The following is a 72,089-nucleotide window of genomic DNA, read 5'->3' as shown; positions in this document are numbered from 1 at the left end:
CACAATCAAGTGTTCTGGGATTCCTATTCTTCTCAGAGTCAGCCACAGTTTGTTATGATCCACACAGTCAAATACCTTTGCTTATTCAATGAAACACAGATAGACATTCCTCTGGTACTCCCTGCTTTCAGCCAAGAGACATTTAACATTAGCTAAAATATCCCTAGTACCATGACCCCTTCTAAACCCAGCCTGCACCAACAGAGAGTGGAAATTATTGAACATGCATTCTAAACTAGGAGAAAACAAATTTCTGTTAAGGCCATTTACTTTGTAACTAAGACAATGAAATAACTAAGAAAATTGATTGTAAAGTTGAAGACAAGAAGGATTAAGTATGTCAGCCTAGCTGAGCAGGGATCACAATTCCAGAACCCCCTTTCCCACATGACTGAGTTGACAATGACAATGAGGCATACCCACTCTTTGAAAGGCAGGAGAGAGACTGCAGCCCTGCATCATATCCTCTGTAGGTTAGTGCCCAGCAAAAGGTTCCACTCAGTGCCATCTCTTGGGAACCCATGTTGGTGGGGCATCTCCCAGCTTTGTAGGCCCTCTCTCTCCCCCAGAACTCTTCAGTCAGCTTCTCATAGCCTGGGATCCCGTGTATGAAGAGCTCTGGGGTGAATGATGTCAATATCTTCTACCAAGTCGTACATGACATTGAGGGTTGAAATGGTAAGAAGCAATAAAGACTCTAATGCATCCCTAGGAGTGCCAGCCCAATGGCTCTATTCAATCCCAAGGGCTTTCCATGTGCCTTCACTCCTGTCAGCATGCAGCTTTCCTCTTTGAGTTTTGTTCGGCTTATGTGCAAACACCTTAGGCTCAGCACTAGATGGACAGGCAATAGCATCTTGGACTGCACCAGCAGCAGCCACCAATGCATAAAGTGTATCCCTTCAAAACAAACCTGCATTCAAACAACCTTTTCCATATCACTTAAAACCTTTCCACTTCTCTAATTGAACCTTAACTAATAAAAATAACAATTAAATTATCTAATTTAACCTTAACTAATACAAATAACTATTAAAAGTTACATGATATCTGTTGATGTATTGCTTGCTCCTTTGGAACCTCTCTGGTAGAAGGTGAATTGGACACATTTAAAGTTCATATTTGTCAATGGCCCATTTGCTTACAGATTCAATACCCATCCTCCTCTCTTTGCAGCTCAGGGAGTTGTTTTCCCCAGAAGCCTTTGCTCTCTAGCCTCCTGATAGGATAAGCCATGAGCAACAAAGTTGCAAGAGGGAAAGAGGAAGAAAAAAGTCTCACTCCCTCTCTCCTGGTGCTTCACACTGCTGTTGCATCTCTTCTGGGATTCCAGTTCCCATCAGAGAGCTTCTTCCCCCACAGTTTCAGTGTTCACTGGCTGACCTCTGTCCCAACTCTGACTCCCAGCTGAAGGCCCCAGGCTCTTTTGATGCTCCCTCATCTCTATGTACTCTCATTCCCGGGGGTGCTATCTGCTGGCTGGTATTGTCATCATTTCCCGTGTGGCTCTTCCACTTTTAGATGCTCATTTCTTTGCATTAGATTCCTTGGTTTAAATCCCTATAGTGGCTTATTTTCCTAAAAGACCAGGACTGATATAGGGCTAGATTCCAAACTAAGGCTATCCTGAGATCTCCTGCTTTCACCCATCTTGACTGGCTGAAGCTGGAGATCTTGCTAACTTTCTCATTACAGACAGTACAGGGAAAAGAAGACAATGGGGAGAGAATTGGACCAATTGCTTATCACTCTCCTTACAGGGTCCCTACACACCAGTGAGCCTGGCTCCGTCAGAGTCTTGACACTGGACTTGTTCTTCCTTCTGTATGTAGGATCTGCCGTGTGGTGAAGATCAGACATTTCTTCGCCAACCAGACTAATGAATCTATTCATGGCAGCAGCTATGTGTTTTAAACAAAGTACACTGAAAACATTAAATTCAACTAACAGATAAAGGAAACCTCAGGGGAAATCTATTCTTGACCTTGATCTGTTGTATTTTTTTTTTTAAATTTAGGTTGTTTATTTTTCATTTCAATGAACATCTACAGAGATTTTGGGACTCCATTCATTCATTGTTGCACCCCTGACCTATCGATGACCCTCCAGCATGTTTTTAGAGGCAGGTAATTGCATGAAAGGAGAGTGCCTGTCTTTCTCCCATACAGCAGTCGGTGGATTTGAACCACATGCTTTCAGGATTGCTTCACAACTTTTATTCACTAGGCAACCAGGGCTTTCTCTATCGTGAACGAGATGGTGAGATTGCAACAGAAAAATATTGGGTTTGGTGAGAAGGGCAGAAGAAAGTTCAGGCGCACTGAAAGGTCTGGTATGTTTAGGACAAAGAGTACATGGGATCAGGCTGGGTTTAGAGAAAGAGGACTCCAGTGGAATATCAAGGGCTTGTGAGAGTTAAAAAAAAGAAAGTTATAAGCAGAGAGAGGAACAGGGATCAATATTCCGGGTCCATCAGACAACCCAGCACAGAGACAAGCACCACTGATGGGGGCACGGGTTCAGAGCCTGAGTCTCTGAATCACACAGCCTCAGATTATTTATAAGCTTTGGAGAAGTAGAGTAACAAAATTATAATATTGTAAAGCTTTAGATCTTAAATATTCTTATAATCTTAAGAGAGTCTTTGGTTTTTAAAACTGCTGCAACTTTGGGATTTTAGCTTTTTCAAGACTGTGATGACCTGTCCCACTCCACCCCTTTGGGCGTGATGATGTGCATCCTAAGTGCTTTGAACACATTATGTTACTTAGTCTCCATGACAACCATGTGAAGTAAGATCTCTAATTTCGCCCAATTTTCCACATGAAGAAACTGAGGCACAGAGAGTGTGAGTCTGTTGCTGGAGGTCAGACAATTTGTAAGAAGAATAGTCAAGATTTGGGTCAGAGTTCTCTGCCTCCAAATCCCATGCTTCTGGCCACTCTGCTATTTCATTTACTTCATATTAAGTGTCTTTGTTGATTATCTGTCCATCCTTCGTGTGCACTTCCAGTGATGGGGAATTCATTACCCATCCTCAGGCCCATGTATGCATCCCAAATTTGGAAGTGTCTTTCCTTCATAAGGCTTCCACTCATTGACCCAAATATGTCCTGGGAGAGCCTGAGGAAGACAAATTTCACCCAGAATAACCGGGAGGCAGAGGGACTCAGCTCCTCAAAATGAGATAGCAATTGCACAGGAGTGGATGTCTTGAATTAGGAAAGCTGCAGATGCAGCTCATCCCTGATGAAAGATAGGGGCGTTTATCCTGTGTTGAGGGGGAGTGAGGACCTGCTCAAAAGAAAAATGAGAACAAAGCCCAGAACAGTGGGCGGTGGGGGCAAGGAATGAATTTATAATACAGAAATACAATTCTCTCCAACAGTCAGAGTTATGAGGCCTAATGCGATTGGAACCATAAGTCCTGTGCCTTTAATTTCTTGGCTCTTCTCTCTGAAAAGTTATTCTACAAAATGTGCCTTGTACCATCCATCCTCCCAGATGGCTTTTTAAGTGAAGCTGTTTGTTAAGTGGGAGAAGAAATGGGAGACTGTACAGTGGGGGGTAAGCAGAAAGAGCTTCTGCAGACACGGTGGGGAGGAGATCTAGGAGGAATGGGAGATAATTCCTTTGCTGGAGAACACGTTTCCAGGTTAGAGACCACTCCTCAGGCTCAGCCAAGTTATAATAGTCCAGAGCTACAATTCTAATTGCTGATATTATTTGCTCTCTCACTGTGAAGCACACAGCTTCAGGTACTTGAGATACATTAGTCCAAAAAATTCTTACAATAAACTTACAGTCAGCCAATTAGTTGTACAAATGGAAAAACCAAGATGCTGAGGGGAAGGAATCTGGATGAGGTAATACAACAAGTCACTGGAGAAGGATGAAAATGCAGCCCTCACCATCTGTGGCCCTGTATTTGGTTCCACTCCCATCTTTGAACCGTGCTGTTTTTTGAGTTGTCCCTCTCCTTCTAGTCCAGTCCCTTCCACCAAGGTGGACTTCAAATAGTGGTAATAATTTTTCTGCTCCTGCATGGATTTCAGAATGCAGCAGGTAGAGCTGCAAGTCAAGTATGCTTGTGCTCTTGGGAATCTGAGACATATTTCCTTGCCCACAACAGTCCACCTCTTGAACTGTTCAGTCCTTGCCCACTCAGGTTTAGAAAATAACTATTCCATGTCCATAAAGAGTTCTCTTTGTGAGGAGAAAATCATGAAAGGGAGGTTTGTGAAACAAATCACAGCCCCAACCTGGCAGTTGATTTCAAAGACAAAACTGATACTTGCACACTATCCATTCTAAAGTTCTCACACTTTTAGTCATCATCTGAGCGGGTCTCAAAGGCCTGCTTGCCAGTGTAACACATTTTCATTTCTCACTGGGCATCTGAGCCCTTGGTAAGAATATCCTTCCCAAATGAGGTTTATAATAGATCTGCCTTGGCTGAGCATTCAAACACCTCTACAACTCAGCAGCACTAATGCTTAGATCTTCCGGTCTGCTGCTCAACGAGTTTGCTCTTGTACTACGAGAGACAAGAGCCTCTTTGTGAGCTACCACAGAGGCCCTCTGGCTTTCACACTTAGCCACTAAAGCTTGTTAAGTACCCTAGTTTCTCATTATTCACCTGCAGAGTGTGAATACAATTTAGCAGAAACTAGTCAATTCTGTTGTTTTTAAAGGTATTGTTGATCCTAGCTTTTGATTGTCTGAGTTATCACACCTGCCACTGGGTGAGCTTCCACTGTGATATAGTTGAGCCAAACACAATCACCTCACCAGAATAATGTGCTCTTCTCTGCCAGGGAAGTGTGAGTTAATCCCAAAGTCCCATCTCACCACCTGCTGCATCCAACTCAAAATTCATTACCATGGAGTTGGAAATGACTAATAGCTAACTCTCCAGTGGGTTTGAAGAGGAGGTAAATCACACCTAAGGAGAATGACCTTCTTTCTCTCTCAGAGAAGTTGCTGGATTAGAACTGCTTGTGTTTGTGTTGGCAGCATAACTCCTTACCCACTAAACCACCAGAGCTCCTTTACCTATTTTCTAGTATCACTTACTTCTTTCTTAGACAACTCAGCTGTATAACATCAAGTCTTCCAAGAAACAAATAGTGTATCAGGATTGTGCATGCAGGAAGTTTATTATGGGAGAGTCTTGCGAGGCGCAAATAAAGAAAAAGCCATGAGTTGCCAAAAGAGCCATCATCATTTCTCAAAAAGTTGCAAATAGAGATACCATTTGACCAAGCAATTCCACTGCTGGGAATTTACCCTAAAAAACCATAACTGCCACCCAAGCAGATATATGCACACCCATGTTTATTGAGGCTTTGTTCACAATATCAAAGAGCTGGAAACAACTCAAGTGCCCATCAACAAACGAATGGATAGAGAAGCTCTGGCATATTCACACAATAGAATACTATGCAGCATTGAAAAACAAGGAACTCATGAAATATTATGCAAAATGGATGACCCTGGAGAACATTATGCTGAGTGAGATATCTCAGTCACAAAAGGACAAATATTGCATAGGGCCACTGTTGTAAAATGGGACTGACATTGGGGTTGAGGGAAGACAGAAAAGGAAGGAAGGAATGATGTATATTGCATTGAAACAGATGAGGGCAAGAGCTGTTTAAAAGGAATATATGAATTGGTATTCTTGTTGTTACAAAAGTCCAGAGTGAAGGCTGCATAGTGGAGTGGACTTGGGGGAGAGGGATTGCATAACAATGAAAAAGTTTTTCTTTCTTTTCAGGGAGAAGAGTGAATTGGTGGGAGGAGGTGGGGAGGGAGAAAAGTGCAACAATGAATGACTGGAAACCCCCTAAGTCTCTATAAACTTTTATTAAAATTAATTTAAAAAATTTTAAAAAAGAGCCATCATAACAATTTTAATACAAGGCAGAACTTTCAAAGTATGCCATGAATTCACCCCTGGAGAAAAAGAATAAAAAAGCTTGGATATAAATGTCTTAATATGTGAAGTAAGGGAAGTGAGGTGAGCAGCTGCTAGAACATTTCCTCTTTATCGGGATAAGTCTCATGACCCCTCAGCGTCAAGCCCTAGAAAAGTGTTTATGCTACTCTCTGAAATGCCTTCTAAGTTAAAAGTTGTTAGTTACCGTTGAGTCGGTTCTAACTCATAGCAAACTTTTGAAAACAAAATGAAATAATACCTAGAATTTCACCATCTTCATTATCACCAAGTGTGAGTCCATTTTTTATATCCATAGTGTTTTTCAACCTCTGGTAGTCATCTTTCAGCACTATATAGGACACTATTATTTTGCAGTCTACAAGGTTTTCATTAGATAGTTTTTAGAAGTAGATCACCACAGTTGACCCTGGTAAAATTTTAAATACTGGGAGCATAACTTCCAGCATCACAGTGATACACAGGTTACTAGTGTATGATAAACTAATGGGCGGGTGGTGGGGAAATGAGTGTATTCATCTACATTATATAGAGAAAAAAAGGACAAGGTCACCTAACTGCAAGTCAGGCTGCAATCCAGTGAACTGAAGTTAATGTTTATACCTTGACCATAGTACCACACAGGCTCTGGAGACCAGCATACGTAGATGGCTTTGCAGTGATCCAGTGTGACCAAAGATCAGTGTTTGACTTCCAAAACTACAGGAAGTTTCAGTTGAGACCAGACCATGGTAAACATTGAATACCAGACCAAGGAAGTCGATTTAGTTCGCTGGATTGATAGAATAGTCATATAAGGAGGAACTTAAACATGTCTAGTTTATAAGTAGGATTCAATTAGTTAACTCTGGGTTTTAAAATACTTGGATTTAATTATCAACAATTAAAAGATGTCAGCTTTAACATAAAAATAAAATCCTCTTTTATGATGTTGTCTCCTAAAAGCTTAAAGAAGTAATTACTTGGAGCCTTATATCCTACAGCAGTAGAAAGATATAATTTGAGCAGAGGTCACCCCTTCTAGATAGGACAGCACTTCCCAATGTGTAGCCATCCTCAAGAGGTCAGTTAACTCATTTATGACCCTATTTGATGCCTTCTGCGTAGTCAGGATGAGTCAGGTTCTGCTGCAGTCTCAATGGCAAATTCCCTTGGCTTCATACAACAAAGTCTGATCTCTTACTCATATATAGGTTCAGTTGATTCAGAAAAGCATCTTTCAAATAGTAATTGATGATCTCAGCAGAAACTGTATCTCCACTATTGGAAAATAACACTTCCTTCATCATGCTTTGGTGGGGGGGTTATTTCTGATTTCGGAAACGTCTCATGTTGGACTTGAATTCTTCAGCTTGGAGATATCATCAGTGTCTTATGTTTCCAACCCATTTTGGAGATTTTGTTACATAAAACCTAGTAAGCTCAAGATGGAAGAAGAATGAAATCTTTCTTGTTACTGGCAGAAATGGAAAATGACATTTAGGTAAACATAAAACTTCTCTATCACATGCCTGCAAGATTTAAGGATCTGACCCTAGTATAGGAAGCAACATCTCAAATTCACTTATATAGACCCTCTATTTAAACATTACCACTTGTCTGTCAGTTTGTCATACTGTAAAAGCTTCTATTCATTATGATGTTGGAAGAGATGCCATTAATATTTCAAATACCAGAGGATCACTCATTATAGACAGCATGCAGAAGATAGATCTTCCAGTCTAAGATCAACAAGAAGCAGGACAGGCCATCTACTTGTGAAATAGAGTCCTTGAAAACCTTTCAAACAGCAATGTAGTATTGTCTTCTCCTCTCCTCTCCTCTCCTCTCCTCTTCTCTTCTCTTCTCTTCTCTTCTCTTCTCTTCTCTTCTCTTCTCTTCTCTCCTCTTCTCTTCTCTTCTCTTCTCTTCTCTTCTCTCTTTCTCTCTCTCTCATTCCCATCAAATAGGAACTCTAACTGACCTTCCATTGGGTTTCCAAGGAGATACATCACACAGGAAATTGTGTATTTTTCTCCCGTGGAGTGGCAGGTAGATTTGAACCACCAGAGAAGTGCAACTTTTAGATAAGCAGCATAACACCCACAGGCCATGCCAGCAGAGTTCCCTTATAGTCTTATATAGTGCTAAGATATCATGTAGGAAGCATTCAAAGTACATCTGAGGAAAATCTATCTCCTCAAAGTAGAGTCTAATTTAATGATTTAGATGGAGTAAATCTTCCAGGCAGTAAAGAATCTTTATTTATTAGTGTGACACATCAAAATGAGGAGAAACAGTTGCAAACATCAATTAATATTCCTAACACGAAACATAAAATATGAAATCTAGGAAAATAAGTTATCAAAAATGAATCCTTAAAGAACACTACACTATGCATTTTGTTGTTGTTGTTAGGTGCCATCATGTCAAATATGACTCTTAGCAACCCTATGAAGAAAAGCAGTCACCAGGTCAATCTACCTGGTTGAGGGTCTTCTCCTTCACCAACCCTCCACCCTTCCCAGCATCATGTCTTTCTCCAAAGACATGGAATAGCTCCTCCTAACAACATACCCAAAGTATATGAGGCAAAGCCTCCTCATTCTTCCTTCCAAAGAGCACTCTGGCTGCATCTTTTCCAAGGCTTATCTGTTTTTTCTCTTGGCTGTCCATGATATGTTCAGTTTTCTTCTCCAATACCACAATTCAAAGGTATCAATTCTTTTTCTATCATTCTTATTCATTGTCCAGCTCTCAGATGCATAGTAGGTAATCAAAAAGACTATGGCCTGAATTGGATGCACCTTAGTCCTCAGACTGGCATCACTACTACTCAATAATTTGGAAAGGTTCCTGATTGCAAATTTTCCCAATGCAATGTATCTCCTTGTTTCCTGACTGCTGGTACCAAGGATGTTAATTGTGGATAAAAGCAAGATTTTGTGGTTGTCATGGTTGTTGTTATAGATTTGCATTGACTATTTTTAATCAGAAAATCTCCTAGGCTAAGAATGACAAATTGAAGCAGAATGGGTATAACATTCACCGTCAAAAAGAACATTTCAAGATCTGTCCTGAAGCACAATGCTGCCAATGATAGGATAATATCAATATGCATTGAATCAAGACCTGTTAATACAACTATTACTCAAATTAAGTCCTAACCTCTAAGATCAAAGATGAAGAAAGTGAGGATTGTTGCCAACTTTTGAAGTTTTTCAATTGATCAAGTGCACAATTAAGATGCAATATCACTAAAAGTGATTAAAATGCAGAAGAGGAAACAAAGTGGTCTGAAAATAGGACCTCAGTGATAGAAAGGGGACCAAAGATAGCATGATAGAATTTTGAGTAACAATTTATTCACAGCAAATCTCTTTTCTAAAAAACACAAATGCCAGCTATACATAGGAAATTTGCCTGATGGAATACACAGAAATCAAATTGACAACATTCATGTAAAAGAGGCCAGGGGTCAACTCTGGGATAGACCATCAATTGCTCATCTATAAACTCAAGTTGAAGCTGAATAAAATGATAAGTCCACAAATGCTAAAATACAGTCTGATTGTTCCATACTTAATTCAGAAATCATCTTAAAAAGCAGTCTGATGCACTGGATATTAAAGGCTGAAAATCAGATGATCTGTAGGATGATATCAAGGACATCATACATGACAAAATAAAAAGCTCATTAAAAATATAGTGGGGAAAAAAGAAAATACCAAAATGAATTTCAGGAGAGACTGAATCTTGGGGAGCTGGTGGATTGGAAGAATGTATTTCTGTGTAGGCTGCACAATTCCTTGTCACTAAGCCACCAGAGCTCCCTGTCCTAGAACCTAGAAATGCTAAAGTGAATGGGAGTCATGACGAGGAAAAGAGCCAAAGAGATTTCAAAGGGCAGTTTGAGAAAGAAAAAAAAAGAAGTATTCTTAGTATAAAAATATACAAAACCTGGTGTTAGATAACAAGAAGAGAAGATGATAGATAGATGTTTCTCAAGCTAAAAAAATTGAAGAAAAATAGTCAAACTTCAAGTTGAAAGACTGAAGGATTCTAGTGACAAAATATTGAATGATGCAGAATCATCCAAATAAAATATAAGGAATACACATGGGTCACTCTACCAAGGGTTGAGTGTCAGTGTCCTGCCAGAAACACAGGATTCACAAGAATATGTGGAATGAGAAATACCATTGCTGATGTAAGATGGATCATGGCTGAAAGATCCTTGTGATAGAGTGATATTAATAAGTTCAGAAATATCCAAACATATGGTATAGTTGCAAAACTGACATCGTGTGCCTTTAGCCTGAAAAACTGGTCAAATCATCTAATTAACATTTGTTTGGTCCTTAGGCCCTGTTATAACTTTTTTATAGTCATGAGGGTCCGAGGGCCCGAGGACTCCAGTCACCATCTTGTTCTGTGCAAGTACTCCGGGGACAGGCTACCTGTTTGGATGGTGGTGGGAGGCTAAGTTGCCCCAGCTCCCACTCCTATCAAGAATATCATCCAGGAAGAGTGGAAAAAGGTTGTTGCAAAGATGGAGGAGGAAGAAAAGACAAAAATGGTCGGCAGAAGAGATTCTGAATATTGCACTGGAGGGCAGAGAAACCAAAGCAGACGGAAGCAATCAAGATGTTAAGGAGCTGAACAAGAGATTCAAAAGGCTATGCAACAAGACAAGTAAAGTATTATAATGAAATGTACAAAGAGCTGGAGTCAGAAAATCAAAGGGGCCGAACTCACTCAGCATTTCTTAAGCTCCAGGAACTGAAGAGGAAATTCAAGCCTAGAGTTGCAATACTTAAAGATGCCTTGGGTAGAATATTGAGTGATCCTGCAAGTATTAAAAGAAGATGGAAAGAGTATACAGAGTCATTGTACCAAAAGGAATTGGCAGACACAGAAGAATTTCATGAAACAACATATGAGCAAGAGCCTATGGTGATGAAGGAAGACGTTCAGACTGCTTTAAAAGAATTGGCTAAGAATAAGGCCCCAGGAATTGATGGTATACTAATTGACATATTTCAACTAACAGATTCTGCCCTGGATGTGCTCACCAAGTTGTGCCAAGAAATCTGAGAACAACCATTTGGCCAACTGACTGGAAGAGATCTATATTTAGTCCTATTCTAAAGAAAGGTGATCCCACAGAGTGTGGAAATTGTTGAACAATATCACTAATATCATATGCGAGCAAGATTTTGCTGAAGATTATCCAACGACTGGAACAGCACATCAACAGAGAACTACCAGAAGTGCAGGCTGGGTTTAGAAGGGTTTGTGGTACTAGGGATACTGTAGCTAATGTTAGATGGATCTTGGCTGAAAGCAAGGAGTACCAGAAGAATGTCTATCTTTGTTTCATTGATTACACAAAGGCATTTGACTGTGTGGGTCATAACAGACAGTGGCTTATTCTGAGAAGAATGGAAATCCCAGAACAATAGATTGTGCTAATGCGAAACCCATACTTGGACCAGGAGACAGTCATCAGAAGAGAGCAGGGAAACACCCCATGGTTCAAAATTGGGAAGGGTGTATTCCAGGGTTGCATCCTGTCTTCATACCTTTTCAATCTTTATGCAGAACAGATTATCCAGGAGGTTGGGCTCTCTGAGGAGAAATGTGCCATCAGTATTGGAGGAAGAATCATCAACAATCTGTATTACGCAGATGACACAGCCCTGCTTTCTGAAATTGAGGAGGACCTGAAGTACTTGCTGTGGAAGGTCAGGGACTGCAGTCTTCAGTATGGTTTGAGACTCAATATCAAGAAAACAAAAATTGTCACCACTGGGCTGATTAGCAGCATCATAATGGATGGTGAAGAGATTGAGATTGTTCACAGTTTGGGTTTGCTTGGATCCATAGTCGACACTCTTGGCACCAGCACCCAGGAAATTAAAAGATGTATTGTGATGGGAAAGTCAGTGCTTAGAGGCCTCTCTAAAGTACTGAAGTGCAATGATGTCAGTATGTAGACTAAGGTGCACCTGATCCAGGCCATGGTCTTTGCAATCACTTGATATGCATCAGAGAACTGGACAATGACTAAGGATTATAGAATGAGAATTGATACTTTTGAGCTGTGGTGTTTGAGAAGAGTAGTGAATATACCATGGACTGCTAAGAAAATGAACAGGTTTGTCCTGGGGAGGGTGAAATTGGGCTCCTCCTTAGAGGCAAGATTCTGAAGCTTTGTCTAATATACTTTGGGCATGTTGCAAGGAGGGACCAGTCCTTGGAGAGGGATGTCATGCTTGGGAGGGTAGAGGGAGAGTGCAGGAGAGGAAGACCCTCAATGAGATGGACTGATTTGGTGACGGGGGTAATGGGGGTAGTTGTATCGGAGATGGTGAGATTGGCACAGGATAGGGCAGAGTTTAGGGCTGTTGTACATAGGGTCACTATGAGTCACAGACAACTTGACGGCACATAACAGCAACAACAACATAGTCATGCAGAGTGCCTTAAGCTGTCTATTTACCAGGAGGAGAAATGCATCTTTCATTGAATTAGGAATTAGCATTTATCTTTTCTCAGTCATATATAAACTGTATCCCAAGTAGTGTGTTAACTAGAAACTGTATGTTAGAATCCTAATGGTTTTTTGGGTTGTTTCCCCGCTCCCCTCAGTAATGTGTGAACTGTATATTTTTTTAATTTTATTTTATTAATTTTAATGAATATTTGCGGAGGTTTTGGCTTTCCATTCATTCATTGTTGCACTGTATCTTAAGCTGCCTGTTTACCAGGAGGGGAAATGCATCTTTCCTGAATTAGAACTTACTTTTTGGAACTGTTCTTCTCAAGAACATATAAACTATATTGCAAGTTATCTGTACACTAATAACTGTATGTAAGCTTTTATTTTGAATGTAAAAATCTTGTAGCTATAAACCAGATAGTAATATGTTAAAAAGATTAACACCTAATCCAAGTATAAAGACCAATAACCATCTTGGATGAGGAGGCAGTTTTTTAGAAGATTGTCTCTGCTTTCCCAGATCTGCAAGAAAGTGCTTTGGATACTCAGTCTGTTTTATCAGTGAATGACTATTCACTAACACTTGGGTAGTGAATAATGAGAATTCCAGAACACATGTTTTTACTTTTGTTAACCTGTTCATAAAATAAAAAGCAGTTGTTTGAGCAGAACAAGGGGGATACTGTGTAGTTCAAAAGCAGGAAAAACATGCATTAGGGTTGTATCCATTCACCATATATATTTAATCTCTATGTTGATCAAATAATCTGAGAAGCTGAACTATATGAAGAACATGGCACTGGAACTGGAGGAAGACACATTAACAACATGCAATATGCAGATGGCACAAAAAGAAGATGACTTTAGACACTTACTGATGAAGCCTAAAGACTACAATAGCCTTCAACATGGTTTACAACTCAACATAAAACAAAAACCAAAAAAATTCTCACAACTGGGCTAATGAGCTATACAGATATTGTTAAGGATCTCATTTTACTTGGCTTCATAGACAATGGTCATGTAAGTAGCAATCAAAAAATCAAATGATGTTTTACATTGGACAAATCTGTTGTAGATGACTTCTTTAAAGTGCTAAAGACCCAATTATTCCAAATAGTTAATCCATGTAAAGCATGTATCAGTACTACATGCCTCTTATTATTATTAGGTGTCATCAAATCCAGTATGACTCAGAAAAGACAAATACTGTGTGATTCCACTTATATAGAATAGAAAAATTTATAAATATTAGTGGTTTCTAGGTGTGGGATTATAACAAGTATTTGACTGTGTGGATCATAACTATATCTAACATTGAGGAGAATGAGAACCCTAATTTTGCTTATATGAAGCCTATACCTAGACCAATAAGCTATTCAAACAGAATGAGGGAATACTGCATGGTTTAAAATCAAGAAAAGCATGCATCAAGGTTGAATCCTCTCTCCATCCTTGTTCAATCTGTGTGCTGAACAAATCATTCAGGTAGCAGGACTTGACGAAGAAGAATGTGATATCGTGATTAGAGGAAGATTCATTAGTAACCTTCAATATGCACGTGGCACAACCTTGCTTGTTGAAACTGAAAAGGACTTGATTTATTGCAGAAGATCAAAGATTATAGCCTGTGATATGAATTACATCTCAACATCAAGAAAACAAAGATTCTCATTACTGAGCCAATAGGCAACATCATGATAGGAGAAAAGATTGAATTTGTCAATGATTTCATCTTGCTTGTATCCATAACCAATGCCATCAGTACTAGCAGTAAAGAACTCAAAAGACATATTGCACTAGGAAAGTCTGCTGTCAGTGACCTCTCTAAAACCCTGAATAGCAATGACGTTACAGCACCTGAAGACTAAGATGTGCTAGATTGAAGTCATGGTCTTTCAACTACTGGCTATGCATCTGAAAGCTAGACAATAAGAATGACAGAAGAAGAAATGATGCCTTTGAGTTGCGATGTTGAAGAAGAGTGCTGAATGCACCATGGACTGCTAAAAGAACAAGCACATATGTCTTAGAAAAGGATAGTCAGAGTGTTCCTTAGAGGTGAGGACAGTAAAACCTTTCTCACTTTCTATAGGTGTATTGTTAGTAGAGGCTAATACTCGAAAAAAGACATCGTGCTTGGAAAGCTGGAGGGTCAGTGAAAGAGAGAAAGATTCTCAGTGAGAAGGATTGACACAGTGGCTGTAGCTATGAAATCGAGTATATCAGGGACTATTACTATACTTGGACCAGGAAGATGTCCTCAGAACAGAGCAGGGAAACACTGCGTGGTTCAAAATCAGGAAAGGAGTGTGTCCGGGATGCATCCTGTCTTCACACCTTTTCAGTCTATATGAAGAACAGATCATTTGGGAAGCAGGGCTTTATGAAGAGGAATGTGGCATCAGGATTGGAGGTAGACTCATTTAATAACCTATGTTGTGTAGATGACACAACCTTGTCTGTTGAAACTGAGGAATACCTAAAGCATTTTCTACAGAAGGTCAAGGACTGTCGTTTTTAAAAGTAATTGAAGCTCAATATCAAGAAGACAAAGATTCTCACCACTGGGCTAATTGACAGCACCGTGATGGACAGAGAAGAGATTGAGATTTTTAACAAGTACAGCTTGCTTGGTTCCACATTCAACAACCTTAACACCAGGAGTCAGGAAATCTAAAGATGAATTGCATTGGAAAATCTGCTGTCAGGGACCTCTCCAGAGTACTGAAAAGCAATGATGTCAATCTAGAGACTAAGGTGCACCTGATCCAGTCCATGGTCTTCGCAATTACTTGCTATGTATCAGAGAGCTCAACAATGACTAAGGATAACAGAAGAAGAATAAATACCTTCAAATTGTGATGTTGGAGAAGATTCTTGAACATGCTTTAGACTACCAAGAAAACAAATAGGTCTGTCTTGGAAAGGGTGAAACGAAGTTTCTCCTTGGAGGCTAGGATTTTGAAGCTCTGTATCATATACTTTGGGCACATGGCCAGGAGAGACCAGTCCTTGGAGAAGGACATCATGCTTGGAAGGGTGGAGGGACAACACAGAAGAGGAAGACCCTGGATGAAATGGATTGATACAGTGACTGGGTCAATGTGTGTTATTGTATTGGAATTAGTGAGACTGGCTCAGGACAGGGCAGGGTTCAGAGCTGCTGCATGTAGGGTTCCTATAGGTTGCAGGTGACTTGATGGCACATAACAACATACCAATGGCAAAGGATTGGATAGGGTCCATATCTACTATACATACTCATACATGTTGCTATGAGAAGTACTTGACCGCATTTAGTAACAACCACCACCTCAACAATAAAAGGTGGGAAAGGGAGGTGGAAAGAGGGAGCCATTGCTCGAAGAGCACTAAGAGTCTCCAAATAATTTGGCAAAGGATAATGGAGATGGTTCTTTGAAAAATGAGATTAATGTCATCAAGACCACTGAAGTATACAGGTAAAAACTGTTGAAATGGCAAATGCCTTGTTATCCAGTGTATATATTTATATCACAATAAACAAAATTAAAACAAACAAAAAAATAAAGTGCTAAAGACCACAGATGCCACTGTAAGTACACCTTACCAATTTTTTAACTTGAAAGCAATGAATAAGAGAGTGATCCAAGTTCTAACTAGAATGCAATAAGTGAGAGAGTGACCCAAGTCCTTGTATTTTCATTTGCTTTATACACATTTGAATATTGAACATTAAGAAAAATTCAAGAAGAATTGATAACTTTGAACTATATTCACAAAAAATATATTGAATATACTATAGATTGCCAAACAAACAAATTAATCTTGGGGAAAGTGCATCTGCAGTGCTTCTAAGAAGTAAGGTCGATGAGATTCTATCTTTCATGCTATGGACATTTTATTAAGAAGGACAGTTCCAGGAGAAAGACATTATGCTTGTTCAAGTAAACAGTCAATGTAAAAGAAGAATACCTTCAGTGAGATGGATTGATACAGTCACTACCACGTAACAGACATAAGCACAGGACGGTGTGTGAGGATGTCCCAGTATTGTCTTATTTTGTTGTAAATAGAGTCACTATGAGTCACAGCTGACTCGGTGACACCTAATAACACCACCAAGATATGTACAGGTACTATTATAAGCACTTGATAAGTTTGCCTATAAAATAACCCGATGGGATTGCAAAAATCATTAAAAAATTTATTTTATATTTGCTTGCTTACAAAGTTCTTATATATTGTGTTTCACACTATCCTTCATTCACATTGTATTTCATACAAGCATTTCAATTCTTTATATTTTATAAAATCAATCAAAGCTAAACTACTTACACCACTGCTCTGTCTTTCTAGATCCCTTCCGGATCTTTTCTATGTCCTTTCCCCAAACTTCCCTCCATCCGTCAAATTGTGCAACCATACAATTCCCCTCCTGCCCATCCTCACCCCTCTTGTCCTACCCTCTTCTCCTTGGATCCTCATACACTTTGTTCTCGTTATCTTTCTAGCCAAATCCATTTTAATGAAAGGAAACTGAGGCATATAGAGAATAACTAACTTTCTAACTTAGGCTGCCTGGCTTCAGAGTCTGTGGTCTTAGTCATCATTCTATATATACTATATTCATTTGGATGCAGTATATGTGTATCTCTCTGTGTGTGATGAGCATTCTAGTAGAACACTGAGGCTTAAAAAAGTATTTGTTGAGCACCTATGTGTGCCAGGCTGTGTCATGACGTTGGATGGACTAGAAGGAGAGACATTATCTTGCAGGCTGTTGTAGCACAAGAGTAAGCAGAGTCCCAAAGAGAGTCATGCCCTGGTCACACTGCCGAAATAAATGGGATGGATGGGACTATGTCTTCTGACTTTCTGCCTGTGGCTGCCCTCCAACCTCAGGCTGCTTCTTGTTCTTATTGCAAGGCTTCTTAGACACCCTGGAGTCCCATTTGATGACCATTGTCTGAGAAAAATGAGCCACGGGTCATAGCGAGGGGTCTAGGTGGTGCGACGGGCAGCCATCTGGGCTATTGGTCCTTAGAATATTAATCAGAGGTCGTAAGCTCATCTTAGTTATCTAGTGTTGCTAGGGCAGCAATACCACAGTAAAGGCTTTTACAATTAAAAATTTATTTTCTCACAATCTAGGAGGTTATTGTGTGTTATCAAGTTAGAGCCAACCCTACAGTGGGTTTTGAGAATCTGTAAATCCCATGGAAGATTTTCCATCCTTTTCCTATGAAGTAGTTAGTAGATTCAACCCATATGCTGCCTTTGAAATAGTGCAGTTTCTTACCAATAGGCCCCCAGTCTGAGTTCTGAGTGCCTGGTGTAGCTCAAAGAAAAGGCTTTCTTTCTGTCTTTATCAACTCTGGAGGAGGGTCATTATTTCTTTAAGTTTCTGCTCCTGGCTTAGTGTGCCTCTTTCCTTCATCTCCTTCCTTGTTTGTTGATATAATCTCTTTCACATCTCAAAATATATTGACTCAAGATGCCCACCTACCCACTGCTATCAAGTCTGTTCTGACTCATGGTGACACTCCATTGGGTTTCCAAGACAAAATGTTAATGACATGAAATTGCTTATCTTTCCTCACTAGAGTGGCTGGTGGGTTAGCAGTCCAACTCTTAACCTACTGTTCCATCGGGACATCTTAATCATCTCTTATTAACATCACTAAGGTGACATGTTCACAAATGGAGATATAACCAAAGACTTGTTGCGATAAAGAGGGACCAGTCCTTGGAGAGGGACATCATACTTGGGAAGATGTGGGGGGATGGGACAGCACAAGAGAGGAAGACCCTGGATGAGATGGATTGATTCAGTGACTGGGGTAATGGGGGGTAGTTGTGTCAGAGACAATAAGGTGGGCTCAAGATAGAACAAAGTTCAGAGCTGTTGTACATGAGGTCGCTATGAGTTGCACGTCACTCGGTGGCACATAACAACATGTTTGTTTAACAATCTGCAATTTATAGCAGGGGTATTAATCAGAGCATCACTTTCAGTAAAGTGATTGGATGATAAAGATCTGAAACCAGAAAATGTCACTGGATCTATTGTCATGATTTCACCAACGCCCCCCCCCACGCCCCCCAGGACCTGTCCTCAGGAATTGTTCAGAACTGGAGCTAGTGGAGCCCAAAATGTTCATCTCAGCCTAATCATGTATAAGAGAAAAACACTATAGTCTTCTAAGTATCTGACAGTCAAGGATGATGGAGTACATTATGGTGCATCTGTGTGAGGGATGATTAGGAAGCTATTAACATCATGCCTTTGAGGAATTTTCAATGAGGTGGGAAAGTGCTTAAGACGTATGATGAGGGAGAAAAAATTCCAAATAACTGAGTAAATGGTATGATTTCAAGTAATAAAATTCAATATGTGCAGAATGCTAGATAAAGGCAGGGAGAAGAAGGCACAAGCAGCAGAAACGGGAGGAAGAGACCACAAGGGCAATGACTAAGAGGAGAAGGAGGGGAGGAAGAAGCATGAGAAGATGTTGCTGTCAGGCCCCTTCTACTCGACTATAACTCATCGTGATCTGAACCTGGCCCTATCCTGAGCCATCCTCACAATTTTTGAAATGTTCAAGTCCATTGCTACAGTTGCCGTGTCAGTCCATCTTGTTGAAGATCTTCCTCTGTTCCAGCATGAGTGAGAAGAGAGCTCCTTTTTTTTAACTTGCTGTCAGTCACATTTTGTTTCACAACAACCTTGAATGGCAGGTGCTATTATCTTCATTAGATAGATGAGGAAAACGAGGTCCCGAAAAGCCAATTATCTGGTACAATGGCACAAAGCAAACACAGTGAGCTAGGGTTTGAACTCCAGTCTAGCTGGCTTGAGCCCTTTATCATCCCTGCTGGTCTGTATTTGCTAAGCTGAAGGAGCAGTGGTCCTGTTGGGGCTAGAGACTTGTGCCTCCAAGGTTCGGTTTATTTGGCAGAAAGGAGCCCATGAGCTTTACTGGAAGCATGGTCCTTAAGGGTCATGTCCCCTCTCTGAACGTGGGATCATCAGCAGCACCATTTTTCAGAAAAAAAAACATTGAGGCAGTATTTCGGAGACTTGTTCAAGGCAGATAGTTGAGATGGCACTTTGACTCAGGTCTATCAAGGCCATACTCCACATGCTGACCTCAAGTGTAAATTTCTGGGGGAAGGTTAAGGAGATGGATAAGCACACACTTGGGAGCGATGGATTCCCTTTTCCTAGAAAATGTCTTCCCTAAGGCTTCTGGAAATGTTATACGGCTGATTCTGGGGAGGGAAAGGAATCTGTTACAAATTCTGGGGGGCCCTTTGAACTGCCCCCTAACCTAGGTTAGGACAGATTCTTATTGCAGGTAGTGCCAGTGACTCCCTTCAGTTGTAAGTGCCTCAAAGAGACCTTGGAGTCAATTCTTCTGACCCCCAGGAGCTGGACCTTCATAGGGACATACCACCCAGAGGCTACCTTATGACTCTTGGCTCATTTAAGCTCTATCTGAATTAAAAAGAGAAACCAAAACCACCAAGCAGTTGTTGTGAAGTCAGCTCTGCTGCTTGGTGATCATGTGCGTGTCAGAGTAGGACTGTATACCATAAGATTCTTCAATCACTCGTTTTCAGATAGCCAGGGCTTTCCTCCAAGTTACTTCTTGATGCATCTAAACTTCCAACATTTTCTGAGAACGGTAACCAGGTTTTTAAATCTGGAGCAGGACCCAAGAACCAGTACTCTTGGGATCAATCTATGGCTCCTTCCCTAATCTGATGATAAACTGGTTTTCTTACCAACCTCCTCATCTCCCGCTGCTGCTGTGAACTGCTGGCCAAGCCTCTGGCTCTGAGGAATCACAGGGAAAGGAACGCAAACTCTTCTTCTCAGATCATCTGCTCTGTGCCATCTCTGGAAAGGAAGGGTAAGAGCCCCCCTTACCTGCCCTCTGGGTTTTACCCATCTCTGCCAGTGAATGTGTGAATATCTCATTTGCTGCTTGTGTTGATGGATCAAGATGTCCTGATCTGGAATATGTCACAGCAGCTTGTGAAGAAGAAAGGGAGGCTTCTGAGAGGAGGAGCTGAACACTTTACCCACACTCCAATCTCTCTGTCACCACTCTGCTTCCCTTTCCTAGAGTTGCTTGGGCAGAAGATACCAACAAGGCCTGGCTGTGCCTGAGCCTCTGACATCAGGCTGCTACGGTCTTTTTTCCAGCACCATCTCAGGTCCGGCCAAGACCCTCAGGCATAGCACACGCCGCATGAGCATTCATTGACATGAGGAGCTGGGGGAATTTGAATCAGATCTGTGTGTGTTTGTGTGTACATTTAATTCTTTAGGGAGTCTTCCCCCCCTCCCACTCCCTATCCATTCTCCATTGCCTCACTTAAACTAGAGGAATCATTAATCCCATTTTACTGATGAGAAAAATTGAGGCCCAACATAGCAAGTTGTCTGCTCCCTGAGTTCTCAGCCAATTAGCAGTGGTAGTTGAACACATGTGTAACTATTAACATATCACCACTGCCCCTTGAGAAAAAGAAATCTAGACTCTTTTGGGAAAAAGGAAGAGGTTTAGGGTCATGAGAAGGAATGGCTAGAGGTCCTATGCATGATTTCAGGGGGATAAAATATACCAGGTTTAAAAATGCTGTGCAAGATGGTTTCTTTTTAAGCACAAACAGGACAAAGACAAATCATTCCAGAACGAGGGAAACCATCAGCATAGGTGTTTCAGTGAATCATGGCTGAGGCTTTCATTATACGATTTAGTGACAAAGAAAATCATCACCAGATCATAATTAGTGGAAGTGACAATCCATCACTGTTGCAGGCGAGGCTATAGAGGTGGGTAACAGACCAAGATTGCAATGCGTACACAATTGCAGATTTAGAAAGCTTACAGGATTGCTGGCGGGGCTCCTGCTGCCTGGCTGCATGATGGACGGAGCTATGTCTCATGACTGTGTGGACTATTTTTGGTAAATCATTATGGATATGCCCAGATATGTTCCCTGATTCTCCATGCAAGCTCCGAGGGTGAATTGCCTCTCCCTAAGCTCTCCTGGCTAAGGCACGCAGTTCAAGGTCACCAGCTGCTTCACAAGAGATGGATGGGCAATCTCCTCCTGTGTGATTAACTGCTTCTGAAAACCCACAGGAGGGTCAGCGATAGGTCGGTTCTGACTTGATGGTACACAACAACAGGCTCTCTTGGCTGACTTTAGAAACAGCCCACCTAAAGGCATATAGTTCAAATCCACCATCTGCTCCATAGGAGAAAGATGGGCAATCTCCTCCCATGTGATCAAATATCTCTGAAAACATACTGAAGGGTCACCTATGAGTCAGTTCAGACTGGATGGTACATAACAATAACAACAAGGCCCTCCTGGCAGTTGTAATCTACATTCCATTGCCCTTCTCCTGAGGACAAAGCTGCACGGCTGGCTTACCAGCCAGGAAGAACTTAAATGAAGTCTGAAATTATGTAAAACATCAAAACAGAATGGCCCACTATGCTGTTGTTATACGCTATTGAGTCAGAACCAACCCCTCTGATCCTCTGATGGGTTTTCAGAGGCAGTAAATCGCACAGAAGGAGATTGCCCATCCTTCACCCACAGAGCAGCTGGTGAATTCAAACCATGTGCCTTTGGGATTACAGCACAGCTTCTTACCACTATAGGTCTCAGCATTCCACAAACCAAATGCTTCTGAATTTAAGCTCTAACATGGTGTGAGCACATCCCTCACAGTCAATGCCTGAATCTCCTCCATCTAGTCTCTTCAATAGCTTTCCCAGCTTTCAGCAAACACTGACAGTGTCAGAGAAGCCTCTACTCACAGAACAGCTCAGACAACACACATTTTCCCTCCCAACCAGCTGAAATATGTCCCTTCCATCACTCATCTTGATGCACTGTGCCAGGCTCTGGTTCCTGGCAAGGGGGAAAAGGCAGGGGATGAGGCAGGCACACCTTCTTAGATCTTTGCTCAAAAGAAAACAGACACAGAGTTACAGTTGAGAAGAGCCAGAAACGGAATGGTCCTGGGGTCACTGATGCTAGGCCACTCTGGTTGCCACTGGGGAGCTTTCAGTCCTTTGCTCTCTGACTGCTCAGCTCCCTGCTTTGGGTACCTCCAGCCTCAGGCTCTGCTCTGAGGGGTCTTGCTGAAGCCCTAGCATACTCCTCAATCTCAGAAAGTCTTCTTGGCCAGTGGATAAAGGTTGGAGGTAACACCACAGTCACCATTGTTCCATGTCCTGACCTCTTACTGTGATCATCATAAAAGGCAGAGTTCGCAAAGCCAATTCTAGCTCTGCCGACCCTTCCCTTTGCCAAAAAAGCTAATTGTTTTTGCAATTAAAGAATTCAGAGAGCAGACGATGCAATCAATTTTACAAAAACTTGTTCAGTAATGAACTGTTTACTTCCAATGGGAACCTTTCTCTGCATATCAATCCAGGCCTCACGCAGCATGACAAAGACAGCCTTTCTCTGCAGGCTGTCTGTGCCACCACACTGGCTCCAGAAGGACCTTGAGGCATCATTGAGGTCTGTCCTCTGCCTCCAGTTAAGGAGAGAGGGTAATTTTTTCCTATTTCTTAATGTGCAAAATGAGAGTCCAGGCAAGTACAATGACCTGGCCAAGGTCCACAGTGGGAGCCTGAGGAAGGGTGAGAGTTCTGACCTCCCTGTCACACTCTTCCATCCCACTGCACATATAGAAGACAAAGGGGCATCTGACTTTAAGGAATTAATTAAACCTCATTCTCCAATGAGGGCATGCAGGTGAGTTTCTCTACCAACTCTATGTCCAGTCTGTGCCAGGCCCGCAACTAACTTCACGACATGCAACCGTCACTATAGCATTCCAAGGCATTGCTGTTCCAGTTTCACAAATGAGGAAACCAAAGGTCTGTGAGATGCAGGAGCCCGAGCCAGGTCCCAACAGTTAGACCCTCAGACTCTTAGGTTCTTGGCAGTGTGTTTTACTCACCATCCCACAAGTGAGACTAAGAACTATATCCTGAAATCAACCAAAGAAAGAAATAGTGAGACCTCATACTACCACAGTGACCGCCTTAGAAAGCTCCGGTGGTGTAGCCGGCAGGGAGACGCACTGCTATCCCAAAGGCCCTGCCCTTCTGGAGGTTCCTTTCCCCCAACCACTCCAGGAGAGGAAGACGGCCAGTATCCTTCCGCATGATTCACACCCTACGCTGTAAGTTGCTTCCAACTCCACAGCAATGACTTTGAGTTATTAGTTTATGACTACTGTATAGCAGTGATTATGAGGGTGACATTGGACCAAGGTGTGTTTTGGTTCTGCTGTACAGGAGGTTGTAAAGAGTCAGCACGCACTCAATGGCGCCCAGCAACAACAAAATAACCACTTTTATATGTGTGTGTATATACATATACATATGTATATGCACACATATAAGCTGGCAGGCACAGACATCATTATACCCATTTTGCAGAGGAACAAATTGAGATATGCAGGGAAAATGATATAAATGTAAGACTAGCACATAAAAAAGCCCCCAAAACAAATGGTAGAGGCAGAATTTGGTCCTTTCCCCTCCACTCATCTTCCCCTGCGCTGTGAAGCTGCTTCTCTAGGGTCGCATTTGAGGGACTGCAAAATTCCCCTGCTCCCTAAGGCAGTAAGCATCCTGTATTTAGAAGAATAAGATGAGTTGACAAGTCACAGCTCTCTGTGTCTACCAGCCAATCACAGGCTTGGATTCTAGCACTGCTGTTCTTTACAGAGCCCAGGACAAGTTACTTTCCTCTCTGGGTCTCAAATTTTTTCAGCTAAAAAAAAATAAAAATGGGTGTGTGATTTATAACGGGTCCTCCTTCTTAAAGTAAGATGCTTTACAGTATTGAATAAAGAGGCAGGTCTTCTAACGGGATTCCAGAGCTTTACATCTCAGGGCTCTTTTTAAATACATCCTTAGGTCTTGTGGGGCTCTGAACTGAACAGACTCAAGCTTTTCTTAAGCATCGTTGTGCTCCGAGTAACTGCCCTCAAGTCATGTACCCTTAAAGGAGGGTTTCTGCAAAGATTTAGGCCTCGCCTTCCTGAAGAAGGCAAATAAAGTCTTGCCATTCTTTGAATAAACCAAGCACATTCTTGCCTCAGAAAGAAGGAAAAGAGGCTGGCTTTGCACTTGCTTCCTTCTCTCAGGGCTGTATCCTTTCTCCATACCTTTTCAATCTGTATGCTGAGCAAGCAATTTCAGAAAATGGACTCGAGGAGGAAGAATGTGGCATCAGGATAGAAGAAATACTCACAACAACCTGCATTATGCAGATGACACAATCTTGCTTGCTGCAGGTAAGGAGGGCTTAAAACATTTGATGCAGAAGACCAAGGACTGTAAGTCTTCAATATGGATTAGAATCAAGAAGATAAAATTCCTTACCACCAGGAATATAGACAAGATTGACATTGTCAACAATTTCATCTTACTTAGACCCATAATCAACACCCTTGGCACCAGCAGTCAGGAAATCTAGAGAAGTGGTGCATTGAGAAAGTCTGCTGTCAGGGACCTCTCCAAAGTTATGAGGAGCAATGATGACACTTTAAAGTTGAAGGTGTGCTGTACTCAGGTTATGGCCTTCCAATCAGCTTCTGTGCCTCTGAGAGCTGAACAATGAATAAGGATAATAGAAGAAGAATTGATGAACTATGTTGCTATGGAAGAGTATTGATTATCCAATGGACTACCAAAAGAATAAACACATATATATTGGAGAAAGTACAGCCAGAGTGCTCCTTAGAGGCAAGAATTGTGAAATTTCATCTCACTTTGGGCATTATTGTTAAGAAAGGCTATTCCTTGGAAGGGGACATCATGTTTGGAAAGGTAGAGGGTCAGAAAAGAGGAAGAGCCTCAACAAGATGATTGCTACAGTGACTGAAGAAATAAGGGCTCTAGCGTGTCAGGGATGATGAGAATGATGCGGGAGGGGATAGGGTTCAGGTCTATTGTCCATAGGGTTGCTGTGAGTCATATTCAATTTGATGGCATATAACAACAGCTTCTTGTGTCTGGGAGGTTTTATATTTTCTTCTTCACTCAGTCCCCGCTTAGAGGTCTCCTCCTTAGCCAGGCCTTCACTGACCCCTGTTTTGAAGCAGTCTGCCCATGCAAGGTCTTTTAAAAGAGTCTCAGGGGAAAGTAACTTGGGCTCCAGTGCATCTCTGCTAATGTAGCGATTCTCCTCCAAAGCCTCACAAGCACTGCTGGGCTGCCAGATGGAAGAGCTCAGGCCCCAGGCCTTCCAGTGTGAGCTCCCTCTGTCTTCCCGGCCTCGGAGTGGAGTCTGTCTCTTTTCCTTCCTGAGTACAGATTCTCTCCCTTGGGCTGGCATCCAGTCCCTCTATGATTCAGCTTCAGTGAGGTCTGCCTTTAGACATGCAGTTGTGCTGGAATTAACACATATGGCTACATATATATGGCGACATATATGTTAAAGATGCACTATTTGCATAACATAATACTAAGAACATTATCAGGCCATTTAACTTAGAGAAGTAGGAAATTGCTTAGTCCCACACTTAGATTGGGGAAACAGAGGCACAGAGTCTGAAGTACCTTGTCCAAGACTATTTATATATTAGGAAGAAAAGTTGAGTCCTGGTGTAGACATCTCACTCATGGTTTATGCTGTTATCTATGGTGGTCACACGGGCAGTCAAGTGGTGGTCACACAGGATACATGGGTCCTGTACTGCTCAATGAATGAGAATAGAATCATGGACCTTTATACCTTAATCCATATGATGTTCAGATCAGTCCCAGTTACCTAGACCTGATCTTGAAACTGAGCCAGTCTTTAGGGTGATGAGTGGTATGCATTGTTGGAAGAACATTAGTGTTGGCCATCATTAATTGATGTCTACAGGTATGTGCTCATTCAGATCTTTCATTCGTTTGGCAATTCATTTCACAAATATTCATTTGTTTTGAGCTATGTGCCAGGCCCTGGCTAGTGATAAACCTTGATTTTACCCCCAGCTCATGACAACCTCATGTGTTTTCCGTGACTGAATTTTACGTTGGCCTAGTGGACAAAAAGTCATGCTACCAAGCCCAAGGTGGGTGATTTTAATCTGCGGCCCTCAGGCCTGGTTCAGATTGTTTTTTTGTCAAACATTCTTCTAGGTGGTATAGCACTGGTCTGTGCATTGCTGTACAGACGTAACTCATGGTTGCTGTGATGCTAAACACTGTGACACTGATGTGCCAAATGTGATAATGGTTACCCATGGTGGACAGATTTGGTAGAGCTTCCTGATTAAAACAAGCTTAGAAGCAGGGGTGGCATCCACTTCTGAAATGGCTTGCCTCTGGAAACTATGGACAGTGCTCAAGCCTTTGGTTCATAGGGTCGCTAGGGGTCATCTACGACTCGACAGCCACCTAACAACAATAACAATGACGACATAGAGAGATCTCCATTGGCCTAGCAGACAGAAAGTTACGCTACCAAGCCCAAGGTGGATGATTTTAATCTGTGGCTGTCAGGCCTGGTTCAAATCGTTTGGGTTTTTTTTTGTCAAACATTCTTCTAGGTGGTATAGCACTGGTCTGTGCATTGCTATACAGAGGTAATTCGTGGTTGCTGTGAGGCTAAACACTATGACACTGATGTGCCAAATGTGCTAATGGTTACTTATGGTGGAGCTCCCCAATTAAAAGAAGCTTGGAAGCATGAGTGGCATTCATTTCCAAAATGGCTTGACTCCAGAAACACTATGAACAGTGTTCAGGCCTGTGGTCATAGGATTGCTATGAATCCTCTATGATTCGACGGCACTTAACAATAACAACAACAACAAATAATAAGACCTTTACTCCAAGGTACTTCTTGGTGGGCTTGAATCTCCAGACTTTCAGTTAGTAGCCAAATATGTTAACTTGGTTTTTCTTTTTCTTTTTTAATTTATTATTAATTTCAATGAAAATTTATAGAGACTTTGAATTTCCATTCATTCATTGTTGCACTTTTCTCCCCTCCCAACCCTCCCCCCTAGTACACTACCCTCTTGGAAAAGTAAAAGAAAAAAATCTTTCATTGTTTTACAATCCCTCCCCCCAGGTCCACTCCACTCTGCAGCCTTCGTTCTGGACTCCTGTCATGACAATAATACCTAATCACATATCCTTTTAAACAGTTTTCTCCCTCATCTGTTTCAATGCAGTATATATTATTGAACCCATATTTCTCAGTCTCCCCCCCAACCCCAAGGTCAGTCCTGTTTTACAACAGTGGCACTACGCAGTAGTTGTCCTTTTGTGACTTAGATACTTCACTCAGCATAATGTCCTCCAGAGTCATCCATTTTGAATAATATTGCATGAGTTTCTTGTTTTTCACTGCAGTGTAATATTCCATTGTGTGAATATACCACAGCGTCTCTATCCATTCGTTTGTTAATGGGCACTTAGGTTGTTTCCAGCTCCTTGCTATTGTGAACAAAGCTGTGATAAACACTGGTGTGCAGGTTTTGCTTTTTATTTAGAAAAAGATAATCCAAATACTATCAAGTCCTATCTCAGTCCTGTCTGCCTACATATGTCAGAGTAGAACTACGCTATTCAGCATTTTCAAAGGCTCATTTTGGGGAAGTCGACTGCTAGGCCTTTCTTCCAAAGAGCCTTTGGGTAGATTCAAACTTGTACCTTTCCGATTGTTAGCTGAGCTGATTAACTGTTTTTACTACCCAGGGACTCTGCTAGAGACACAGTGATGCGCAAAGCAAATAAAATCTGCCCTGAGTAGCTGACTGTCTGAGAGATGCAAGGAAACAAACTATGATGTGGCCCCAAACATCAATGCATCTGGACTCACAAGACAATGCACAGGGAGTCTGGAGGATCTGGGATGGGGAAGTCTGGCCTGGCCAGGAGGCTCAGGCAGGGCTCTTGGAGAAGGCCAGGCTAGAGCAAGCTCTCATGCCTGAGACTACTTATGAGAACACCATTGAGGGAATGAGGCTATTGATTGAGCATCTAAGTATGATAAAAGGATCCAAATGTTTAACTGCTTCTAAAAACCTGCAGGCAAGTCAGCTATGGGTCGGTTCCAACTTGATGGCACACAACAATAAAAACAAGCATGATAAAATCTGTCCTGTCAAGTTGCCTCCAACTCACAACAACTCTAAATGTTGTTGTTCGGTGTCATTGAGTCAACTATGTATGCCTCAGTGACTCTACGAATAACAAATATGAACCTTGGTCTGTCCTATGCCATGTTCATCATTTCTGACATACTTGAACCCACTGCTACAGTCATTATGTCAATCCATCTTTTCGAAAGTCATCATTTTTTTTTCTTTCACCCACCAACCAGCTTTCCAAATAACATGTCCCAAGTATGTGAGATGCAGTTACACATTCTTGCCTCTAGGGAGCACCCTGGTCGCACTTTGTTCAAGACATGCTTGGGTAATCTTATCCAACATCAAAACTCAAAAGCATCGATTATTCTTCTGTCCTCCTTAGTCATAATCCAACTTTTAGAGGTGTAGCAAGTAATTGAAAATATCATTACTTGGCTCAGGTAGACCCTAGTCCTTAAATTGACATCATTTCTCCTCAGTAATTTGGAGAGACCTCTAACAATAGATTTTTCCAATGTTATCTGCCTTAATTTCTTGAATGTTAGTACCAAAAGTGTTGATCCAAGTAAGAAGAAATTGCTGGTAACTTCAATCTTCTCTCCATTTCTCATAGTACTGGTTATTAGCTCAGTGTTGAGGAATTTTGATTTTTTTTTTGGTTTTTTTTTTTTAATGAAGATTGTTGTTGTTGTTATGTGCTGTCAAGTCGCTTGCCAATCATTGCGACCCTATGTACAACAGCCCTAAACTCTGTTCTGTCCTGTGCCAAACTCACTGTCTCTGACACACTCATCCCGATTACCCCAGTCACCGAATCAATCCATCTACTAGAGGGCCTTCCCCTCCTGCGCTTGCCCCCCACTCTCTCAAGCTTGATGTCCTTCTCCAAGGACTGGTCTCTCCTTACAATATGACCAAATTATGTCAGACTAAGCCTCAGAATCCTTGCCTCCAATCTGTTTGTTTTCTTGGCAGTCCAGGGTACATTCAATCCTCTTCTCCAACACCACAGCTCAAAGGCATCAATTCTTCTTCTATCTTCCTTAGTCATTGTTCAACTCTCTGACGCATAACAAGTGATTGCAAATACCATGGCCTGTATCAGACACACCTTAGTCTCCAGAGAGACACCGTTGCTCTTGAGTACTTTAGAGAGGTCCCTAACAGCAGACTTTCCCATCACAATACGTTTTTTTATTTCCTGGCTGCTGGTGCCAAGAGTGTTGATTGTGGAGTCAAGCAGACTAAAGCTGTGAACAATCTCAATCTCTTCACAATCCATCTTGATGCTGCCAATTGGTCCAGTGGTGAGAATCTTTGTCTTTTTGACACTGGGCCTCAATCCATATTAAAGGCTACAGTCCTTGACCCTCTGCAGCAAGTGCATGAAGTCCTCCTCAGTTTCAGCAAGCAGAGTTGTGTCATCTACATAATGCAGATTGTTGATAGATCTTCCACCAATCCTGATGCCACATTTCTCCTCATAGAGCCCAGCCTCCCAGATAGTCTGTTCTACATACAGGTTGAAAACGTATGGAGACAGGACACATCCCTGGCGTATGCCCTTCCCAATTTTGAACCATGCAGTGTTTCCTTGTTCTGTTCTGATGACTGTCTCTTAGTCCAAGTATAAGTTTCACATTAGAATGATCAAGTGTTCTAGGTTTCCCATTCTTCTCAGAGTCAGCCACAGTTTGTTATGGTCCACGCAGTCAAATGCTTTTGCATAACCAATGAAGCACAGATAGACATTCCTCTGGTACTCCCTGCTTTCAGCCAAGATCCATCTAACATTAACTACAATATCCCTAGTACCACAGCTCCTTCTAAACCCAGCCTGCACTTCTGGCAGTTCTCTGCTGATGTGCTGTTCCAGTCATTTTTGGATAATCTTCAGTAGAATCTTGCTTGCATGTGAAATTAATGATGTTGTTCTATAGTTTCCATACTCTGTTGGGTCACCCTCCTTTGGAATGGGAACAAATATAGATCTCTTCCAGTCAGTTGGCCAAGTGGGTGTTCTCCAGATTTCTTGGTACAACTTGGTGAGCACATGCAGGGCAGCATCTGTTAGCTGAAATATATCAATTGGTATACCATCTATTCCTGGGGCCTTATTTTTTTTTGCTATTTCTTTCAAAGCCACTTGAACTTCTTCCTTCATCACCATAGGCTCTTGCTCATATGTTGTTTCATTTTAGGTATATACATTAATTAATTTTTTGAAAAAATATAACTGTAGTACTAGTTCACCAAAGCCCTTTTAAGTTATTTATGTGATATGGACACTGAAAACTTAAAGCAAGAGCACACTCGTTAGACTATATTTGAAGTCTAATTCATGAAATCCAATAATGAATTTTCTGTCATTTATAATTGTGGGGAAAATACACACTTTAAAAAAAATCATTCCTAAAATAAGCATTTTAGAAAGTAAATCAGTGGGTAGAGTTAGACTGTAGTTGAGGAATAAGCCCTGTGTCAGTGTTGTTTTTGCAACTCATTGTGACCATGTGGACAACAGATCAGAACCCTGACTTATCTCATCATCCTTGTCATCCCCGACGCCCTTCAGCGCATTACCGCAGTCATTATGCTAGTCCATCTCGCTGAGGCTCCTCTTTTCTTTCGCTGACACTCCACCTTTATAAGCATGTCCCTTTCCTAATATACCTGGAGTATGAAAACTGTGATTTCTTCATGTTGAGATGTATTCTTCTTTGAAGGCTGTAGGCTTCGATCTTCTTTAGCAAGTGTACAACAGAACAAAAAACTACATAACCACACACCATTTCAACAATCTCTGCTCAGCTTGAGTCCATTGTTACAGTTATTGTGTCAATCCAGCTTCTTTGGAGTCTTCCTCATTTTGCTAACTCTCAACTGAGCTTTTAGGATAGTCTTTCTCCAAGGACTATTCCTTTCTTTTCCAAGGACATGTCTTAAGTATGTAAGATACAGTTTTGAGCATCGCCTTCAAGGAGCCTTATGGCTACACCTCTTCCAAGACAGATTACCTTGTTCTTTTGATAGTCTGTGGTACATTTAATATTTTTTCACCAACATCACAGTTATTTTTGGTTCTTCATTATCCATTTTTGTACTTAAATATATATATGAAGTGAGTGGGAAAAAAACATATTTCGAGCCAGATGCACCATAGTCTTCAAAGTGATATCCTTGATCTTTAGCACTTTAAGGATCCTCTGGAAATCTCAAGTTTCTGTGCTCTGACTTGAAGTTTAGATTCTGTGCTTATGATCCAATATGTTATAGCTTGAAGACTGTTAAAATCTAAGATCCCAGATTTCTGTTTTGGATTTTTTAGGGCTAAGATTCTATTGGGTGAAGACTTTAAGACCTGACAATTTAAGCCTTGGATTTGAAGACTTCTGAGTTCTGGGAGATGAGGTTTCCTGTCTGCTGGTCTCTGGTGCTGGAGAAGCACAGTCATAACCCTACATGCACCATGTTCCATGAACCATGCTCTATGGGTGGGTTCCTTCTCCTGCTGGCTCATGAAGTCTGTGCAGATGTAGCTCTTTGTGACTTAGAAAATGGAAATTTATTCTGTAGTTCCAGTGTCAGCCACTGGGCTTATCTGCATGTTCCAGTCTCCAGAATAAATATTAGGACACAGGTCGGCAAAGAAGTTCTGTATGTGTGCATAAACTAAATACTGGTTCTTAGAAGCTCCTCTGGGCAAGAATTTTACACAACGTACCATTCACAGGTTCACTGTAAGAATTGAGGGAGCTGGTACCTGGATTGCATAGAGTCCAGAAGAGCGAGACACCCCTGTTTCCTGCCAAAGGGGCTGAGAAGTGTCCTCTTGTGTGTAGAGGCTTCAGGCTGAGTTGGGCACAAAGCAGTAGAAGGCATCTCCGCAAGCCTGAGCCACATGTTCAGGGATGGGGCTGCTCTCCAATGAAGATGGGAAGGAGGGGTTCAGAAAGCCCTCTCTGGGTTCGTGATGTTGGAGGCATCATTGGAGAGGGACTGACAGAATGCTGACTCTGAAATCTGAAAGAGAGAGGTGAACCTTCACTTTACTACTCACCAGCTCAGAGCTGTGACCTTGAAGAAGCCACCTGAACTCTTCTGACTCTTCACTGTAACCGATGATTTTATGGTCCATAAAGTGGTTCTGAGGATCCAAGGAAACTTCTAAGCAGATTACATGTTCAGCAGACATTGGGCACATAGCAACTGTTCACTTTCATTGTCTGCTGGGTGGCAGGCATTGCCAAGAGCACTTTCCACAGTCCAGCCAGACCCACCAATCCACACAGAGGCAAGTGGGGAGGATACTCTTATAACTCATATTTCACAAATGTGTAAACTGAGGAACAGTTTATTTATCTGTGCCCAACTTCAGGCACTTGGATGTAAAATACACAAACTGGTTTAAATAAATCATTTAAATTTTCCCACAAATCCACCTTACTGAATGCCCATATGTTGGCTCCCTTTTGACACTGGTGTCATCTGCCCTCACTATGCAACTATGAAATGTTCTTTATGCCTTTGCACATGCAAAATTCTAAAATGCCTTTCCTTTTGTTTTGTCTCTCCAAGGAACTCCTACTCAAACTTTAAAACACAGGTCAGGTATCATATTCCCTGTGGATAGCCCCATAGTCCCACCTATACCTGCTCTCCATTCATCCTCTATGACAGCATCTAGTTGACTGGGATGCAGAAAGCCCTTCCCAGGAACTCTCTAAACCCTTCTTCTAGCAACACTGGCCCCTATTCTTAGACTTACATTTTGGGAGGCAAGAATAGCCCTGTGACATCAATATTATTAACTGTATTATAGGAAAACTCCACTCAGAAAGGCTATAGACATTTCCCAAAGCAACAAATCTAGCTAAAAGGCAGCAGTCCAGGAGGCTAATCCCTGCAATTTGGCACCTTTAACCCCAGGACATAACTGTGCTATGCAGGTGGCACAATCCTGTTTACTGAAAGTAAGGAGGACTTGAAAACACTTGCTGCCAAAGACTATAGCCTCTAATCTAATTTGGATTAGTATTTACTAAGGCAATAATACAAGAGAAGGAAATAAGAGACACCTAAATCAGTAAAGAAGTGGTAAAACTGTCACTATATGATAGTATACACAGAAAATGCCAAACATTAAACAAAAAGCTTGTTAGATTCAGTAGACTGTATAGTACAGTGGCAAGATATGAGAACAATATACAAAAGTCAGTGGGCTTTATCTACAGTAACAAAGAAAACATGGAAAAAGGAACTTAGAAGGCAATATCATTTACAACACCCAATTACAAATTTAAATACTTGAAGTACACTTAACCAGAGACACAAGAGACCTTTGGAAGGAAAAATAAAAATAAAACAAAACTGTCATATGAAATAATAAGAGACCTTATTTGTGGTAAGGAAATGGAAAAATATTCCCTGTATATGGACAGAAGACTCAAGATAGTCAAAATGACAATCCTACCAAAAGCAATCTACATTTTTAATGCAATCCAAATGCAGATGCTAAATTCATTTTCCAAAGAGATACAGATACTAAATTTATTTTTCAAAGACATCGAAAAGGGGATTGGCAAATTTATTTGGAAGGGAAAGAGACTCGAGGTTAACACTTCCTGATCTCAAAACTTATTATAAAACTGTAGCATCATGGTACTGGTATGATGGCAGACACATAGACCAATAGAACAGAAAAAAGAACTCAGAAATTGGCTTTCAACAAGGAAACAAAACCTATCAAATGGGAAAAAAACAACTTCTTCAATAAACGGTGCTGGCAAAACTGGACATTATCCTGTAGGAACCTGAAACAAGATTCACATCTCACTCCACACATAAAATAAATTCAAGGAAAATAAGAGACCTAGGCATAAAGCCCAAAACAATCAAGAGATAAAATGGGATCAAATACAGAAGGCCTAGCCTATGGCATATATTGTTATTGTTGTATACCCTCAAGTCAGAAATGACTCATAGCTGACCTTCCAGCAGGTTTCAGAGGCAGTAATCACACAGGAAGAGTTAACCATCTTTCTTCTGTGGAGCAGCTGGTATATTTGAACCTTGTACCTTTAGGTTGCCAATGCAACTCCTTCCCAGTAGGCCACCAAAGTTCCATAAATAGGCTTGCATATATAGCTCGAAAAGCACAGCCTGGAGAGATTCAACAAATGGGACCGTCTAAAAAATTAAGTCCCTGTGTGCATTAAAAAAAAAATTCTAGCAATAAACATGAATGTGCATACATCTGTTTGGGTCACGGCGCTGGTTTCTTTAGGGTATATTTCCAAGTAGTGGATTGCTGAGTCAAATGGTATTTCTATTTCCAACTTTTTGAGGAAGTGCCAGACCACCTTCCAAAGTGGTTGTACAATTTTACATTTCCACCAGCAGTAAATAAGTGTTCCAATCTCTTCACAGCCTTGTCAGCATTTGTAGTTTGCTGTCCTGTTGAACTTTGCAATTGTTGCTGGGGTGACATGGTATCTCAGAGTGGTTTTAATTTGCATGTCTCTGATAGCTAGAGATTTTGATTGCAGGGTGGGCTGAAAGAGGGGAAAAAGAAGGGAGAAGGAAATGTGCAACAGTGAATTTAAAAATATTCCAATAGAGTGAAAAGAAGACCTACTGACTAGGAGAAAATATTTGGCAATGACATCTCAATCAAGGGTTGCACAATGAAAATTTTCAGAATACCACAGAGTCTCCACAAGAAACTAACTGGTCACCTAATAACAAAATGGGCAAAGTACATGGAAATACTTTCACAAAGGAAGACGTTCACATGCCCAATAGACACATGAAGAGATGCTCAAAAATCACTGGTAATTAGAAATGCAAATTAAAACAACAACAACAACAACAACACATTCCATTTGACTCCAGTAACAGAAATTTAACAGGACAGCAGGCAATACAATTTGGGGAGGAGGTGGAGAGACTGGAACTCTCACATGTTGATAGTGGGACTGTAAAATGAAACAACCACTGTGGAAGGCAGTTTAGCATTTCTTCAAAAAACTGAACATAGGCATCCCATATGAAGCAGCAATTCCATTGCTTGAAATATATACCAAGGAAATCAGAACTGAGTACACAAACAGACATATGTACACCTATGTTCATGGCAGTGTTAATCATAATATCAAGAACATGGAAACAGCCCAAATGCCCATCAAGATACAAATGGATTTTTGTATGTGGATCTTGTATTCAATTACTCTGCTGAATTGGTCAACTATGTACAATAGTTTTCTCACTGAATTTTTAGGGTTTTCTTATTATCATATCCCTATTCACATAAAAAAACTTCTCAAACAACAACAACAAAACTTCTCCAACATTGTAAAAATGAAACCTATGGACTAGGAACAAATATTTGGCAATGTCATCTGATAAGGGATTCATATCTAAAATTTATAGAATACATCAGCACCTCAACAAGAAAAAGGTAAACAACCCAATGACAAAATGGGCACAGGATATTAATATACATTTCACCAAAGAAAACTTTCAGATGGCATATAAACACATGAAGAAATGTTCAAAATCGCTACCTATCAGAAAGATGCAAATCAAAACAACTATGAGCTATCATTTCACTCCAGCAACAATAGTAAAGTTCAACAGGGCAGCAAACAATAAATGCTGGTGAGGTTGTGGAGAGATAGGAACTCTTATTCAATGCTGATGCGAACGTAAAATAGTGCAGCCACTATGGAAGGTGGTGGTTTGGCTGTTTCTCAAATAGTTGGAACTAGAAATACTTTTTTATCCAGCAGTTCCTCTACTGGGAATATGCCCTAAAGAAACTGTAGCCCCAACTCAAATAGACATATGCACACTCAAGTTTATTGTTGCGTTATTCACAATAGTGAAGAGATAGAAGCAACCCTACTGCCCAACAACAAATGAATTGATAAAAAAACTCTGGTACATTCACACGATGGAATGTTATGCCGTATTGGAAAAAAAAAATGAACTAGTAAAACATTACACAATGTTTACAAAATGAGTCTTGAGGGCATTATACTAAGTGAATTATCTCAGTCACAAAACAACATATATTGCATAAAATATCATCAATATGGAGGTTTGGGGGAAGAACAGAAAAAGAGTGGATAGATAATGAATGCTGCATTGGAACAGATTAGAGGAAGGACTGCTCAAAAGGAATATATAATTAAGCATTTTATATATAACAACAATCTGAAACAAGAGATGCATTACAAAGTAGACTGGAGGAAGAGATAGGGAAGGTGGAAAATGTGCAACAATGAATGAATGAAAACACAAGCTTTCTGTAAACCTTAATTAAAATAACAATTTTTTAAAAAGCAACAAATGGATTGAGAAATTGTTATCTTCACATAATGGAACACTACGCAGCACTACGATACAATGATTTTGTAAAATACTATATAACATAGGAGAGTCTGTCTAGAAAGTATTATGCTCAGTGAACTAACTCAGTCTCATAAAAACACATACTATATGTAAGATCATTGTTGTAAACATAGAATAACTAGTAAGATGTGTCCAAAAGGGGAAGAGGAAGGCAGAAAGGGAAGAGGAAGGCAGAAGGGGACTGAAAATGAGAAAGGGGGGAAATCACCAGGATAGTAGAATTTAGTAGCCAGATGGGGTGAGGAAAGATCCAATGGGTACTTGAAAAGATGGAGTAACAACAGGCATATGAATAGTAATTAATTTTATAAAACACAATGTATATGAATGTATGATGCACAATGTGAATGAAAGATTATGTGAAATATAGTGTACATGAATGAAACACAATGCATATTAATTATGTATGAAAACCAATTGTTGTTGTTGTTAAGGGCCGTCAAGTCGCAGGCTACTCTTAGCGATCCTATGAAGGAGAGTCCTCGACGCTTGGGTGCCTTTCATCCTCTCTCCAGGTTCGGAGGGTTTCCGGAGAAAAGCTATTACGGAAGTGGATGCAACTCCTCCTTACAAGCTTGTTTTAATCAGGGAGCTCGACCCCATTCTCTGTCCGCATTGGGTGATCAGCCATTAACCCATTTGACACATCAGAGTCACAGTGTTCAGCTTCACAGCAACCACAAGTTACCGCTGTATGGCAACTTGTACACCAGGGCTATACAACCTAGAGGAATGAACAAAAACAGTGAAAGACAGGCCCGAGGGCCACAGATTAAAAGTCACCCACCTTTGGCTTGGTAGCATCGCTTTCTGTCGACTGGGCCAGCTGATATCTCTCTCTATGTTGATATTACTGTTGTTAAGTGTTGTCACAGGCGACTCATAGCGACCCTATGAAGGAGAGTCCTCAACGCTTGGGTGCCTTTCCTCCTCTCTCCAGGTTCATAGGGTTTCCGGAGGCAAGCTATTACAGAAGTGGATGCCGCTCCTCCTTCCAAAATTGAAAACCAATAGAAAACTTTTTAAAAAGGGAAAAAATAGTTAAACAGAAATAAAACAAAGGTGCTCACCACTAGGCCAACAGGAAGCATCATGATAGATGGACAAAGGATTGAAATAGTCAATTATTTCACCTTATTTGGATCAACAGGCAACACTCTTGGTATTAACAACAATGAAATCAGAAGATGTATTGGACTGGGCAAGTCCCTTGACAGAGACTTCTCCAAATACTGAAGAACAATGATGTCAGTGTGTGTGCCTGACTAAGAATAAGATGTGCCTCATTCAGGCCATGGTCTTTTCAATCCCTTGATATACATCTGAGAGCTAAACAATGAATAAGGATGACAATAGAAAAATCTGCACCTTTGAGCAATGGTGTTGGAGAAGAATACTAAATATCTCATGGACAGCCAAAATAACCAATAGATATGTCTTGGAGAAAGTGCAGCCAGAATTCTACACATTGGAGGCAAATATGACAAAGTTCCATCTCACGTTCCTTGGGAATGTTGATAAGAGAAGCACTTCTTTGAAGAGGGACATCATGCTTGGAAAGGTAGAGGGTCAACAACAGAGAGGAAGATCCTCGACAGGACGGACTGACATGGTGACAGCAGCAATGGGCCAAGTGTGTCAGAGATGATGAGATGGCACAGGATAGGACAGGGTTGAGATCTGTTGTTCATAAGGGTTGCTTTGAGTTGTACTCGACTTGACAGCACCTAACAACAACAATACAACTCGAGGTTGCAAAGGGTATCTGTGGAATTGGTGCAAAGGACATTCAGAGACTGTAACAGCTCTCACTCCCCTCATCCATGTGGATTATACCCTCCTGCCGCCCTCAGTGCAGAAAATACTCTACCTTCCTGTTACATAAACATACTACCCCTCTCACTCAGTCAGGCAATCTATTAATTAAAATGAATTGATTGTAGAAAGCATTAAGAGAGATTTAAAAGTCATACATTTAGATACCATGTAATTAACTCAAAACAGCAAGCAATAAATGTGGAATGATATTAAGACCATTACCTTTAGGCATCTTTTAAATTCATTTCACCCCTTCACTCTAACTCACTGGCTGCTGCCTAGTTCTTATCGATTAACAAACCACTAGAAATGGATGGCAGATGAAGTTTTACTGGCTGTAGTGAAAGGGGAGGCTGATCAGGCTAAAAGGTCCTGTGGCCTGGCAAGGGAAAGGCTTTGGAACAAAGAACACTTTGTGAAGGAAGTCCCTGCAACATGGGCACCACTGATGTCGCCATCTGGGTCAAGGTTCAGGCTGTTATCTTTGCTCACCTTCTCTCTGCCCCCAGCCTCATATTCTGTCAATTTCAGTGGTAGTCCTGACTCACATATGCTTCTCATCTTACTACACTGTCTTCACCTGGCATTTGAGACCTTCACGATGTAGTCACTCCCTCTCCATTCCTCTCGCCACATTGAGTTATCTTAGCGCTTTCTTGAACTGTGTTATTGCAAGCCTATTGGTCTTTGCTGGTTCTTTTACATTCTCTTGCTGCTTCTCTGGCTAATCCCTTCCACCCTTTTCCCAGAAACCAACAGGCTAACTACCCAATAATTCAAGAGTACACCTCTCATGATAGCACTTTGTAATGACCTTTGTTGTTCTTGTCCCTTTTACTAAATTATTCATTCCTCAAGGACAGAGGTGTTCTTATCAACTCGGGAGTTCCTCAGTGCCCACCATCTAGCTCAGTGCAATAATAATAACATTTTATAAACTCTAAAGACTTCACTTGAAAAGTGAATTGGGAAAAGGGAGGTGGGCATGGAGTAAAGTGCACCAATGAATGACTGGAAACCGTAAATTGTAGTAAACTTTCATTAAAATTAATTAGAAAAAGACTTCACCTGAAAAAGGAAAAGATAAGCTTTTAACTGGGAGAATTATCTTTAGAAACTGTGTAGCCAATAATAATCTAATAATGAAAATATATATAAATTTCAACAAGTTAGCCACAAAAAGACATTCTACCAAAGAGGACATTCAAATGGACCTCAGAAACCTGATAAGATGCTCAGCCTCATTAGCCATCAGAGAGATGCAAATCAGCACCACAAGTACATACCATTTCACTCCCACTAGGATAAAGGAGATGAACAACCTCCTCCCATGCAATTAATTAATTGCCTCTGAAAACCCACTGCAGGGTCAGCTATGGGCTGATTCTGACTCGATAGCACACAACAACAACAGGATTGCTAAGACTGAAAGCAAGCAAACAGAAAATAACAAATATTGGAAATTATAATTACAACCATTATTCCTTGCTAGTGGGAATGCATCATGGCACAGTCATTGTAGAAAACAAGATGGCAATTTCTTAAAACAGAACTATCATCTTCTTCTTGTTGTTAGGCACCCCTGAGTGGATCCAGAATCATAGTAACCCTGTGCAGCCCAGAATGAAAGGCTGTCCAGTATTGTTCCGGACTCACAAACAGTGCTGTGGTTATAGCTACAGTGTCAATTCATCACGGTTAAGGTCTTCCTCTTTCTTGCTGAGCCTTGACTTCTCTAGTATCTGGTCTCACCTGACAACATATCTGTAGTACATGAGATGAAGTCTCACTATCTTCACTTTAAAGAGTATTCAGACTGTTCTTTCCCCAATACAGGTTAGTACGTTCTTCTGGAAGACCATATGTATTTGTTGTTTTTCACCAACACCCTAATTTAAATGCATTAATTCTTCATAGATCTCCTGTCTTCATTGCACAGATTTCCTATGCACACTAGAACTAACTTACTGCCATTGAGTCAGAACCAACCTGTGTCTCACCCTCCACTGAGTTTCCAAGTGTAAATCAAACAGAGGTTATTCCTCTTTCTTTCACCACATGTATACCAAGTGATTAAAAACAACTTGGCCTGGGTCAGGCCCACTTTGGCCTTCAAAACAATATCTTTGTCTTTTAACATTTTAAAAAGGTTGTTCACAACAGATTTTCCCAACACCACATGTTATTTGATCTTTTGACCACTGCTCCCACAGTCATTTATTATGGATCCAAGTAAAATGAAATCCATTTATCATGGTCTCGTCTGTTGGTCCAGTTGTAAGGATTTTTGGTTTTTGTTGAAGTGTAATGCATACTGACGGCTATACATTTTAAATGTAATAATTAATACTCCAATTCATTTTCATTTTCAATAAGCAAGGTTGTGGCATTGCATGTCACACAGATTGCTAACAAGTCTTCTTCCGAACCTGATTATGGATTTCTCTTTATATAGTTCAATTTCTTGGATTATTTACCCATCATAAGGATAGTGAATAAGTATAATTAAAGGAACACTGTAAATTTAAAATCAGGAAAGGTGTATGTCAGGATGACTTTGCAACATGTCCAATATATGTCAGATGGAGCTTCGGAATTTTTGCCTCCAAGGAGCAGCCTGGTTTAACCCTCTCCAGGATGAACCCATTTGTTGTCTTAGCAGTCCATGGTATATTCAATACTCTACTCTAACATCACAGCTAAAAAGCATCAATTCTCCTTTTATCCTCCCTAGTCATTGTCCAGCTCTCTGATGCATAGCAAGTGATTGCAAAGATCATGGCCTGTGTCAGCACACCTTGGTCTCCAGTCAAACATCATTGCTCATCAGTACTTTGGAGAGGTCTCTGACAGCAGACTTTCCCAATGCAATATGTGGTTTAATTTCCTGGCTGCTAATGCCAAGAGGGTTGATTGTGGAGCCAAGCAAATTAAACTGTTAATCTAAATCTCTTCACCATCTATCATGATGCTACCAATCGGCCCAGTGGTGAGAATCTTTGTTTTCTTGATGTGGAGCTTCAATCCATACTGAAGGCCATAGTCCTTAACTTTCTGAAGCAAGCAATTCAAGTCCTCTTCAGTTTCAGCTAGCAGGGTTGTATCATCTGCATAATGCAGACTGTTGATGCATCTTCCTCCAATCCTAATGCCACATGTCTCCTCATGATAAAAGGGGAAAATATTGAAATTGTGAATTATTTTATCTTACCTGGATCCACAATCATCACCCTTGACACCAGCAGTCAGGAGACCAGGAGAACTATTACAGGGAAAATGCACTGTACAGGACCTCTCCAAATTACTGAAGAACAAGGATTAACAGTTTGAAGACTATGGTGTGCCTGATTCAGACTATGATCTTTGCAACTCAGTGCTATGCACCTGAGAGCTGGACAATGAATAAAGATGACAAAAGAATAATTGATACCTTTGAGTTGTGCTGTTGGAGAAGATCACTGACTATCCCATGGGCTGCCAAAACACAAACAGATGTCTTGGAAAAAGTGCACACGGAGTGCTCCTTGGAGTCAAGAATGGCAAAGCTGTGTCTCACACACTTAAGACATGTTGCTGGGAGAGGCTATTCCTTCAAGAGAGACATCATGCTAGCAAAGGTGGAAGGTCAGTGAAGGAGAGGGAGGTCCTCAGTGAGGCGGACTGGCATGGTGACATCAGCAATGGGTTTATGTGTGTCATAGATTATGAAGATGGAACAGGATGGGACATGGGTCAGATCTATTTTTCATAGGATCACTATGAGTTGTGCTTGACTTGACAGCACCTAACAACAACAACACAGTTATAGGATACAGCCCTGACATACATCTTTCCTGATTTTTAAACCACTCAGGATTCCTTTATTCTGTTCAAATAACTTCTTGGTCTATGCAGTTTTTACTTGAACATAACTAAGCATTCTTGAATTCTCATTATTCTAAAACCCTGCTTGTTGAAACTGAGGAGGACGTGAAGCACTTGCTGCAGAAGGTCAAGGACTAAAGCCTTCAAAATGGATTGAAGTTCAACATCAAAGAAACAATGATTCTCACCACTGGGCCAATTGGCAGCATCAGGATAGATGGTGAAGAGACAGATTGTTGACAGCTTCAGTTTGCTTGGCTCTACAATTAACACTCTTGGTACCAGCAGCCAGGAAATCAAGAGACAAATTGCATTGGAAAAGTCTGCTGACAGAGACCTCTCAAAAGTACTGAAGAGCAAGGATGTCAGCCTGGAGACTAAGGTGTGCCTGATCCAGGCCATGGTCTTTGCAATTGCTTGCTATGTATCAGAGAGCTGGGCAATAACTAGAAATGATAGGAGAGTTGATGTCTTTGAGCTCTGGTGCTGGAGTTGAATATTGAATATACCATGGGCTGCTAGGAGAACAAACAAGTTCATCCTAAAGAGGGTGAGAACAGGTGGCAATGAGGGTGCGCTCCTTGGAGGCAATGATTCTGAAGCTCCATCTGACATACTTTGGACATGTTGAAAGGTGGGATCAGTCCTTGGAGAGGGACATCATGCTTGGGAGGGTGGAGAGACAGCGCAGGACAAAAAGACCCTCGATGAGATGGATTGATTCTGTCATTGGGGTAATTGGGGATAGGTTAGAGTCAATAAGATTGGCAAGGGGTAGAGCATGGTTTAGGGCTGGTTACATAGGGTCACTATGAGTCACAGGCAACTCGACTGCACATAACAAGAACAATATTCATAATTTATTTTGATGCACAAATACCTTTGCATAGCCAATAGAACACAACTGAACATCTTTCTGGGATTTTCACTTTCAGCTAAGGTACACCTGGCATCATCAATGCTGTCTATTTTCCATGTCCTCTTCTGATGCAGCTTAAATTTATGGAAGTTCTCTTTCAAGGTACTATCAAAAATGTTTTAACTAACTTCAGCAAGAATTTGCTTGTGTAGGATATTCTTGATATTGTTCAATAATTTTCACATTTCACTGCGTTGCCTAAGTCATCTACACAGTCAGATGCTTGTGTATAGTCTAAGAAACACAGATAGACAAGCCCTCTGGTATGGCACCTAATCCAGTCAGATCGGGAGATCTTAACCAAGCAGTCAATGAGGTCTTTGAACTCCCTTGAGGCTCCTACTTTCCCCACATCAGCTATCAGGTGGGTACGGAGAGAGTAGACAAAGCACAGGGTCGTGACCTCTGCAACCCCACCTGGTGTCAGGTTCCCAGCAAAGTGGTACTAGAACTGGGTCTTCTTATCTATACCGCCCAGGAAGATCTGCTTGTATTTATATTTGAAGGCAAAATTGAGAGCATAGATGGGTAAGTATAAGATGACACTGGCCAGTTTATTGCACCTGAAAGGACAGAAATCCCCGCTCCTTAGGGATATGAACCACGCAGTCGATAGTGCCCTTGTACGGCTTCTCTGCAGTGATTTGCTTGCTGGCGTGCTGCACCTGCAGTGACAGCTAGACCTGCTCGATAGGAACTGTTGCGATCTTAAAGATGGCTGTGGCCACTCCACCTGCCAGGAAGCCCTTGGCAAAGGTCACAGTGGCACCTGCCATGTTAAAAAAGGAAGAGGTAGCAGGCAGTGGGCAAGGATTGGACAGAAACTGGATTTGGGCAGTACTTCCTAAAATATTCAATGTCAGCCAATTCTTTTTGGTATAGTGACTTTGTATATTCCATCCATCTTTTTTTTTTTTAATGTTTCCTGAATCATTCAAGATTTTGCCCATAGCCTCCCTAAGTATTACAACTCAAGGCTTGAATTAGTTTTTGAAGTCTTTCAGCTTTGAGAAACACTGAGCGAGTTCTTCGCTTTTTATTCTCCAATTCTAGGTCTCTGCACATTCCACCAATGCAGTAATTTGCTTTGTCTTCCACACTGTTTTTGTTGATTGCCATGGAGTTGAGCACGACTCATAGTGTCTCTATGAACAAAAGTCCTGAAGGCTTTCTATAACTATCGTCATTCATCAAAGTTCAGAGAGTTTCCAGAGGCATGCTGTTTAGGAAGTGGATGCTACTCCTGCTTCCAAACACTAGAAAGTGTCAATTTGACCCATAGAGAATCTTGGTGGCACAATACTTAAGCACTCAGATGCTACCTAAGGAAAGATCTTTGGTTCAAATCTATCAGTGGTTCTTCAGAAGGGAGTGGGTAGTCTGTTCCCATAAAGATTAAAGCCTAGGGCACTCTATGGGACAGTTTTATTCTGTTACACAGGATCAGTTTGAGTTGGGATCCAGACAATGACTAAGGATGACAGAAGAAGAATCAATACCATTGAGTTGTGGTGCTGGAGAAGAGTCTTGAACATATAATGGACCACCAAGAGAACAAATGAGTCTGTCTTGAAAAGGGTGAAACCAAGTTGCTCCTGGGAAGCAAGGAGTTTGAAGCTCCATCTCACATATTTTGGACATGTGGCCAAGAGGGATGAGTCCTTGGTGAAGGATATTATGTTTGGAAGGGTGGAAGGAAACCACAGGGGAGGAAGACCCGGGATGACCTAGTAACTAGAGTAATGAGGTTAGGTGTGTGGGAGACAATGAAATTGGCTCAAGATAGAGCAGGGTTCAGAGCTATTGTACCTAGGGTCACTATGAGTCGTAGGCCACCCTTGATGGCACATAACAGCAGCATGTAACAATTTTGACCACAAGATATATCCCTGGCCCTTGAGAAAGCCATCATCCACCAGGGGACTGAATGATCCTGAAGCTGATAATAGAGATGTATTAGGAAGTCATTCAGCCACAGGGCCTTTGCTCATGTCATTCTTTGGCCAAGAGCTCTTCAGCCACAGGGCTGTCCCGCTCTTACATGTCTCCCTCTTACATGGAGGAAACAGGACTCCAAAGAAGTTAAGAGATTTGTTTAACATTTCACAGCTCAAGTTAGAAAATGGAAACTCATACTCAAATTTTCTACCAATAAGACTCAGGCTTCACAGAGACCCTGAGAAGAGTGAGAAAAGAGGAGGTCAGGATGGGATGGAGCCATCGGTAGACTGCAGAGGCAGAGCTCAAGCTGGGTCTGAAGAATTAAACAGAGATGAGGAAGATGCAGGAAGCAGAAAGCACAGGCCATGTCCTGCTCTACTCTCAGGCTTCTGCATGTAATTTCTCCATGTCAGTGTAAAGGACTTCCCTGCGCAGGTCCCCTTACCCAGAGGGAGTGGAGCTGCATCCTGGCTGGGTGGGAGGTGGCCCTCAGGTAGGTGTGATGGCAAGAGCAGAGCAGGCATTCCTGGGAGCCTTGGATTTATTCGTTTTAGGGCCCAAGTGCACTAGAGGGAAGAAGGGATTGTAGCATTCTCACCTGTCTGCTGTGAGACTGACAATGACTCACAGAGGACTCTGATGAGGTCACCAGACTACAATCCTGTCAACCGTCTGATCATCCCTAGAAGTTCATTCTGCAAAGCCCCTTAATTTCCCTGCAAGCAGCCAATGCACTCTGCACCCAGTAAAGGTACGAATCCTCCCATTATGCTCACAACTGTAGAAATAGGTTCTCCTCCTTTCTCAGCTGTAGCCTAAGTTGAACGTGCACTTTGCCATAATGAGCCTGCAGAGCAAACAGCATCATGAGAACGCATAGCAGCAGCAAGGAGGAAAATACGCAGCAGCTCAGCTGTCATGGGGATTCTTGATCTACCCAAGGGTTCACAAAGCTGGGCCTATTTTAGGAACCAGATGCCTGTGCTCGTGAGGAAGCATCTGTTCTCTGCACAGGTCAGCTTTCCAGACATGGATCAGGGAGCTGAGTTAGTGATTCTTTGAAATATCAAATCCCTTTTCTCTCTGGTCTGCCTTTCACTGACAAGCATTTATTGATGTCAATTAGGTAGAAGCCCTGAGGTAGACACTGGCCTCTGGGGATGGCTGAGACCGATTCCCACCTTTGGCTCACTTGTCTAGTTGGGGAGACCAGTGCACTAATAGAGGGAGACCCGGCTATGACAGCATCTATTCATTCCACCCACTTGTTGAGTATCCATTACGTGATAATCACTGAGTTACTGAAATTAACGGTAAGCAAAACTTACCTGAACTCTGCCCTTAAGTAGGAGCTTACATCATAGGAGAAAGATTAAGTTAGAACCACACAGTCAAAGACTGATGCCACTGACCACAAGGAAGGGATTTCTGGTGCTCCAAGAGCATATAATAGAGGTCTGATGGAGACTAGGAAAGCCTATGCTGGGAACTTAGTGCCTAAACTTGATCATGAAGATGAATTACAAATATCTGACCAGAGAATGACATGAGCAAAGGCCCTGTGGCTGAAGAGCTCTTGGCAACTGTGAAGAACTCCAAGATTATGTGTTCAAAGCAGAGGATAGCAGGAGCCTGGAGAAAAGGCCCAGGCCACTTTACGTGAGATCGCAGATGCTATATTAAAAAACCCCTGGAGTAGTTTTAGTGGTGCTGTCAAAAGGTTAAGTCTGGATTAGACTTGCCTTTTCATTCACTCATCCACTCAGTAAATATGACCATGGGCGTAGTCTCCTAGACATGCCGTGTGTGTCCAATGTCCTCCCCTTTGTCCTATAGCACTCACCTCAGACATCTCCTCCAGGAAGCCATCTCTGATCCCCAGGGTCAATCACTCTCTCTTTGGGACTTTCTCAGAACCTAGGAGCATTCTTGGCTTGTCACTGCAAATTTTTTGTGTCATGCACCTGCTAGTAACCCTACGTGAGGCAGAAAAATTCAGGAAGGTGATACATCTCTTAATATCTTCCCTCTGTCTTTCTCCCTTCAGATTTGAAGCTCCAGAGGCCAAGCCAGGGCTGTGTCTATCCTGTGCACTGTTGTTTTTCTGGGGCCTGGCATATTTCAGGGCACACAGCAGGATCAAAAGTCATGGATGGGAGTAGGGAGGGAGGGAAGGGAACTCGGCTCAGAGGCCCAGCATGAGGACAGGAGGCAGAGAAGAAAATTGGAAATTAATTGTGCCAGGTGAAGAAGGCAGAAAAAGATTAAAGATTAAAAATAGTCACACTGTGACCTATAACATGTTGCTTAATCAAGCGCAAATTGCTCTGCACCCCAGGGAGATGTGAGAACTGGTCAGAGCTTATGCCTCATGTCTCTGAAGAGCCTTCTGGAGTGAAACATTTCTTACGAGGAACATTTCACACTGAGTTGCATACATTTCAGAGTCCTCAGGAAGGAGAGAAACGCCAGCACCATGGCAGAGTAAGAGTAAAGTCTTCTCACCACAACTCTGGTAGGGGTGGATTTGAATTGTCCCAAAACCCAGACTTCAGCAAATGCAGGAGCCTACCTTTCGGGCTGCCTGTAGGGCTCTGGTCTACTCAGAGATCAGTCCCTGGTGGCACTTGCTTTTCCTTTGTCACTGTAAAAGTGAGGTCTGAACCAGGGCCCAAGTGGGCCCCAAGTCTCTTGGAAGTGCCAGGCTCTGTCTCCTGGTGGTTCTCACTACTATCATAGCCCATCCTCAGGGTCTCTTTCCCAAGCTTGTGCGACACTAATGTGGCCTATCAATATGGAACCCTCCTTACTTGGAACAGTCTTGTTGAAGTGCTATTTCTGCAAGCGTCAATCTTCTACCTACAGAAGGAGAATAATGAATGCATTAAATAAAAATGTCCAGAGCCTGTCAGGTGCAGTTCTGGGGTCTGGGGACCATGGGGTTGGGACAGTTAGGGCCTGGGCTCCATCAAGCTCCCGTCTAGTGTACAGTCCTCCTGCCTCTCAGCCTTAGAGAGCCAGGGGCAATGGGTTATATAAAGATCCAGAGGCACAGAGCGCAAGCTTTGCCAGAGCCCAGGAACCCCCTGTGGGACCAAGGACAGCAGCAGAGAAGGAGGCCCTGAGAACTGACCCTATCTCATTAACTCTTCACACCAGCCCTGGGAGTTAGTGTACCCTCATTTCAGAGATGAGAAAACAGAGGTTTTTAGAGAGGTGATAAGCAGCTATATATGTATCTGTGTACGCCGGATCCTGAATATGACATTCCCATGGCCCCAGACTAAAGCCATTGGGTCATATCTCTCTCTCCCAGGTCATCCCATAGGACCTTGGTGCTGGGTCCAGTCAGATCACTAATCACTTCCTCTCTGGCTTTGAGTCATCCCTGCTTGTTGAGACAGGGATTGAATCCCAGCTAGTTGCTTTTCAGTCACTCCCCTGCTCTATGGCCACAGTTCCTTCAGCTGTGGAAGAAGCAGACAAGTCCCCTGCTTAGGGGTTAGGGAGCTCTCTGGTGATGTCATCCATTGGAAGTCGTGCTCCTAACCCAAAGGAAGTGTTTCTCTTGCAGTTCAGATCCATTAGTGGCTCCAGTGGCTCAGAGATGGGCAATTTCCTCCCCTGTGATTTATAGCTTCAGAAACCTAATGAAGGGTTAGCTCCGAGTCGGCTCTGATTCAATGGCAACAAATGAGTTAGGCATTATTGTGAGGATTGACTAGGACAGGATCCTCATGCACACCAGCTACCCTTTCTCCAAGAATCTGCTGAACCCTGGAGATACCTCAGTCTCCCCTCCCCCTCCCCAAAGGTAACATTCACCATCAGGTCTCACTACTGTCATGTTGCTGCTGCTGCTGTTGTTGTGTACCATCATGTCAGAACCAACCTATAGCTGACTCTCTGGCAGGTTTTCAGAGGCAGTTAATAGGAGTAGATTGCCCATCCTTTTCCTGTGGAGCAGCTGGTGGCCTTGAACCATGTTCCTTCGGGATCGCACCACAGCTTTTTTGCCACTATGCCACCAAAGCTCCCTACTACATAGCAGTTTTAGTTCCTCTTCGTAACAATTTTCAGTGTTGGTGAATTTTTTATTTATTTGTTAATTTATGATTTTTTTGCTTTTTTCCCAGCTGTGTGAGAACTTCCGTCACATTCACAGCTGTGTCCCAGTGATCAGCACTGACCCTGGTCAGAAGAGAAGCCGTGAAGATACCTACATGAGGCGAGGCCTGGATTGGGCTACGTCAGTGAGGATGGGTGGGGTAACATACAGCCCCAGCCTGGTGACTTACCCGAGCAGGAGCTGATTTCTCACTATGTCATTTTTATGTGGGTGTTCCTGGTCAGTGCCTTCCTCTACAGGGCAGGCCTTTATCTGCAATGTCACCATCTTCTCACAAGAGCTCCCGACCAGAATTCCATGGAAATGAAAGTGCATGAGAAGAAGACTTCTTAGCCAACCACTATTTCTGGGCTTGCAGGAAGCTACCCTTTCAGAATTTTTACAAAACTACCTTGTCTCCAGGCTTTGATGGACATGCCATACTTGCAGCAGCCCAGCTTGGGTTAGCTTCATCACTTTGCCCTTTCTAGCTGTCTCCACCTGGGTAATTTCTACTCAACTCTCATTTCAACCTACATCATCTGCGAGGACGTCTGTGACTCACCCCCCACACTTTGGCTTAGTTTAGTTCCGTTGGACGCCATATCCTTTTAGCAAGCATTGCCTCATGTTGTTCTCATCCCTTTACGTGTCTTGTCTGCTCTACAGTTCAGCTTCCCCTCAGCAGGGCTGACCATACCTGGGTCACATCCACCTCCCCAGTGCCCAGTGTACCCGAGATGCTCATAAAAAGAGGAAAGGAACAAAGGAATGAGCAAACGAATTTCTCGCAACCTTAGTTTCTTTATGTGAAGAACAAGATCAATAATTCCTCCCTCCTGGGATGGTTCCAATGATTTGGTGTGATGATACATGTGTGTTGGTTGTTTGCAAAACTGGCCACAGCTGGGGAGCCCTGTGGTAAGGAACCGTGCTGCCACCACAAAGGTGTGTTTATTTCCACCACCAGCTCTGCAGGAGAAAGATGGGAAAACTCCTCCTGTGTGATTTGTTGTTGTTGTTATGTGCCGTTGAGTTGCCTGCGACTCATAGTGACTCCATGTACACCAGCTCTGAACCCTGCCCTGTCCTGAGCCTCCCTCACTGACTTCCACACATCTACCCCTATTGCCCCAGATACTAACTCAATCCATCTTTTCCAGGGTCTTCATCTCCTGGGTTGTCCCTCCACCTTTCCAAGCATGATGTCTTTGTCTAAGGACTGGTCCCTCCTGGCTACATGTCCAAAGTATGTGAGACTTACTGCCTCTGAAAAATCCACTGGAGGGTCAGCTAAGGCTTATTTCCAACTTGATGGTACACAGCAACACTAATTCCCTCTTTGGATCCCACTCTATCTCAATGTGACTGTATATCTCCTCCAGCAGAGATTATGGAGCTCTGTAGAGGTAAGAACCTGCACTGAAATCCCAAAGACACTGACTAGGTTCAAATCCACCAGCTGCTCCTCAGGGGAAGGGTTCCCTTGTGATTTGGATTCCTTTTCCATATTTCCTAAATTTGGGCTGATCTTGGCTTGTTCTGATCAAAAGAATGTGTCAAAAGCAGTATTGTGACAGTTCTATGCCTACATTCCAGCGTATAATACACATTTCTCTGTGTCCCTCAGCACCTCCCCAACAATGTTAACATGTGCAGACCAGCCCAGGCTCGCAGAACCAAAGCCAGCTCAGTCAATCAGCAATAGCATTGGGCACAGGAGAGAGCCAATTAAGTCAACACCCCTCACGACCCCTGCTGACTGCTCACTGACAACAGAGCCAGAGCGAGATGGCACTGCCCCAGCCTGCCTCCACTGACCCCAGGCTATGAGCAGCAATCTTGTGTCTTGTTTCAGACTGCTGCATTTGGGGTTCGTGTGCCCCAGCCAGAGCTAGCTTAGAGAACAGGCAAAGTGCCTGCACAGTGGACTTCTCAAGGTTGCGCCCTTCAGTTAAAACATACATCAATCAAAATGGGGGAGGGACACTCAAAAGGTAATGGGAATGTGCTGTGTGATGCATTATGCCTCTCTCAAAACATTCATTGGAAAACACAACAGAGAGGACAGTAATTAAACCATGGAACTTCAGTTAATAATAAAATGGTAAAAAGCTGCACTGACAACCTAAAGGCATGAGGTTCAAATTCACTAACTGCTCCGGCAATCTCCTTTCTTCCAAGTTATAGCCGCTGTAAACCAGCTCCAGTGGGTTCTGACTTGACACAGGTACATAACAACTGGTTAGTAAAGTGCAACAGAGAACTAGTGAATGTGGGATTATTCGTACTTTCTCCTCAATTCTTCTGTTAAACTCAAATATGTGCTGAAAAATAAAGGGGAGGGTGTGTGTTTTCAATCAAATGTGTTACAGTGAGTTGCAATTGAAAGGTGTTGCAATTGAAAGGGGAGCTGTTTTGTGTGGAATTGCTTTGATCTCAAAGTGGATGCGGGGTTGCCCACTCACCAAACGCCAGAGGTTCTGAGGAGGTGGCAATAGAGCCCCTGCTCTTCGAGGAGAGGCTTCAGGGAGACAAAGGGAACTTGACTTATCAGCTGCTTTCTCCGCTTCTGCAGCCAGAGAAGCTGCTGTTTTAACACTTCCGCCTCACAGACACTCACTATTTATCTCAATAAATGCCAGGGTGACTTTTTCCCTTTCCCCTTCTTGAGTTATAAAACGCTCAGGGAGTCTCGCAGTGAGAAGATGAAGGGTTGACACGCAAGGAAAACTCATTTTTAGAGGTTTCGATAAAGTCCCATCAGCTGCGCTGTGTTAAGCAGAGCCAAGCAGACAGGCGGGCTGAGACACGCTGAGCAGTGGGCTGGGGTGGAGGAGGGTGTGGGCCAGGTGGGGGCGGGAGAGGAGGCAGGCCTCTTGGTCAAGAGGAAGCCTGAGCTATGAGGTAGAGGCAGGGGAGAGGGAGCAAGCAGGCCTGCCCCTGGCCACATCACTTGGGCCCTGTTCTGAATCCTCACCAGGGAGAGTCCTGCTCTAGCCGTCTTCTGACCATGTACCACTTCAGGGTATAATGACCTTCAGGGTTGAGGGAATACACTTACCCAGAGTACCTCCCATCTGACACTACATTGTGTGCACTATAGTTTGTGTGCTGCTGTGATACTGGTATTTTAAATACCATAATGGACTGACTTCAGCAGAAATCTCAGATTAAAGATAGTCTAGGAAAAAAGGCCTGGTGGTCTTTTTCCAAAAATCGTATGAAGAAAACATTGTGACTCCCAACTGAACATTCTCTGGCTTGTTTCCTTTGGACACATGATGAGAGATTAATCATCAGAGGAGGACATCACATTTAGCAAAGAACTATCAAGGGTAGGGGTCTCTCGGTGACCTGGAGTGACCCAGTAGCATGACAAATCAAGCATGTAGGAATAGAAAATGTTTCATTCTACTGTTAAAAAAGAAAACAAAAAAATCCCTTATTTCCATTAAATCAGAACTGATCCTACAGCAGGTTTTTAAAGGTTATAAATCACACCGAAGGAGATTGCCCATCTTTCTTCCTGAGATCACGTGGTGGATTCAAACCACCTGGCTTTTGGTAGGCAGCTTTTGGTTGGCAACTCTCTTCTAACTAAACCACCAGAGTCTCCTGTTGTGTTTAAGGGAACTATAAATGAAGGTCAATGGCAATTAGCAAGTACACTTTAGATTCTGTGCAAAATCTTTCTTTTTTCTTTCTTTCCTCTTTTTAAAAATTATTTGTGTGTGTGTGTGTACCATCAAATCTGATCTGACTGGTACTGGAGGAGATTGTCCCTCCCTCCCTGGCAGAGCATCTGATGGATTCGAACCCTACGTCTCAGGGGTTGCAGTGCAGTTTCTTGCCACTAGGCCACCAGAGATCCCCTAAGATCTTTCTTCCCCAAGGAGGGAACAGGGTTTAAATGAGTAATTTACAGGCCCTTTAAATTAAACAGAGATATACTAAGAATCTTAAGGCTGTGAGTCGCTGAACACAACTAAATTAAAAAGTGATTTGGTGTGAAATCAGAGTGACTTCTTGTCAAATGGAATGGAATATAATAAAATAAATAGAAAATCCACATATGTTGTCCTAGCAAATAAACTTCTAATTTGGACCAAATGGATCCCCAAAACTTTAAAGTGTGAGAATTGGGCAAGAATTCCACTCAGTTGCATGCAAAGGCTAATTCTTAGGCAAGAAGAAGGACTCAGGGGATGAGGCCAAGAACTTGAGGGTGGAACCAAGAACATTGAAAACAACATATATAGGAAGTTACTCCTTACCATCTGATCAATATGCAGCATAACAACAGAGAAAAGATTGAAATTGTTAACAATTTCATCTTGCTCAGGTCCAAAATCAACACCCTTGGCACTAGCAGTCATGAAATAAAAAGACAAGTTGCATTGGGAACTGTCAAAGACTTCTCTAGAGTTCTATAGAGCAACAATATCAGTCTAAAGACTAAGGTGCTCCTGATCTAAGCCATTTTCTCAGTTACTTGCTATACATCTGAGAAATGGACAATGACTAAGGATAGCAGTAAGAATCAATGCTTTTGAGCTTTGATGCTGGAGAAGAGTATTGAACATACCATGGACTGCTAAGAGAACAAACCAGTCTCTCCTGGAAAGGATGAAACCAGGTTGCTTTTAAGCAAGGACTTTGAAACTCTGTCTTAATATACTTTGGGCAGTGTTCCCAGGATGGGCCAGTCCTTGGAGAAGAACACCATGCTTGGAAGGGTAGAAAGTCAATGAAGGAAAAGAAGACCATGGAAGAGATGGATTGACACAGTGACTATGGTAATGGGGTCAGGTGAGTCAAAGGCAGTGTGGGCTTGGCTCTAATTAGGGTAGGATTCCAAACTATTGTTCATAGAGTTGCTGTGGTTGGGTCCTGACTAAGTCTCCACTTTGGAGGTGCATGTGTAAAGCAGTTGGATTCTGGAAGCTGGGCTCCTTTGTTTTAGTTGAGGGTTGAGTGTGGACTGTTTGTTTGTTTTTTATTCACAATTGTGTGTGAGCTGAGTAGATTTGCTAGAGGGAGGTAGCTAACAGTGAGCTGTGGTCTAGAAACCTTTTGTTTCGAGTTAATGAGGATCTGGTGGGTGGGCCGTTTGATTTAAAAATTATTTAGGCCCTCAGGCCTGGTATTAATTGTGTTTGAGAGAAACATTCTTGTAAGTGATACAGCACTGTTCTGTCAGTTTGCTGTACTGAGGTAACTGGGGGTTGCTGTGATGTTGAATGTTGTTTTACTGGTGCTTCAAATGTCATAAAGGTTACGCAGGGTGGACAGCGTTTGGTAGAGCTCCCAGATTAAAACAGGTTTGGAAGCAAGAGTGGCATCCACTTCCTGAACAACATGCCTCTGGAAACTCTATTAACTTGGAGAAATGATTTGATCACAGGGTCACTATGAGTCATACTCAATTTGAACAACTTAACAACAACAACATGAGTCATAGTCTTATGCGTCACAGTGGTCTTGAGGCACATAGCAACAATAACACTTTCAAGGGGAGGAATGGAGAACAGGACAGGGGATTTCATCAAGGAGAACTCTCATCTGCCTTCGTCTGCAGGGGCAGAACCAGACAGTGTCTGCCCTCTGGAATTTCAGAATTTGAAGGACCAGTGCCTGTGAGGTCACCTTGTTTTTCTTCTGATTTTGATGGGGTGCTCTGCTGGACTTATTATCTGCCTCCCAATGTTATCATGGTTGTGTGTTAGGAAAGATAGTCAAATACCTTGTCATTTAGGCTCCTTGTTCAAGATTGCCATCTTCAAGAAGCTTCATCTTCATATAGACCTGACTTAGTTCCTGGTGAGAACCAGGACCTCCAGACTGTGACTGGATGAACTGTTAATTGGTTTTGGCTTTTGGGTTGGTGTGTGGGTGTGTGTGTGTGTGGGTGGGTGTGTGCGCGCACATGCGCACATGCGTGCATGTGCGTGCACACATGTATGTTTCTAGGAAGGAGTGGTTCCCGAGAAAGGGAGAAAATTCCTGGGTCTTGCAAATGGTTTATATTTGGTAGTTAATAAAAGGGTTGGCAATTAAAAACCACCCAGCCACATTGTGACTGAGAAGTTTGACTAACTACTTTAAAAAAAAGATTTCTAGCTAAGAAAAACCACTGAAATAGTTTTCAGTGGTCACTAAGAGTGACTATTGACTCTATGGCAATGAGTGTGATTTTAGCATTACTTTGGCTGAGATAGGGATGAAATATTTTGCACATGGGAGAAATGTAAATAATTGCAGCCAGAGGGCACATGGTGTAAAACAGCAATAATGGTCACCCTGCTTTGCAGTTTCTAGCACCAACAGACGTTTATTGCCACAACCCTGCCTTCTGGTGTGAATGAGTGTGTTGTGATGTATTTTCTTTCACAGTCTGGTAACTGAGGGGACATCTGGGACACACATCTTATTCATAGTCCTTACTTATGTTACTTTCTCCCCACAGAATCTCATGACATGTTACCCCATTTCACCTGGAGAAAATTGAAGGACAACAACTTATGTTACTTCCCTATACTCTCAAGGGAGCCCTGGTGGCCTAGTGGTAAGAAGCTGTGCTGCAATCCCAAAGGCACACAGTTTGAATCTACCAGCTGTTCCACAGGAAAAAGGTGGGCAATCTCCTCCTGTGCAATTAATCACAAGAGTAAGATCTCAAAGCTAGTAAAGGGATGGACTAGGAGTTACACCAGCTAGTTTCTCTGGTGCTTCCATCTCTGCCATACTCAGGGCTTCACAGCCCTGGGTCCCTGAATGGGTCACATGCAGGCAGAGGTACTGCTCCTCTCAGCCTGGAGGCAGGCAGGTGGCCTGGCTGATTGTTCTTAGACAGAGGGCAACACTGTCTCCTCCCACCAGCTAAGGATAATGAGATCAATTTCCAGGTGGGCCCTGATGATAGAATGGAGACTTGAATGCAGCTTGGCTCTGTTTTGGGCATCGTTTCACAGTAGGCATTTAGCAAAGGTAGTTATCATTGGTTGAATTGCTGGTGATGTTATTATTATTATTATCACAGTTACAGGCAATTCCAGGAAAATGCTCATCATCCACACAAATGCAGGGTTTGGTCAATCACCTTTCTATGTTCCTGCTCTGAAGTAGTTGCCGGGTGCCCTCTGCACTTCCAGGTCTCCATGCTGGTGATGGGCTCTGCATCAAATGCATTCTGTGCTCTTCTCCCTGCGATGCTCAGGTCTCCAAAGGGTGAGATTTCCTTTGTATTTTCACAACAGATCAACTGTGACTCCCACTGAGTAAATGCAAATATATGAAGGAAAAAGTTATCAGTTACAGGGACTTAGTGAAATTAGATAATCATACTTCCAAACAACTACATCCTACTACTTTGACCCTAGTTGCTGTTGTTGTTAGGTGCTGTCAAGTGGGGTACAAATCATAGTGACCCTATGAACAACAGATCTGAACCCTGTTCTATCCTGTGCCATCCTCATCATCTCTAACACAGATAAGCCCATTGCTACAGTCACTGTCAATCCATGTTGTTCAGTGTCTTCCTTTCTCTTGCCAGCCCTCTGTTTTTTCAAGCTTGATGTCCCTTTTCAAGGAATGAGCTCTCCTAACAAAATGCTCAAAGTATGTGAGTTGAAGTTTCACCATTTTTGTTTCCAAAGAAGCACTCTGGTGGCACCTTCTTCAAAACACATCTGTTCTTTTGACAGTAATTAGAATATTCAGTACTCTTCTCCAACACCACAACTCAAAGCAACCAATCAATTCTTCATCCTATTACTTTGATAATAAGGATTCTCCTTTATATATGTTCAAGGATGTCACCCTCAGACTCCACTGTCCCTGGGAGCCCCATGTTCTGTGGCTGGGAAGGGGTGATAAAGCCAAAATATCTCAATGCCTGTCTTGCAGAGGAGACGGAAAACCTGTTACAGGAGTTGACTTGATGCTTTACTAATGTTACATAGAGCCAAAGAGCCTGTCATAGAGGCATCGATAGCATCTCTCATTTCTCTGATTGCTGTTTAAATGCTGTCATTACCCAACGGCCTCCAGGTGTTTAGAGAAGCAATTTAACAATATGGCTTTTGCTTCATGCAAGCATGGAATCACATTCTACTCTGGAGCCCTTGCATGTTACAGATGTTCAATGGAAAACTGAGACTGGCTTGGCTGTATGAGAAAAGGCTGCGCCAACAGGAGAGATGAGTGGGTCTGGGCGGGCTGGGGGTCCAGGACTATGACGCTGGCTAGCTGGGAGGGTCACCAAATACCTCAGCTTGTCTGGTACTGTTTCTTAGGTTGAGGTTTTTAGTGCTGGAACTGAGAATGTTCTAGGCAAAGCAGAAAGTTTGGTCACCCTACAGGCAGGGATGAAAGGCCAGGTCAAAGTCACCCTAGTCAAGACTGAAGGTCCAAAGAAGCTTATATGGCCCCAAACCTTAGGGATCTGATTATGGCAGGAAACCACCATATAAATGTGATGGCCAGTAGCCAGCCCATCTTTGGTTATTTGCCACATGCAGATAACATCCTCAACTCCTTGTATTTGTTTACATATGTAATATTCTTATTAAGGATCAAAGAATGATGGTCTTCATGTAGCAGATAAGAATACTGAAGCACAGAGAGGTGAATTACTTTGTCCAAGATGCCATAGCTGATTTGTGGTAGAGCTGGAATTTGAACATGTGCCAGAACTAGTCATAGTGATAAACACCACATTCCTCCCTGGATGGAAGGTCCTCCCTAATCTGGCCTGCCCTTTCATGTAACAGTTAACTTTTGCTGAGCTACCCTCCCAAATTCAACACTTAAAAAGAAAAACATGCCTTCCTTTTTCTCAGGGTTCTGTGGTTGGCTGGGCTGCTCTTCCTGTTGGGCCTGCTCTCTAGGGGTGGGGGGCAGGGTGGCCTCCCACAACCTCATTCACTTGAGTGGGGCTCTGCTGGACCAGCTGGGAGGTCTTGGAAGATGGAGTCTCTCCACATGGTCTCTCATTTTCCAAGAGGCCAGCTCAGGCTTTTGCATGTGATGACAACTACAGGGAAAAGGGCTTAGAGATAGATGCTTTTTAAGCCTCTGCTCATGTCACAATAGCTGATGATCCTTTTTGCAAAAATAAGTTACCAGATTGAGCCTGGATTCAAAGCATGGGGTAAAAGACTCTTCTCCTAATTGGAGAAGCAGCAGCCCTTCCCACAGCAAAGGTATGCTACCAGGAGTAGGACATTCGTGTCCCTGCTGCAATCTAGTCCTAAGCCCTGGCTTCACCTGACCCCATTCTCTCCTCACTCTGTGCCACTCTCTTTCTTTATCTTTGGGTACACATCACAATAGGCTTCTCCTATGACTTCACCTGGACAACTCTTTGCATCTTTTAAAATCCAGCTCAGAGGGTTTCTCCTCTGAGAGGCCATCCTGACTGCCTGATCCAGACACTCTGCAAGTTCCATTGGTACCTCCCTGAACAACTGTTTCATCCCTTCTCATCATCCCCCAGCAGCCCGTAGCACCTGGCAGTGTGTCCCTGCTCCTGGACAGTCTCCAGGGGTATAGCCTCCAGAACCTTCAAGCTCAACGCAGGGCCTGGCACAAAGGATTAAGTCAGTAAATGCTTTGGAAAACTGAGAAGGCAGACAGGGAGAGAAATAGAATTTTTTAAATCAGTAAAGGCATGAGCCTAGCCTAAAAAGGTCAGGATAACCAGGATCTTTATTCAATGTTCTTCTTCAGGAACTGGTACCTCTTTTTTATTATTATTATTATTATTCATTTCTATGAAAATTTACAGAGACTTTGGATTTCCATTCATTCATCATTGGACTTTTCTCCCCGCCCACTCCTCCCCCCAGTACACTCTTCTCTTTGAAAAGTAAAAGAAAAATTCTTTCATTGTTATACAGTCCCTCCCCCAGCCCCCCAAGTCCACTCCACTATGCAGCCTTCATTCTGGACTCCTGTCATGACAATAATACCTAATCACATATCCCTTTTAAACAGTTTTCTCCCTTACCTGTTTCAATGCAGTATACATTATTTATGCCATCTTTCTCAGTCTCCGCCGAACCTCGATGTCAGTCCTGTTTTACAACAGTGGCAGGAACTGGTCCCTCTTGATAACGTGGCCAAAGAACATGAGATGCCATTCTGATGTCCTTGTTGGACAAAGCAGTTGCCATTAGGTGTTATCAAGCCAACTCAAACTGGTAGTAACGCAATATACCGTAGAACAAAACTCTGCCTGGTCCTGGCCCTGCACCATTGTGAGGATGGGAAAATGGAGCCTCAACAAAAAAGAAAAAGAGCCTCAGTAAGATGGGTTGACACGATGGCTGCAACACAATGGGCTCCAGCATGGTAATAATTGTCAAAGTGGTGCAGAAAAACTGGGTGCTGTTTCCTTCTGTCTGAGCCAGAACAAACTGGATGGCAACTAACGACAATAATAACAAATGGGAATTGACTTCAAAGTCAATGAGAAGGCAGAGTAAGGCCCAGGCCCCCAAATTCCCAGTGTAAGATTTGGTTTTCTTTTTATTTCTTGCAATTCCTATTTTTAACTTTTTAATTTTACACTGGTTTACCTACAAAGTCTGTATACATTGCCCTACACAGCAGATCCCCCTCACCTCCCCAACCCACCCTTGTTCCACCCATCAAAGTGTGAGAACCCATGATTACCTCCCCTCACCTCACACTACCCCTCTCCTTCCCCCCTCCTCCCCTTAGATCCTCATACATGTTTTACTAGTTATCTATTTCTACAATTATGGTCTTACACAGTATTTGTCCTTATGGGACTGAGTTAGCTCACACAGCACAATACTCTTCAGTCCCTCCCAAGTTAGATAGTTTATAAAACCACTGCTCCTGTGTGCTGTGCAATATTCCATCGTGTGAATGAACCTTAATTTCTCAATCCATTCTATTGTGGTTGGACATCTGGACTATTTCAATGTTCTTGCAATGGTGAATAACACTGCTATAAAGATTGATGAACAAGTTCTTATTCTCTTGGCATATATTCCAAGCAGTAGAATAGCTTGGTCATATGGAATTTCTATATTCAGCTTTCTGAGGAAACATCAAACTACCTTCCAGACTGGTTGTACCATTTACAATCCCACCAACAGTGTAAAAGAGTTCTTATCTTGCTGCATCCTCTCCAACTTTTATTGCTTGCTGTCCTGTTAAACTTTGCCACTGCTGCTGGGGTGAGATAGTATCTCATTGTAGTTTTGATTTGCATGTCTCCTATCCCTTCTCCCCATCACAGCCATATCACAGATTGGTCTGATCCACAAAGCACAAAATCCACAAGTTTGGATTCTGTTTTAAAACATTAGGAATACAATTTTGATTCAACTTTTGGAAACATCCTCCTGGGTCTGAGAAGGAGACGTGTATGGATTGGGGTAATGCTAGTGGATGTTTCAGGGTCCAGTAGGTTCTGATGGGTAGGGTCCCGGGCGGAGGTGGCGGAGATGAGTCCCAGGTCAGGCAGGATTAGTAGCTGGAACAAATGAACTTGTTGCTCTTGAGTTTCTTTCCCAGGGTCAGGAAACCCAGAGAAGGGAGATTGAAGGATGAAGGGCAGAGGTAATGATCAGCTGACTGGAAGTGAGCTGTGGAGGCCAGAATGCACTGGATCGACCTTCAGGGTTTAAGAAGGTGGGGGATGGGGTGGAGCATGCATGTGAGAAGTAGGGGCTGTTCTGTGCTTGGAGATTTACCTTGAGCAGGGATATCAGAAAGCCCTCAAGGTTCTCTATACCACACTGCCTGCATCTTCACAAAGGGACATTAACCCTTTTCTGTCCTCTGAGAGGGAGAGTACACATCTACATTTTCTGCCTACCTGGTTTAGTGGGCACACCGTATCCCATGCTTAGTGCATGCTGCCATCTGGTGGGAATTTGTATAAATACATGAATCTGAAGAAACTGGCTTTATCCAACCAACCATAGGACAAGAGACTTCTCATTTCTTCTCTTTCTGGTTTTTCCAATGCCTTAGAGGTGGAACCAATTCATAGCTGACTTTTCAGAGGTGAATCACAGTGGGAGGAGATTGCCCATCTTTCTCTTACAGAATCGCTGACTGATTCAAACTACCAGGAAGATACTGCATTTAGGTTAGCAGTGCAACACCCTTTGGATTTTGCGGCCAGGCTCCCTTGTATTTCCCACGAATTATGTCAAGACTGACATTATCTCAAAAATCGTTCCATTCAAAATACCCTCTATTGCTGAAAACACAGTTTCAACAAAAACTTGAAGGCAGAAAATCATTTGATCCTGAAAATGTTGACTTTCTACGCCTCCAATCGATTCACCCCTCCACTGGCATGAGAGGCCAGAGGGTGTGACTATGAGGTTAGCTCCTAATGTTCAAGCTTCTGTCCTCCGCATAGTAGTGCCGAGTGCTCAGGAGAGAGGAGGAGGGATCACTGTGAGTCATCACAGAGACCGCAGGAGAGGTTCTCATGTCTGCAGCGACCCGAGCAGGAGCAAACACCAGGCGGCCCTTGGAAGCAGGATGCTTACCTGAAGACCCAGGAATAGACCGCGAGACACCAATGTGAGCGCAGAGCACTTGACAATTCTCAGCCACTCGGTCCATCAGCTCCGGGGAATAATTAGAATCCTAAAAAAGCCTCATTATTTTTCCTGAGGCCATAGCGCTGGATGGAAAAATGAATGTTTCCTGCCAGATTGTCCTCTGAAGATCCGTTTGTCACAGACTATTGTGTAAATCCATGTTTGGCCCATTTAAAAAAAATGTGATTTATCCACTTGACTGACCTTAACGCTCTCTTTTCAAACTCTTAAAATGTGGCTGTTATTAGGAGCCCAGAGAGGAGCAATAAAACATTAGCAGGGACAAGCTGAGGAGGAGTTGGAGAGGATCAGCCCTGCAGAGTCTGTACAAGAGACGAGGGTCAGAAGCACCAGGGCCCGGCCGCTATCATGAGTGTGGTCTTGCTGGGGGTTGTTCTGCTCAAGAGGCACAGACTGTTCAGGAGGTCATCCAAGTTGTTTATCAATGTCCTTGAAGGAGAGGAGAGAAACAGATTCTACAGAAAGGCCTAACTTTAGGTTTGTTCCAGAATACTTACTGAGCCCTACAGAATCCTCCGTAGGCTGTTCAATGAACTGTGCTAAGGGAGCTCTGGCAGCTTCGTGTTAAGAAGCTGAGCTGCAATCCCGAAGGCTTGTGATTTGAATCCATCACCTGCTCAGTGGGAAAAGGATGGCCAGTCTCCTCCCAAGTGATTAAATGCCTCTAAAAACTCACCAGAGGGTCAGCTATCTACACCAAGAAGCCATTATCCTTTCAGAGCAAGGAAACACTGAACCTCTAAAATCAAGAAAGGAGTGTGTCAGTGCTGTAGCCTCTCTCCATACCTATTATATCTGAATACTGAACAAATCATTCAAGAAGATGGACTCAGTGAAGAAGAAGGTGGCCTTAGGATCTGAGGAAGACTCATCAACAACGTGTGTCATGCAGGTGACACAACCTTGCTTGCTGAAAATGAAGACAACTTGAAATACTAGCTGCAGAAGATTAAAGGCTACAGCTGTCAATATGGATTCTCTCTCAACATCAAGAAGACAAAAATCCTTACCACTTGGCTAATAGGCAACATTGTCAGTAACTTAATCTTAGATCCACAATCAACACCCTTGGTACCAGTAGTCTGGAATTGAAAAGACATACTACATTGGGAAAGTCAGCTGTCAGGGACCTACCCAAAGTATTGAGGAGCAATAATTATATCAGTTTAAAGACTAAGATGCACTGGATTCAGATCATGCTTTCCCCCCCCCATCACTTGCTATGTGTTGGACAATGACTAAGGATGACAGAAGAAGAATCAATGCCTTTGAATTGTGGTTTTGGAGAAGAGTACTGAATATCCCAGGGACAGTAAAAGCAAACATTTGTCTTAGAGAAAGTTCAGCCAGAGTGTTCCTTAGAGGCAAGTATGGTAAACCATTCTCTCACATATTGTGGGCATGCTGCCTATTTCTTGGAAAGATAAATTCTTCTTGGATAGGCGGAGGGTCGGTGAAAGACAGAAAGACTCCCTATAATATGGATTGACACAATGACTGCATCAATAGGTTCAAATATGTTAGCGATGAGGAGGATGGCACAGGATAGGACAGGCTTAAGATCTGTTGTTTAGAAGGTCACTGTGAGTCACATTTGACTCAATGGCACTTAACCACAACAATTTGCTAGTCCTGATATGTTGTTGTTATTTACTGTAGAGTTAGAACCAACCCATAGCTGACCTAATGGTAGGTTTTCAGAGGCAGTTAATTGCACAGGAAGAGATTGCCCATTCTTCTCTCTCAGAGCAGCTAGTGGTCTTAAACTGCGTCCCTTCAGGATTGCAGTGCAGCTTTTTTGCCATTAGGCCACCAGAAATCCCAGTACTGATATATGGGTCCAGGCTCTGGTGTAAAAATCTCAACTGTGTATGCGCCCTGTTACATGAACCTCTATTGTATGCAGGCACTGGTATGTGATCCCATAGTGAGTGCAGGTCCTAATATATGAGTCCTGGTGTCTGAGATCCTCAAGTGTGTAAGTCCTGGTATATGAGCCCATACTGAATACAAACTCTCATACATGAACTCCTACTAAATGCAGACCATGGCCTGAATCAAGTGCATCTTATTCTCTAAATTGACATCCATCGTTGCTCTTCAGCACTCTGAGAGGTCCCTGACAGCAGATTTTCCCAATGACATTTGTCTTTTGACTTCTGGGCTACTGGTGCCAAGACTGTGAAAGTAGGCAAGCTGAAATTATTAACAATCTCAATATCTTCTCCATTTATTATGGTGCAGCCAGTTAGCCCAGTGATAAGAATCTTTGTTTTCTTAAGGTTGAGCTTCAATCCATATTGTAGACTACAGTCTTCTGCAGCAAACGCTTCAGGTCCTCCTCAGTTTCGGCAAGCAAGGTGGTGTCATCTACATAACACAGTTTGTTGATGGGTCTTCTTCCAATTCAGATGTCACATTCCTCCTCCTAAAATTCAGCTCCCTGAATGATTTGTTCCGCTTACAGATTGAAAAGTTATGGAGACAAGAGGCATCCCTGACACACTCCTTTGTCATGGTTCCTTTGGAACCATGCAGTATTTCCTAGTTCTGTTCTGACAACTGCTTTCTGGTCCAAGTATAGGTTTCCATGTGCACAATCAGGTGTTTTGGGATTCCCATTCTTGTGAAGGTTAGCTGCAATTTGTTGTGATCCACAGTCAAATGCTTTGGCATAGTCAGCGAAACACAGAACACAAACATTCTTCTGGTACTCTCTGCTTTCAGCCAGGATCCATCTGCCATGGTCTGTGATGGCCCCAGTGCCACTGCTTCTTTTAAAGCCAGCTTGTATTTCTAGTAGTTCTCTGTCAATGTTCTATTCCAGTCACTTCTGGATAATCTTCAGCAGGAATTTGCTTGAGTGTGAGATTGTTGATATTGTTCAATAATTTCCACACTCTGTTGGATCACCCTTTTTTTGGGAATGGGAATAAGTATGAATCTCTTCCAGTCAGTTGGCCAGATAGTTGTCCTACAGATTTCTTGGCATGCCTGGTGAGCACATGTTGGATGAAATGTGTCAATTGGTGATGACAGGAAAAGATTTGATGCCTTTGAATTGTGTTGCTAGAGAAGAGTACTGAGCATACCACAGAATACCAAGAGAACAAACACGTCTGTCCTGGAGTGGGTGAAACCAAATTGCTTCTTGGAGGCAGGAATTCTGAAGCTCCATCTCACATACTGTGGGCATGTTGCCAAGAGAGACTAGTCCTTAGAGAAGGACATCATGCTTGGAAGGGTGGAGGGACAAAGCAACAGAGGAAGACCCCAGATGATATGAATTGACACAGTAACTAACTATTGGGGATAAGTGTGTCAGAGTTAGTGAGACTGGCTTAGGATAGGGCAGGGTTCAGAGCTATTGTATTGCTATGAGTAGTAGGCGACTCAGCAGCACATAACAACAACAATAACTAAGTGCGTTCCTAGTATGTGATCCCCTACTGTGAGAATTTGCATTTCTTCACCATTCAGGCATCAGAGTCTACATAATGAAATCTGTAGCGATCACCTGGTATCTACTTAAAATGGGAATTTTGAGCCAGTGTGCCTGTTGCAGAAGTTCAGGGGGTTGAACTGGAATGAACTAGTTCAAAGCCTTGCTTTCTTCTGAAGTGCCTCTTGCTGGACTTCAATTTTGGTGTTGTTTTTTTTTTTTCTTTGCTGCTAGTTGTATTTACCACTTGCACCACTCAGGGACTCTTGCTTCCTGATAGACACTAACGTTCATTGGGGGAACACTAGGTCTGTCTTAGTCATGGCAGTATCTCCACACCAGCCAGAACCCCCACCGCGGACACTGTGCCACGACGAGTAGGAATACATAAGGGGAATCATTGACTCCAACATGTTCTTCTTCTGCCAGTTCCTAAATCCACATTTGCTGATTGGCTGTTATTATGAGGTTACAGACTGATATGTTGGTATCATTCTAAGATACTGAACTGTTGATATGCCACTGGGGTAGGCAGTTTTTAAAACGACCACAAAAGATCATCACCCTCTAGTAGTCATGCTTTTGTGACACTCTATGCTCATGGATGTTTGCTTATTTTTGTTGTTGTTAGGTGCCAGTGAGTTGAGTACAATGCATAGTGATGCTATGAACAAAAGATCTGAATCCTGTTATATCCTGTGCCATCCTAACACTTCCTGATATACAAGAGCCCATTGCAGCAGTCAGCATGTCAATCCACCTGGTTGAGGGTCTTCTTCTCCTTTGCCGACGCTCCACACTTCCCAGCATCATGTCCCTCTCTGAGGAATAGTTCCTCTTAGCAACATGCCCCAAGTATGTGAGGCAATGCCTCATTACTCTTACCTCCAAAGAGCATTCCAACTGCACCCTCTCCAAGACATATCAATCTCTTTGTTTTCTTGGCTGTCCATGGGATGTTTAATGCTCTTTTTTCAGTACCATAGCTCAAAGGCATCAATTATTTTTCTGTCATCCTTATTCATTGTCTAGCTCTCAGATGCATAGCAAGTGGTCTGAAAGACTATGGCCTGAATCAGACACACCTTCGTCCTCAAAGTGATATCATTACTCCTCAATAATTTGGAGAGATCCCTAATTGCAGATTTTCCCAGTTCAATGACTTTTTTTATTTCCTGACTGCTGGTATTAAGAGTGTTAATTGTGGATCCAAGAAAGATGAAGCTATTGACAGTTTCAGTCTCCTCTCCATCCATCATGATGGTGCTTATCAGTCCAGTGGTTAAGAATCTTTGTTTTCTTGACATTGAGATGCAATCCATACCAAAGGCTGCATTCCTTGATTTTTTGTTATTCCTTGAAAGTCAGATAGATTTAACAATATTGTTGTTGTTGTTGTTGTGTACCATCCAGTAGGAACCGACCCATAGCTGACCCTCGAGGGGGTTTTCAAAGGCAATTAATCGCATGAGAGGAGATTGTCCATCCTTCTCCCACAGAGCAGCCAGTGGCCTCAAATCCATGCCTTTGGGATTACAGTGCAGCTTCTTGCCACTAGGCCACCAGAGTTCCCATTATAATTATGAAAAACAGCATGTCAGAAAGAAATAGGATTCTTTTCAAAGAGTAAGTTATAAAAAGACTATGACCTCCATTCATTCCTAGGTTCCTCTTCCTGGGGGGAAGCCCACTGCCATGGTATAAGGAAGTCCATGGAGAAGTCCAGGAGAATGACCTTGGAAACTAATCAGCTAAAGCCTGGCAATAGCCAGACAAAGGACTTGGAAATGAATCTCCCCTTATAGCAGCCTTGAGATGCTGTAGCCCTGATCAGCATCTTGATTGCAGTCATGTCAGCCAGAGGCAACTGGCTAAGCTGTGCCCAGATTCCTAACCCAGAGTAGCTGTGAAATAATGAATTGATATTCTAAGCCACCAAATGTTGAGGTCATTTGTTATGCGTTAGTCATCTGCTTAAAATGCCCAAATAGTTCCTCATTGCCCTCAGGACAATTTGCCAAATCCCTGTAAGTAGGATTAACAGTAGCAGGAGGTCTTAATCTTGTCCTAATTTGATATGTGCCTTTAATATCTAGCACAAAGCCTGGTTTCTAATAGCAATTTATTATTTGTTGTGGAATTAATGAGTGAAGGGGGGAAATGAGATTCACTTAAAATATGAATAATGCTGGGCACCACTGAGTCTATTCCAACTCCTAAGGACGCCGTATGGCAGAATTGTAGTTGTTGTTAGGTGCAATCGGAATGAGTATGTCTCTCAGCGGTCCTATGAACAACAGATCTGAACACTGTCCCATCCTGTGCCTTCCTCACAATCTCTGATATGCTCCAACTGATTGCCACAGTCACAGTGTCAACCCACCTGGCCAAGGGTCTTCCTATCTTTCACTGCTCCTCCACCTTCCCAAGTATGATATTCCTCTCCAAGAAATAGACTCTCCTAGCAACATGTTTGAAGTATGTGAGATGAAGCTTCATCTTGACCTCTAATGAGCACTCCAGGTGCACCCTTTCTAAGACCTATCTATTTATTCTTCTGGCAGTCCATGGGATCTTCAGCACTTTTCTCTAACACCAGAGTTGAAGGTATCAATTATTCTGTCATCATTAGTCATTGTCCAGCTCTCAGATGCATAGCAAGTGCAAAAGAACATGGCCCAAATCAGGCAGATCTTAGTCCACAAGCTGACATGATCATTCCTCAATAGTTTGGAGAGGTTTTAGATTACAAACTTTCACAGTGCAGTATATCTCCTGATTTCCTGACTGTTGATACCAAGTGTATTGATTGTGGATCCAACTAAGATGAAGTCCTTGGCAGTGTCAATCTTTTCTCCATCCAATATGGTGATACCGATCAGTTCAGAACAGAAGATTTTTGTTTTCTTGTGGCCAGGAGAGATCAGTGCTTGGAGAGGACATTGTGCTTGGAAGGGTGGAGGGACAGCTCAGGAGAGGAAGACCTCAGAAGAGATGGATTGATACAGTAACTGGGGCAATGGAGATTGGTGTGTCAGAATTAGTTATACTGGCTCAGGACAGGGAAGGGTTCAGAGCTGCTGTATATAGGGTCGCTGTACATTGCAGGCGACCCAATGGCATACAACAACAATAACATACTAGGACAGGTTTGGAAGCAGGAATAGCATCCACTTCCTAAATAACATGCCCCTGGAAACTCTCTAAATTTTGATAAATGCCGATAGCTGTAGAAGGGCTTTCAGGCCTTTTGTTCATAGGGTCACTAAGAGTCGTACTTGACTTGATGACAATCAACAACATGTTGAAATTTAAATATGGAAGGCTGCAGTGTTCAGCTTTCTGCAACAAGTGTTTCAAGCCCTCTTGAATCCCAATACCACATTCTTCTTCACAGAGTACAGCTTCTTGAATAATTTGCTTAGCATATAAATTAAATAGGTATGGAGAAAGGATACAACAATAATGCACACCTTTCATAATTTTAAATCATGCAGTGGCCCCTTGCTCTATTCACACAACAACATCTTGGTCTAAGCCACGCATAGGCTTCAAATGAGCACAATCAAATATCCTGGAATTCCCATTCTTCTCATGTTAGCCATAATTTGGTATGATACACAGTCAAATGCCTTTGCATAGTCAATAAAGCACAAATAGACATTCTTCTGGTGTTTTTTGCTTTCGGCCAGGATCCATCTAACATCAGCAATGATGTTCCTGGTGCCCTGACCTCTTCTAAATCTAGCTTGACCATCTGGGAGTTCTCTGTCTATGTACTGTTGTAGCTGGTTCTGAATGATCCTCAGCAGTGGAGCATCGGCTGTAAGTGGGTTCCCACTTGATGACACATAACAATAACAACAATGGGATATTCAGTACTCTTTTCCAATAACACAACTAAAAAACATGGCAAAGTAGAACTACCTTATAGAGTTTTTGTGACTAATTCTTCTGGGAGCAGATCATGACCAGTCATTAGGTTAGCAGTCAAGCTTTTAATAATGGTACCACCAAAGCTTTATTAGTTATAAATCTTATTAGGTGCTATGGAGTCAGTTCTACCTCATAGTGATGCCATATACAACTAAACAAAACTTTGTCCCATCCTGGGCATCTTCACAATTGCTATTTACTAGAGCCCATTTTTCTAGCCACTATATCAGTTTGCCTATTTCTCCCAAGAATTCTTGCCCCAACACCATTACAGGAAATAGCATATGTCTACCAATCAATGGTAATAACGGAGGTTCAAGCTGCCCTGAAGGCATTGGCAAAAATAAGGCCCCATGAATTTATGAGATACCGATAGGAAGGAAGGAAGAAAGGAAGGAAGGAAGGAAGGGAGGGAGGGAGGGAGGGAGTGAGGAAGGAAGGAAAAGAAAGAAGAAAGAAAGAGAAAGAGAGAGAGAGAGAGATGCACCAGTTTATGCCAGGAAATTTGGAGTACAGTTACCTGGCCAACTGACAAGAAGAGATCCATGTTTATTTCCATTCCAAAGAAAAGTGATCCAAAAGAATCTGGAAATAATTAAACAACATCATTAATATCACATGCAAGCAAAATCTTGCTGAAGATTACTCAGAAACAGCTAAAGTGGTATGTCAACAGACAACTGCCAGTTATTCCAAGGGTATTTAGGAGATGTGGCACCAACGATATAGTTGCTGATATCAGTTGGATGTATGTTGTTGTTATGTGCCATTGAGTCACTTGCGACTCAAAGCTACCCTTTGTACAAAAGCCTTGAACCCTGCTCTATCTTGAGCCAACTTCAATGTCTCTGACACACCTAGCCCCATTACCTCAGTCACTAAGTAAACCCATCTGGTCTTCCTCTCTTGTGCTGTCCCTTCACCCTCCAAGCATGATGTTCTTCTCCAAGGACTAGACTCTGCTTGCAATATGCCCAAAGTATGTCAGACGAAGCTTCAAAATCCTTGTCTCCAAGAAGCACCTGGTTTCACCAACTCCGAGATGAACTCCAAGATGTCCAGTTTTCTGATGCATAGCATAATATTGTGAAGACCATGGCCTGGATCAGGGGCATCTTAGTCTCCAGATTGACATTGTTGCTCTTAGCAGACTTGTCCAGTGAAATTCATCTTTTGATTTCCTGGCTGCTAATCTTTGTTTTCTTGATGTTGACCTTCAATCCATATTGAAGGCTGCAGTCCTTGACCCTTTCCAGCAAGTGCTTCAGGTCCTCCTCAGTTTCTCCACAAAAGGTTGTGTCTCCTGCATAACACAGGTTATTGATGAGTCTTCCACCAGTCCTGATGCCACATTCCTCCTCATAGAACCCAGCCTCCTGGATAATCTGTTCCACATATATGTTGAGAAGGTATGAAGATAGGATATTTCTCTGGTGTACACCCTTCCTTATTTTAAATTATGTAGTGTTTCCTTGCTCTATTCTGATGACTGCTTCTTAATCCACGCATAGGTTTCACATAAGCACAATCAAGTGTTCTGGGATTTCCATTCTTCTAGAGTTAGCTACAATTTATTGTGATCCACACAGTCAAACATCTTTACATAGTCAATGAAACACAGATAGACTTTCCTCTGGTAATCTCTGCTTTCGGCCAAGATCCATCTAACATTAGCTATAATATCCTGTACCACAACCTCTTCTAAACCCAGTTTCTATTTCTGGAAGCACATGGCTTGGGGCAGCTACTCAGAGTCACATCTTTGTTTTTTAATACTTTGAAGAGATTTTCCCTAGCAGGATTGCTTAATACAACACATTGCTTGATTTATTTGCTGCTGCTTCCAATAGCAATGGTTGTGGATCCAAGTTAATTGAAATTGTTATTGACTTCAATGTTTTCTCCATTGATCATGATGTTGATATTGATCCAATTGTGAGTAATTTTGTTTTCTTGGTATTGAAGTGCAATTTGTACTGAAAGCTTTAATATTTTTCATTGATGTACAAACTGCTATTTGTGTCTGTGTTTTCATAGGGTATATTCCTAGTAGTGGAATAACTGTAATTTCTAAGTTTAGCTTTTTAAAGCAATGCCAAACTGCCTTCCAGAGTTGTTGTACCATTTAAATATCTCACCAATAGAGTATGAGAATTCCTATCTCTCCACATCCTCTCTAACATTTATTGTTTGCTACTTTATTAAACTTTGCCACTGCTGCTGGGGTGAGATGGTATCTCTTTGTGGTTTTTATTTGCATTACTCTTTTCTCCAGTATTTTGTTCATTTCTGCATGTCTCCATTAGCCATCTTGATGTCTTTCTCTGTGAACGGTCTTTCTGTATCGTTTGCCTGTTTTGTAATTGTGTTATGAGTCTTTTTCTTGGGCAAGCCTGTGGTTTTCTCTAAATTTTCATTATGAGACCCTTGTCTGAGACAGCATTGACA

The sequence above is a fragment of the Elephantulus edwardii genome, unplaced genomic scaffold (genome assembly GCF_000299155.1).
Source record: "Elephantulus edwardii isolate Elephantulus edwardi_28Jun2011 unplaced genomic scaffold, EleEdw1.0 scaffold00152, whole genome shotgun sequence".
Taxonomy (NCBI): domain Eukaryota; kingdom Metazoa; phylum Chordata; class Mammalia; order Macroscelidea; family Macroscelididae; genus Elephantulus; species Elephantulus edwardii.
This window is presented reverse-complemented; position numbering follows the sequence as displayed.